The following is a 72,089-nucleotide window of genomic DNA, read 5'->3' on the forward strand; positions in this document are numbered from 1 at the left end:
TTTGAAATAATGAAAATCATTGCATTTACTTAACATGCACAATAAACAGACCAGGATCCTTCCAAGAGCTCCTTTATTATGCAGTGCAAGGCCATAGAGGAAATTTTGTAAGAAGCACAAAGAACTGTGGGGGCTGTGTTGGAAATGATTTTGGTGTATACAAGCAAATCTGCTCTAATTGTCTAAAGCCAAGGACAGAAATGCTGGCTCCATTTGCAGCTGGCACAATTTCTGGCTCAAGCAAGTAGAGTTGCAAATAAATACACACATCTTGATCTTGCTTATACCTGATTCACTACCAGCTGTGCCCATAACCCCTCTAGGCTGTTTCTATGTACTATGGCATTTTTGAGACCCCTTCCTCTAAATATCCAAACCCAGTCTGGTTTTTTAAAGCAACCTACAGCAGGTCTTACACATTCATCTCCATAGTATAAAGATTGAAGCTTGAGGACAAGAGTCTGCCTTTGTCCTCCAATGCCAGCCCTAGTGACAGTAGCATAATATGTATCCACATGGTTACCCAGCCCTAGAGACAAGAGACATATTGCATAGGATCATTGTGAAATCACCTTCTGAATGGAGTATTTATAGCTGGCACTGGCCGGGCAGTTATCTTGTCTAGAATTATATCCAAATTTTGCTCAATCATTCTGGGAATAGCCTTGGTTAGCAATTGCTCATAATGTCAATGCTTTTGGAAACTTTTTACGTCATTTTATTGTTTTTATTTCAAAAATAAAACTTAAAGGAGCTTGAAAAGTAGATTTTTAGATGATCACACAAAGGCTTGATTTCAGTAGTTTCAGTTCTGTGCATTTTACTTTATGTGCACCCACAGAAATTAGCCAAAATTAATCCATATTTGAACAAAGACTATGGATACAAATGAGCCCTAACTTCCGAGACTACTCAGTGAAGTGCACTAGCTGAAGCGTTTGGAATGCATTGGCCCTGGGAGGCAAGGAAGTTATAGCAAACAACATATGGGCTCTAAAATCTGGAACTATCCAAGACAGACAGAACAAGAGAGCTATTTTCACTTTCCTTGTTCCATTTTTTTCCTCCAGAAGATGAATGATTTCTAATCACATTTTACTCTCATCTTTAGAGCTGGATCCTGAAAGAGCGAGGTTGGTTTAAAACGGCTAGTGAGTTTGCAGCCTTGTCTTATGATTACCTCATGCATTTGTGTCATCTGCTTTCCTTGTGTGAAAACACACTGAGGAAATGTGTAAGTCCACTGAATTGTTCCAACTCTTTTATTCACCTTTCAGCATGCTAGTTCCTTCCCTTGGCATTGATATCATGCATTTGTCAAAGATAGACTGTCACTTTAGGGCCTCTATTATGTGCAAGAATTGGCAGCAAATTTTACCACTGGGATTTGCTTATATCCTCTGTATGTTATTGTACTTCTTTGGCATTCAGTAAATTCCGTGCACCCACTTCTTTGATGTTCATTCCAGCCCCTAAATGTGGAAACAATGACTAAAATTTTGGATCAAAGCATCCCATAGATGGCAAGCAACACAGCTCTCTGATAATTCACTAGAACAGAGAGCATCTCCCCTCCCCCACTAAATCTAGGCCAGTAGTCCTTCAAGAACAGCTCTGGCTTCCCCAGAGCTGCAAGGGCACGCGAGGAAGTTGAAGAAAACGACTCCAGAGTTTTAGTAAAAGGAAAGAAACTAAACTGGATGGCTCTTTGGAAGCTCCTGGCCATTTCTAACTATAGGGAAAGAAAACCATGGTTCAAATTCCTTCACCACGTTCTTTTTCCTGGTCCTGCTCTAACTAGCACTTGAACTGGGCCAGCCTATTTTCAGCTTGGAAAAAGACCTATTTTCTCTATCATGCCAGCCTCACAAAATGGCCCAGATTTTTTTAAAAATGAATCTTTAAAAGGAGAGTTAAAAGGTCCATGAATTGAGGAATTTTTTTTTAGTAATTGAAAAATCACAGAACTACCAAAATCTGAACTAGTAACTTTTGCAAACTGGAATTAGCTGTCTGGAACACACTTTCAATGTTTGCTTTTGCTTTACTCCTGGAATGCCTGTGCAAATAATTACTTGATTCAATTTACTTCACAGGTCAACTTTGACTCATAAAAGTAGTAAAGCAGGTAACCTCCCAGGGATGCTGGGAAGACAGATGAGCAAATAGATATAAAACTGTTGTAAGCAATTAGCAGGGGTTGGGGGGTATTTTATAAATCGAGCTTATTTTATGGTTATGTTTTCACTTCACACCATTTAGTATCTAAAATGTGCTCATTATAATTAATATGCAATGTTGAGAACTATTATAGAAGTACCATATTCCTTTTAAATATAGTGAAGAAAATAATTGTGTTTGGGGAATCTCATACTGTGTAAATTAGAATTCCCAGTAAAGTGGCATAATTGAAAATTGGGCTGACTGCATGGAATGGGGAAGTCATCTTAGCACGATAGTGCATGTTCCATCAAAAGGTCGCACCAAGGTGGCAACTGACAGCTCTTAAAAAATGATGAGTTCATGTCCTTTGTAGGGACATGGATGAAATTGGAAATCATCATTCTCAGTAAACTATTGCAAGAACAAAAATCCAAACACCGCATATTCTCACTCATAGGTGGGAATTGAACAATGAGAACACATGGACACAGGAAGGGGATCATCACACTCTGGGGACTGTTGTGGGGTGGGGGGAGGGGGGAGGGATAGCATTGGGAGATATACCTAATGCTAGATGACGAGTTAGTGGGTGCAGTGCACCAGCATGGCACATGTATACATATGTAACTAACCTGCACATTGCGCACATGTACCCTAAAACCTAAAGTATAATAATAATAAAAATAAAAATAACATGCTAAAATTAAAAAAAAAAGTTTTAGATTCTCTCTCTAGATAGGAAGTTTTTACTGCCTGATATATGCAATAGTGACATCCAGTGGTTGTAGAGATAATTACAAGTGTATCTCATTTTAAAATATTAAATGTTTTATATTATAATCAAATATTCTGTGTTGTCCAATATTGTCTATATTTTTTATTTGGCAATATGGAAGTCAATAATTCAAACTAGATACCAAGTAAAGCAAAATGCACTCTGTTTATCTACTAAGCAAATTCCTAAGTCCTGTTATTATCTTCTTGTCTTTTAATTTTACTAAAATTACAGTAAGTCTACTCTCCAAGGGTCTCTCTGGCCCTCCTAAGCACACCTGGATGTTTTTACAGGCATAAATGGGGTGGTGTGCATACTACACATGCAGCAAAAATGGGAACTGCATTTTACCAGTAAATACTGGAGAAAAGGCATCTGTGATCCTGAACATGTTCATTGCTGCAGAATTGCTCTAAGGAGTTCATTAAGATGTTTTCTAAGTCATTGAAGAGAAATAAGGATTCAGAAAGGAGAAAGGAAAATAAAATGAAAGAAAGGGAAAAGGAGGGAAAAAGGAAGGAAAGGAGGAAGAAAGGGAGGGAAGGAAAGAAGGAAGGGAGGAAGAAAGGAAGGGAGGAAGAAAAAAGGAAGGAGGGAAGAAAAAAGGAAGGAGGGAAGAAAAAAGGAAGGAGGAAAGAAAAAAGGAAGGAGGGAAGAAAAAAGGGAGGGAAAGGAAGGAAGGAGAGAAGAAAGATGACTACACATTGATCTTTATTAAGGTTTGACAATGGAGATATTAGCCTCCAAAACAAATTTTTGTTTGTTGTTTGTTTTTTTAGATGGAGTCTTGCTATGTCACCAGGCTGGAGTGAGTGGAGTGCAGTGGCATGATCTCAGCTCATTGCAACCTCTGCCTTGTGGGTTCAAGGGATTCTTCTGCCTCAGCCTTCCAAGTAGCTGGGACTACACACCCAGCTAATTTTTTTGTATTTTTAGTAGAGACGGGTTTCACCATGTTGGCCAGGATGGTATCGATCTCTTGACCTCATGATCTGCCCGCTATGGCCTCCCAAAGTGCTGGGATTACAGGCATGAGCCACCGCGCCTGGCCAAGAAATTATTGTTTTAAAATGCACTTCAACTGCCAGGAAATTAACTAAGGCAAAAATAAAATTTTTTCACTAAAAAAAAATTCCTCCTGGAACACCTGTAGTCCCAGCTACTCAGGAAGCTGAGGCAGGAGGATCAACCACTTGAGCCCAGAACTTCAAGGGTGCAGTGAGATGTGATCACTCCACTGCACTCCAGCATGGACAACAGAGTGAAACCCTTTCTCAAAAAATAAAAATAAAAAATTGAAAACAACTGCTATGGCCACAAAGTACCTAGAACAGAGCCACTTATAGGAATATGCTTCAAAAGCATCTCTCTCCTCCATGATGAGGAGGAAATTTAACAGAAGCCTTTGATGTCATATTGGCTTGTATGTCAATGTTGAGCACTCCAGGTGACAGCACACCAACTTCCCAGAAGCCACACTAGATAGACTGTCATCTGTGTCAGGCTGTTCCTCAACCTTAGAATCCCTGACTGTTGGAGGTTTTCTTCCCTCAATCACCTGCCTTTTTGAAGCTGGAAACCATCATTCTCATGAAACTAACACAGGATCAGAAAACCAAGAACCACGGGTTCTCTCTCATAAGTGGGAGTTGAACAATGAGAACACATGGACACAGGGAGGGGAACATCGCACACCGGGGCCTGTTGCAGGGGTGGGGGGCTAGGGGAGGGATAGCATTAGGAGAAATACCTAATGTAGGTGATAGGTTGATGGGTACAGCAAACCACCATGGCACATGTATACATGTGTAACAAAACTACACGTTCTGCACATGTACCCCAGAACTTAAATAAATAATAAATATTCTCAGAATGGGAAGAACTTAGAGGCGCCCTCTTCCATTTCTTCCTTGCTGGAGGAGAAGAAAAAATCAAACAAAACAAATAAACAAAACAGTTAAAACATCAACTCCAGTAGAAGGTACTAAAATCGATATGTAACTCCATAAACACACAACACACAGAAAATGTGTTGGATTGGTAGCGCATGTGTGCATGAGGCCTGTTATTTGCATTAAGCAAAGAGCCCTAGGACAAAGAGAAAGGAATAGCCTCCTTTCACTCTGAGAAATGATTCCCATTTGTGTCAGTGAGAGTTAAGGGGAGAGGTGCATCGAGACAGAGCAGGTGAGTCGGCAGCCTTTAACCAGGTTGGTTTGCTTTTACAAGGGCTTTGAACTGCAAGCTGGCTTATGCAGATACTGAAGTCAAAGAATGCCGCCCTCCTACACACTGCTCTCAGAGTACCTTCCCTCAGAGATTGCTCTGGCTTCTTGCTTCTCTTAGTCATTTTCACAGCAGGACTTTATTGGGATATATGGAAGATTAGCATGCCCAGGTCTCACCTCTCCCTTTAATTCTGCAGGAGTCTGGCTGGGCTAGCTTTTATCTTGTGCTCCCTGGAACCCTGACTGGATGATTTCTGAAGTCGAGCTGGAGCCCATCTAGAGAGAAGGTGAGACTTCTCCTCGGCATGCAGGGCCTCCTGCACCCACACTGCCACAGTCACCGCATTACCAGCTCCTGCCAGTCTGAGGAGCAAGAGGCTGGCATGAAGAATCAGTTCCATTCTTTCCTCCCTAAATTTAGAAAAAGCCTGTTTTGCAAAGCTTTCTTCAGTGTTTCAAGACAAAAAAAAAAAAAAAATTAAGCAGTTGCACAACATGCATATCTTCTCCTGGCCTGCAGCTCCAGGTATAGTGTAACTATGGTATATAATCTAATAATCCATTTAATTTCTTTAGAGAGATGTTATATATACAGGTGGCATTTGGACGGAATCACACGCCGTAAACCTGTCTGCTTCTATCCAGGTTCAGAATACAGAAGAAGAATCTGTTTTACAGGCCTTCTGGAATTTTTACATGGTCAATTGGCTGGTTTTTGTATTCTGGAACATATGAGAGCATCTGCAGGGAAAAATATATATAAATCCTATAAAATGGTGGCAGGATTTCTGATTTACTGATAGTGCTGGTTTGAATTTTCACAAAAATATTTAGCTATAGGACAATGTATTAGGCGTATTCTTAAGGGTAAATAACTGCAGCCAATAAAAGTTCGGCCTATAAAGGGTCCCATCTTCTACTAGTTTTCTGCACCGAGAATTACTGCCAGGATAATCATGGCTCCCTGCACACTAAGGTTTCCTCTGATACAGGATGATCAATGTTGTGGAAAAACATTTATTATATTTCTTCTAGCTACTTAAAGGCATTACTGAATTATGGGCATCACAAAACGAATCCACTGTGCATTTTTTCTTTATGTGACGTTTTTACAATCTTCATTTTCTGCTTTGCAGCCACTGAGCTATAGAGATCCACACTTCGTCCCTCTTACAGCTGCCACTGGGGCTACCCTCTCCTTTCTGCTTTATTACGTCTGAAGTGCACTTCATATGATAACATTCCTTTTCATTCTGTACTGGACTCTCATTTGAAAGGAAGAAGTTATGAAAGAAATTAAACAATCAGTGTTGTTAATAACAGTTCTTAATCTCCTTACTTAACAAAGGTTATGAAGTTTAGACTGAGAAAAGGACAAGGGGAGGAGATGGTATTTTACAGATCATTCCAGAAGAGCTGATGAACTCTGAATGGGTGTGGGTTTTGCAGTTTTGACATTTAACGATTTTATTAACATCTTTGCTTCTTATGCACCTTAAATCCACAGGATATGCAGCTGGGAGTGAGTGTCCAGCCAACAGCCTGTGTCTCAGGCTCTGCCAGGGGATGAATCAATTAGCAAGAGAAGCAATGATGCAAATGCTCCGGGGTCACTTGGGATGCTGTTTGCCTTTTTGATAGAGAAAGCACGCCATAAATAACATCACACCTCAGGAAATCATTCCAGGAGGCCCCGATGCCGGCAGGGCTGCTGCCGGGGATGGAAGGAATCATTTGCTCATTGTGTGTATTTCCCCCAGCTCAGTCAATGGGAGATTTGTAGTAAAATCAAAGTATTTAAAAGGAGGACAGTATGTGGTAACAGAGGCATGTTTAGTAATTTTTTTAGTACCAGAACCTGTAATTTATGACCCAGAGTTACAGCCAACTTTATTACAAAAATGACTTCACCCATAATAACCTTATTCAGGGCCCCCTGGAGAATGATGTAGTATCCAACAGCATTATAATCTAGCAAATATTCAAACACAATTCCCACCTCCGCCTCATTTCCAACCAACCCCTCAGAAGCAGGCTTCCCCCTTTACCTGCTGGGAGAAGTGGGGTCCTGGGCAAGGCTTTGTGCTCTGTCTGTGGGAGTTTGCTTGGATCAGGCATTTATACTAAGCCAGGACAGAAGGCCACCTCCTGGGGTCTCAGTCATATCTTGTCCAACCTTGTCCCCTGAGGAGTAATGAGCAGAAGACACCCACTCACCCTTCATTTCCTCTCTGTGCTGAAACTTCTTTCCTCCCTGCGTCCCCCCACCTGGAGGCAGAGCTCAGATCCCCACCACCTGAAAGGAGCTCCAGTAAGCTCCCTGACATTTTTAATTGCCATGGTAACTGAGAGCTGCACTAAAACCGCCAGGGCTGGGTGTCCAAGCAGGGTCCCCTGGGCGTACCGGAATCTAGAAACTAGCCCTCCATCTTATTAAACTCCGGTGTCAGTTCCCAGCAATTGTTTTAAATTTACACCCTCAGAGTGGCTTAGTGGGATTACATGTCCATTTGCATTAAAACAGGTTTCTGTCATTAAACTGCCATACAATAAGCTTCCGTGGGACAAATTAATGAGCTCTAAATATCATCAAGTAGAAGTTCACCTCAAGACAGGCAACAAGGAGGGGGGGGCGGAAGGAAGTGGCTGCTCAGAATCTCATGGCCCAGGAGAACGATAAGTGCCAACTAAAGAAGGGTCTTGTCCTGTTTCTTCACTGCACGATAAGTGGTCCTGATTTAGAGCCGACTGGGGAGATTTGGCAATATTCTCCCTGTTCGCCAAAATCCTATAGCTCATCTTCTCCTATGCCCTCTTCCAAATATGACTTTACCCTTGACTTTGCTGAAATTTGCTGATGAAACACTGGCCTCTTGTCTCAGTGACAATGTCTCAGCCTCATTTTCTTTGTCCTGTTGTTTCTCTGTCCTTGAGGAACTTGAGTGCATCCGTGTGGCCTGGGAACAACACGCACACAACGCAGCACCATGTGTAGCTTGAACAAGTGCTCCCTAACTTTGTTAGTTCCCACACACTTTGCTAAAATGCATGTATGGTTGCTACTGAACTGTCTGGTCCTCAGACCTTATCAGGACCCTGGAAAACACGAGTCCTGATCAGGAGCACCTTTCATGGTCATCAGGAGCAGAATAGGAACAGGGAACAGTTGAGCTTTTAAGACTGAATTTGTCCTGCTCACAAGAATCACCAGAGCTTGTCCTCACAAACACGTATGTGTGTCTAAGTAGAAATTTTTCATTAACACCAAATAAACCCCCAAACCTTCCCTTATGTAAAGGAGATAAGACTGGCTGCTAGACAGACTTCTTGATCCACAGAGGCTGTGATCTCATTTCTGTGTAGCCTTAACAGGGGACAGTAATGTATGATTGAGACACTGCTATATTTAGGAATGACAAGATGAGCATTATTAATAGCTTAATTGACATTAAGGCAATTACCCCTACCCTTATTACAGTTTGTAGAATTACACAGAAAATATTGGCTGGGGCCTTTTTTTCCCTAGAGCTACCCAAGGATACAGCATTTTATTTCATGCCAGATCCCGGCTTTGACATTAGATACTTAGCCATAGAATGATTCCAGTAAATCATTATAAATGCATTATAATAAAGATGTTATGAGCTATCAGATATTAACCCCCAACCCCTAAAGAGAGATAAATAGTCCAGTTGCATGATTCCCACTTTTGTTTCATAAGAAATAAGCTTTTGCAAAGAGCAACTGACTAATGAATTATAAAATGGTGTGTTGAGCTCAGATAATTAAACAATGCATTTTAGTGTCTAGTGCAGGATGAACACTAAATCATACACAAATAAAAAAGGTAAAAATCTGAGCCCCAAGCCTAACTCCTATTTTTGAATAACATTAATGTTGATCTACAGTCCAAAAATGCTTCAACTATTTTCTTATCTGATTAGAGGGGCATATCAAGTATAAGATCAAGGCACAGTAGGTAAACTAAACCAACAGTCAGAACAAAAACAGTGAAGGTGCTAATTTCAGATAAGCCCACAAGGTTATTTTAATGGAGATTTTACATGGAGATTGCTTTTTTCCCCCAAAGTGTTAATGGGACAAAAGTCTAGAAGGACCTGGAAGTTTTCAAGTTTCCTTATACTTTATATTTTCTCTGAACTCATAATAAAGCATATTAGTGGGAACGGGATCTATGGTATTGGTGGTGGTCTTAGCCTTATAGTGTTGGAAAGACAAATGCACATCCTAAAATCTTCTCTAGGTTGCGAAGGTGCAGGGATGAGGAGGGGTTGGTATGGGTTTCAACCATTATCCTCCCCAGGTGGTGGTATCCCGCCCAGCAGGGCTTCATCTAGTGGTCAACCATGGATCACCATGACATTTTCACCAGTGGCCCCCAGACAGGGCTGGTTTGCCATTAGCTGCCATTTCCTGGCATGTCGTAGATTTGCTGCGTGATTTGAAGCTGTGCTTCAGCACATCCTGAATGTGTTTTTTAGTCTTTCAGTATCTCGAAGACGTGGTGTCCGCCTCAAGGTAGTCTCCTATTTCTTTGTCAAAAAGCACATCATTAAGGACTGTGTGGCCAAAATTACAGATGGTCTTGGACTCTGTATGGGCAATGACCACCTGTGCTGGTATCAAGGTGTCCCTGGAACACCTGGGAACATACCACGCAGCCAGTCTTCTCCTGTGCTCCAGTCAAGCTGAACCACACAGCCCGATACTCCCTCCACTTCCCTAGCTCCATGTGTTAGCCACTGCAGGTTAATTGATCTAAGGCTTATTTTCTTCAAATATAAAATGAAGATAATAATGCCTACCCAGAGGGTTGTGTGAACATTAAATGAGATCAGTTATGTAAAGATCTATCTATGCAGTGCCTTTTACAGAGTATGCCCACAAATAAATGTTACCTGTTTCGTTTTAGTTATCTATGTTTAGCTATCTTTATGTTTTTTCTATCCTGCTTCTTCACGCTCCACTATACTCTTACATCCTAATTCTCTCTCTCTCATACACACATACTTTGCTGTGTCTAGCACAGTGCTTTGCTTGTGGTGCACACTCTACATGCTTGTTACCCTGAACAATATTAACAAAAGCAGCTCCTAGTAACAGTTAATGTTTTCTGACCACCTACATGAGCCAGGCACTATGCTAAGTATCATTGCTTCCTTTAATTCTCACAAGCATATGAGACAAATACTATTTTAATTCTCATCTATGGGAAATTAAAGATTAAAGATGTTCTATAACTTGCCCAAGGTCACACAAGCTCTTAAGTGGATAGTCAAGATCCAAACTCAGAACCGGCCTGGATTTGAAATCTCAGTTCTTAACTATCACTGTGTCAGACTGATTTTGTTAGCTTTTTCCTCTTTTAGACTGGGCCCTATCAAGAGGTGTCATAAGCATGGACCCACTCTTAGATGAATGATCCTACGACCTTGAGTTTTGAAGTTCCAGGAAGTCCAGAAGTGTATGCTAACTCTAGTTTATAGCTGTGCAAAAGTCACTTGTCTAAAAACTTAAGGGACATTATGTAAAACCATCCAAAAAAAACCTTATTGCACACCCCATAAAGTTAATTTCAGTTTGAAAAAATGTGTTTGAGGGAGGTGACGCACTTGGCTATGTATTCAGGTTGGTGGCCACAATATATGGAGCTGTGCTGTCATCCTTGACACTCTGGCTTACTGGCAGCCTCGCTCCAACACACTGTCACAGGCGAGGGATGGCCTCCCGGTCTTGACTCAGAACATTTAAGCTTCCTAATGGTCCAAGTCTTGCAAACCACACACCTCCCTTAATTAAAAAAGTAAATTAAAAGGAGTATTTCAACTTAGGGATGAACTATCTTAGTAATTTAAGATTGACATTTTATTGGATAAAAGGACATGCATGAGTTTATTTTAAAATACTGCCTTCATGAACAAGAAACCACAGAAAAGATTATCCTGAGGTTGCAAGGGGTTTGTAGAGCCAGAAACACCCTTGCAAAACAGCCACTGTGAGAGGCCAGTTGCTGCAAATCACAGGTCAGCCACTTCTACACTTGTCCTTCAAGCACATCAGCCGGACATTTGGAGTTTTCTATAGTCTTCATTTCAAACTTGATCATCCTGAGTGTTGTGGTGGACACTACTATTGTCACAAAGAATCCAGCACCCTCTCCTTCCAGGTATATAAATGCTGCATTGCTGGGCTCCTTTGCAGTTGGATAGGCCATGTAATTTGTCTGTTGTGAAGAGTTGTGTTTCACTTCTAAGCCAAAGCATTTGATTGTCAGTGGAATACCCTCCAGCTCTCTCCTTCCCTGCAGAAGTGATCTTGGAAGCATGTGTTGAGATGACAGAGTTCCCAATAGCCTAGATTCCTGAATGACTTAGTGGAGCTGAGTCCTCCACAGGTCCATGTTGGACATGCAGAATCAGTGAGAATAAACTTTTGTTGGATTAAGTCACTGATGTTTGGAGACTGTTCATTACCACAATAAAATGCAGCCAAATCCCAACTAATCCAGGAACTAACCTTTTGTTCAGAAAATACAGCCCTTCTAAGTCATAAATCCATATTCTCTTTCCACTAGCTTATTAAATGATTTATGTATTTTCCATCCTTTTGGTATACTCTCAGATGCCTAAAATTACCACAGTGACCTTGGATTGGACAAGGTAGTTGTCTTTTAGCCATTAATAAATATTGCTACTGTGGAATGAGTGAGGGAAACAGAAGAAGACAAGGTTGGCCTTTTGAAAATAATATGGTATCAGGTAACGATGTAAAAGAGAAAAAAATACAGAAAAAAGAGAAAAAGAACAAGAGAAAAATGAAAAGTCTATAAGAGAGAAAAGTAGAGAAAAACAAAATAGAAATGCTGGGCAATTTGTTTCAGGTTCACCGTAACCAACTGCTTGTTGTTGGGTTCCACTCTAGAAGGCATCTCTCAGGATGTCTTTGACCCTCAGCACCTTTTTGTGTATGTTCCTAGCATACTGAGGTGCTCAATAAATGTTGATTGAAAGGGTAAATAAAGGAATAAATTTCCATTTTATAATCCTGGAAGCATATATTACTTTAAACAGCTTATGACTATGAATGGACATTCCATTGCACATTGAAAGGCAGTACAACAAGTGAGAAGGGAACTAGAAATAAATGAGTTTGAATAGCTCTTCATAACCTTTAAACCTGAGTCCTTGCAAAGAGCAACTATGAGGTCAGAGCAATAATTCTTTGTCCTAAAAACAGGACACCACTGATAACTCAGAGCCGTCTGTTGAAGAAAGTGTTTCAAATAAACTGGTTAGCAATGCCCTTGTTTTGTTTGCCTCTGGATGGGAAGAACTTGGTGCAATCAGCACCAAGGTGTCTATAGCCTTGATGTGGTGGGAGATGAAAGTAGGGGAACTGAATAATTTATTTTTTCAAAACCTTGAATGAAGCGAGAAATACTGATAAAAAGGAAGAGTTGTGAGTCATTCTTCTGCTGATGCCAACTGGGAAGCTCCAGTAGTATATTCCCCTGGTGATGAAGTAATTCACTTTTTCTGAGATTAACATTCTGTAGTAAGGCTGTTCCTCATTCAAGGTTGCTCACAGGTAAAGTTAATAAGAGGCAGAGTCTAAGAATTCAGAAGGAAGTTTGCCTTTCCATGGGGAGAAAGCATGCATGCAATCAGGGTCTCTAGTCTGCACGCACGTGCGTGTGTGTGTGTGTGTGTGTGTGTGTGTGCGTGCGCACTCATATGCACAGCTCAGATGTCCAGGACTTGAGATGAGAATGGAAAGCTCTGAATAAGAAAGCTGCCACACAGTAGGCTGAAGGAGGATGACTACAACCTTTAGGCTGAAAAAAAACACACTACATGCTGGCATGTATCCTTGTGGATATGTGGAAACACAACAAAAGTATTGGTCCATCCTGGCTGCAGTTTTAAAGGAAAGGAAGATCTCCTGGCATGAACATCTCTTGGAGATGAACGCACTATACATGCAAATTCAAATCTATCATCTTCCACCAGTTAACCCAAGCTACAGTCCCCTTCCATTTATTATCAAAGGAATAAGCATTTTTGTTTCCCAAGCTTAACTCCTCAAAATCATGAGCTTTTCTTCCCTACCTTTCCCTTCATTCGAACTCTTTCCTTTCAAAATGTTTATTGAATTCATTATTATCCTCTCCCTGCCTGGGGGTTTATCTAGCTAGTCTAAATTCTAGATCATTGCCTTTCTATAGGAAATATAAAACACACAAATAATGAAATACCCATAATCCAAGGCAGAAATCATGAGTGTTATAGTAACAATGGCCTCAAGAGCTAGACTGCCCAGGCAGCTCATATTTCATACAATTTTACTATTTTAAATAAAATCAATTTGAAAAAATCATTATGTTGAAGAATAAAAATGTTTAAATATTACCTGATTTTTTTTCTCATTTCTTTTTTCCCTTTTGACCTTCCTCCTTCCCCATTCAAGAAGCTGGACATGTCTCTGCTGTTTAACTCAAGGAAGGAATAAGACAATATTAAAGAGAAGAATTCTTTCCCTGACTTGCATATTTCCAAAGCTGAGCCCCTCAGGGATGTAAAGACTTAAGGTAGAGGCAAAAGATTTGGGAAAAAATAATGTGAATTTAAGGTAGGCTTTACCCTTATACCTCTTACCAAAGAAAAGATTCCCAGGATTGATTAATGGAAGGGGATATTTGGAAGGAAGCAATGGGAACAGAGATGTTGGTGGGCTTAGGTCCCCAAAAATAAGGACCTGGGTCCTGTCCACCAGTTTTAGATATGGGAAGGTGACAAACCCCCCATAATGGTTTATGGGACTAGAGATAAAGGAAGTAAAGCTTAGTAAATTGGTTCTGGAGGTTGATTCGGCATCATTTGGTAAAATTGAAACATTGGAAAAATTTTTACACATATACATAAAAAGCTTTGTACAAAAATGTTTATTGCAGCATTACTTCTAGTGGAAGAAAGCTTCCCAACAACCTAAATATCCATTAATAGAAGAGGGAATAAATAAAATGTGAAATATGTTGACTGCAGAATATTGTATAGCAAAAAAAAAATGGTTAAAACAATAGAAGACAGTACAGAGGAATTTAGATCTTAGAATCCAACTGTCTTGAGAGTTAAAGCCTTAAGAGTTAAACTCTAAGTGCCTCATTTTACAGATGAGAAAGAATGGGGGACCTGAAGGCCAAGTGATTTCTTGAAAGCAGGCTGTTGTTTAGACTTCCAACCTGGCCTGTCATCCATGATGTCATTAGATGCCCCAAGCTACCTGGTATAGTTCAGTCTATTCCGGGAAGCAGAACATCATCCCCTCTGATCTATTAGTCTAGCACAGAAGAACAAAAAGAGGAGGGGAAAGGGGGAAGAAAAAAAAAAAGGTTGCCCTTGTTCTTGAGGTCACAGTTCAGATGAAGAACAGAATCATAATATGAAACCATAAAAGCCACTTAAGTGGCACAGTTCTCTTATTTCCCACATTCACAGCTTAAGGAGTCTTTTGATCATCTCCGGATCTCCATTTTCTTACTAGCGAAACAAGGGGTTCAGCTAGAAAGAATTATCATCGACTCCTTAAGTTCAAACTAGTCTCCTTGTAATGAATCTAACTTTTAGCTATGGAATCTAAGCTGTCTTGATTTCATGGTTGAAATCTACACTCACAAAATATTTCATACACTTTCCCCAAATCTCTTGTCTATGCCCTAACAGTTTCTTCTGATTGGTGAAACCTAGAGACCGTATCTGATGCTTCTTTTCCAATATTTAATTCTCAGCACTCTGATAAACTTCTGGGAAGAATTTTCTGCCTTTGTTTTAAAGATAGGCACTGCATTAAAATCTCGATACTAAATGGCAATCCAGGCACTTATTTTTTCAAGACTGAGATCCCAGTGAAACGGCTTTGGCTTCATCACTTTGCAAGCCTGAGATGGGAATGGACCCCTCCACCTGCCAGCGCTTACCTCTCGGCATGGTCTGATGGGCCGAATGGGAGTGGGAGTCAGGAACTCCACGGTAAGTACTAATTGTGTGACTGACTTGGGGCTGTGACATCAGAGAAAACTGTTCTACTTCAGGCTTCTTGTGCAAAGGAGGAGAAAGTTGTAAAGAGAAAATTTCTCTGAAAAGTACATCATGCTCCAGAGGCCAAATGTGACAGTCATTAAGGAAGCAAGAGGAGATGGCTTCTTCCCCAGCCATGACGGGATCACTCATGGTATCCCCACCCACGCTGCCAGTGTGTCACAGCTCAGCCACAGAAACACAGCAACTTTCATGCAAATGGCTCAAATTCACTTTTCGCATTTAAAGTAACACATTTTGCAATTAATGGTTAATTCATGTGACCACCCATGAGTGAAGGGCATTTCCGTCTCCCACATCTTTAATGGCAAATAATTAATGATGTGTTAGAAATTAACAACAATTAACAGTGCATAAGAACAATGGCAGAAGGTCAGAGACTCTGAAGAAATGCGACGTTTAGCTTCTCGGGCAGAATCTGGCAGTTTCAAGGAGGGAGACTCCAGGCAGAAATGTTTCCCTCAGGTACAAATATACCTCAACTCTTGCTCCAGAACATGGGCCCAAATACAATCACTTTTTAAGATTAAGTATATTGAAGGAAATAAACAACTACCCAGCACTTCTATTAAGCTTATTAGTTTTGCTAAACAAGCAAAATGGTACAACATATTAAATTTTTAGCTTAGTATTAATGAGCATTGCCTGAAATATAGAACAAATTTCTGATTTAGCAATTACATGATCATTTTAGAATGTAGTAGGGTCTAGTGAATTTCTCGAAAGAACTCTGAGTAACATGTAGATATAAATCACTTATAGAAACTGTATGTGTATATCATATTTTTGTGTTTATAGGATCTCTGCAAGTATTACTGCTGTATATAGGCAAGTTAAATAAATTGCCTTAACTTTATCTACATGATAGATAAGTGGCAGATAATATTACTATTGGAGTGTTGAATTTCCCAGCCTTGCTCTGTGCACTTTTATCCTATTTTCCAAAACAAAACAAAAACAAAAAAACAAAACAGAAGTCCTTGGGCCAAAGTCTTATATGTCTCAATGTTGAAAATAAAGTCAGAGAAAGTGAGTCAAGCTCAAATATACAAATTGATGATCTAACCAAGGATATCCACCAAGGGTATCCTACTATAGAACAGGCATGAGATATATATATTCTGCTTCCACCCACAAAGTAATTATAATTACATTACCTGTAATTATAAACATAATTAATTATATTCCTGCGGCGCTTTAGAGCTTACAAAGTGCATTCACATACATTAATTATTTAACCTCATCTGCACCTGGGAGGCAGGCATAGCCGAAAACCCACAGAATAAAACCACCGGCTTCATATTGAACCCAGATCTATTGCTTCCAGGTGGCCACTTCCTTCTTTCCATCTTGTGATTATCCCCTTAAACCAAGCTTGTTCTGAAAATGGGGGGAGAATCCATTTTCTGGAAGCAATGATATTTCTAGCTTCTTGGTCAAGCAACTTCCAAACCAGGAAAAGTGATTTTCAGGGAAGGAAGAGCCCAAAATTTGTGGGGAGGAGGCACCAATGACAACTACCTCAAGGCTCTGGTTTGGCTCAGGCACACAGGAGCAGTTGGTGGGACCTGAGCCTCACCTCTGTCCATGTTTTCATAGGCAACAGTAATTCAAAGAATGACAGACTTTTAGAGGTAGAATAGAAACATGTCCTGCACGTCTAGAAAGTGTGCCTTGCTGAAAATGCAAAGAGAGCCAAACTCCACAGCAGCTTATGGAAGGAACCACCACGATGAGACCTTGCAGTTCAGCCCTTGTGCTTTGCAGGTTAGGGGATCAAATGTGCACTCCTCTGCCCGCTTTTCAAGGTTCCACACCCCCCTTCTCAAAACCCCCATATCATATTGGATATGCGGCACACAGCTTTCTAGCCCCATTTCCCATTGCACCTTAATATCCTAACCAGTCACCCTCCCACAACCGTGCAGCTCTCTGTTCCTGTTCCCATTCCTGGGCTCCTCATGTGCAGGCTCTTGCCTGCTGTTAGTGGATTCAAATCCCACCCAGCCTTCAAGGCCCAGACCAAGGCCCACCTCCTTTCACCAGATATAAGGGAAGGTAGATTGTAGCCCTTCTAGGGAAGAACTTACAGTCTTCTCAGAGAAGAGATTTGTATTCGAGTAGCCATAGAAGTTGGAAGATGTTCAGTGAGTGGGCATAAAATGGAGCTACTTAAGTATGGACCAGCAGATCAGTATCACCTGGGAACACATTAGTAATGCAAATTTTGGGGTCCTACCCTGGACTTACTGAATTAGGATCTCCAGGATCAGCTACGGAGTCATTGGTTTAACAAGCCCTCCAGGTGAATCTGATGAATGCTAAAGTTGGAGAGCCCCTGCCTTAAAATAAGTGAATTTATGGGAAGTCAAAGGAGTAATTGACTTCCAGGGAAGTCTTCTAGAAGAAATTGGCATTTGAGGGTTGGCCCTTTAAGACTGTTAAGATTCAGACACCTGGAGAGGAGTGGCAGGCATCCCAAAAGTAAAGACGATGTGAGCAGAGACCCAAATCCAGAAAGGCACAGGGGGTCTGGAAACAGCAAGGACTTCCATGTGGCCAGTGCTCAGGATGGCTGGAGAGGAGTTGCTGGCAGTCAAGTTTCAAATAATAACAACAACAACTTGTATTGATCCCCTATGGTGTGCCATGAAGATTTCTAGATGCCGTATTTACAAGAATTCCCTTATTCTATTCCCATAACCCTATTGAGGAGAAAGTGTTATTAGATGATCCCCATTTAAAGATCAAGAAGCTGGCAGGGTGCTGTGGCTCATGCCTGTAATCCCAGCACTTTGGGAGGCTGAGGCAGGCAGATCATTTGAGGCTAGGAGTTCGGAACCAGCCTGGCCAACATGGAGAAACCCTGTCTCTACTAAAAATACACAAATTAGCTGGGCATGTTTGTGTGCACCTGTGATCCCAGCTACTCAGGAGACTGAGGCAGGAGAATCACTTGAACCTGGGAGGTGGAGGTTGCAGTGAGCCGAGATAGTGCCACTGCACTCCAGCCTGGGTGTCAGAGTGAGACTCCGTCTCAAAAAAGGAAACAAAAAAAGAAGATGAAGAAACAGAGGCTTAGAGAAAGTAACTAAACTATCCAAATCACACAATTTGGGTTTGAATTTTCACAGCAATAAGGATATAAGTTGAGCTTTGAGCTTGGCAGCTCCAAGCTTAGAGCTTGACTTTAGGGCAATTTGGGAGCCATCTAGGGGTGGTTGACAGGCAAAACAGACGGTTGGCAAGGAGACCAGTGCGGCAGCCATAACCCAGGAGAGAGATAATGAGAGTGAGGATTAAAATTAGGGCCAGGGGCATGAAAAGGAAGGGGCAGATTCCAGATAGTGCAGGGTCAGAGGAGCAAGACTTGACCAGGGATAAAATGGAAGGGACAAAGGAGAGGCTGGGGTCAAAAGTCTCCTGGGAGCTTACTCTGGGGGGAAGCTAGAGTCATTAACTGAAGCAGAGAACAACAATAATGACAACAAATAGATCATCCTCTTCTTCATATTGGATTTTATTTATCACACACTTATATACCAGGTACTGTTCTAAGAGCTTTACATAGATCAGATCATTTAACTTTTACAACAGCCTCCAGAGGTAGTTACTATTATTCTTCCCATCTTACGGTTGAGAAAACTGAGGCACAGAGAATTTAAATAACTTGCCCAGGACCACATAGTATAGCCTTCCTCGTCTACTCTTGCTGTAAAATAGCACTGGCATCTTGTCAGGGATTGGAATTCCTCAAAATGATTCAATTATGTTTCTTTCAAACTTGGAAACAAACAGAACTGTAGCCAAGTAAAGCAACAGGTTAATGAATCCAGTAGTTCTCAATCTTCCCCATGCACTAGTATCACCTGTGGTGCTTTACAAACTTACCAGTGTGGGGATCCCACATCCAGAGATCAGGATTGTGTTGGTCTAGGCTGATGCAGCATTTGTTGGTTTGCTCGTTTCTTATTTAAAGCTCCCCAGGTGTTTAATGTGCACACAGCACTGAGTCTACTGAATAAATCAATTGACAAGCAAGCATTTATTGCTTACCTACTATGTGGTAAGTGCTGTGCTCCATGCAGTGGTAGATTCCAAAGGTGATCAAGATACACCCCAGCCCTCAGAATTGATATCTTCCAGGATTTGCATAAGGCTAAGGAAAAAGATAGAAGAAATTTGGTAGCAGAGCAGAGGTGGTGAACTTAGCTAGTGACCCAGAATTAATCCTTGGAGCTTGCTGGGAGAAATAGGGAGTACTGGAGAAAAACAGTGTTTACACTAAATAAAACAGATAAAGAAACCTCCAGAGATTGCTGGGTAAAGTTATCCCTTCACTTTGGAGGTCAACTGGTATAGACCAATTCGTCATCCTCTATCTCCTTTCTATGCAATAGGAACTCTGAATGGCTTGTGTATCCAGGCGCAGATCAGGCCCTGGCGCCAAACCACCAATGGCAAGGCATATCTTTTTTTGGGCCAATGGGAAAAAAAGGAAAACATTTCAGCTGCTGCTAAGTCCCAGTGTCTTTATTTGAACTTCCCTGGAACAGGCAAGTTAGTGGTATTTATGGCTTACAAGAATTTCCATCTTTAAGTTTATTTTCTTGTTAAAGATCAGCCATCCCTCTACCCAAAACAACCAAAGACAATAAATCAAAGCTTAAATAAGAATCAAAGACTTATCTCTCCAAGTAGGAATCCCTATAGTTGCTAACATACTACATTTTACTATCAGGCATCATAAGAGGTTAAGTGATTGGGAGGCAGGGACGAGCTTCCCTTCAACTGGGTATGCAGAAGCCATGGAAATGAGACCAAATGTTGTCCAAACTAAGGGAGGAAGAGCTGGGCTAGCATTTTCCAATGAATTCCAGCACCTCATGCCACACTTACCTCTCCCAAATGACGCACACTGTGCTGTTGTTATTCTTAACTGATTCTGCCAATTGATGACTACACTCTCCAATCTGGTTCCTTTCCCTTTTGCAGAAACAGTGGTGTCAAAACAAGCCTGTCTCATTTCTGAATACTGAACAGATGTACCATTCTATCACTGTCAGTGAGGGAATGACAGTGGAGTTTGGCAGCAGCCTTAAGCCAGTGCCATAAGCTGCTGATATTGTAGCAAAATGTAAAAGAGGTACTATTTGGTGCCCACTGGCCTGCTCTGTGCTCTTGTTGTCCACACCTGCGTTCAAGTGCGGTGTTAGTGACAGGCCCAGACAGTGGCCATTCTACCCTAACACCCAAGTTGTTCCCATGGCCCACCTACCACGCATTGCACATTTTGGGGGGGACATTTACTTACTGCTCAAAAGCAGCCTTTTTCACAGATACAGTAGAAGGGGCCCATGGAAGTAGGCCTTTTACTACCAAATATGTTTACTGATGAAGTTACCACATTGTCCAAAAATTTTTGTTTCTGAAGAATTTCTGAACATGTTTTTTCTGAAAAATCTTGATCAGTGTTTTCTTTTGGAAAAACTTGGGAGGACTGCTCACTCCCTCAGAACTTCTCTTTTAAAATGCAGTTAATCTTTGGAATTTAAGTTCCACATCTTAATGCACTTTTATTATTTATTCACCATCACACAGAAGGTTTTCCAGGAGTAATAACATATATACAGAGACTACAGAATTTAAAACCTACAAATCATGGTCATGGAAATGCTTTGTTCTCAAATGCAATCCCATATGGGCAGATAGGGTCCTAATCTCCCTAGTATTGAAAATGGCTACCTGGCAAAGACAAGGAATCAACCTAAATGCCCATAAATGACAGATTGGATTAAGGAAATGTGGTACGTACATACCATGGAATACTGTGCAGCCATAGAAAAGAACAAGATCATGTCTTTTGTGGGAACATGGATGGAGCTAGAGGCTATCATCCTTAGCAAACTAATGCAGGAACAGAAAACCAAATACTACATCTTCTCACTTATAAGTGAGAGCTAAATGATGAGAACTTATGAACACAAGAAGGAAACAACAGACACTGGGGTCTACTTGAGGGTGGAGAGTGGGAGGAGGGAGAGGAGCAGAAAAAATAACTATTGGGTACTGGGCTTAGTATCTGGGTGATGAAATAATCTGTACAACCAACCCCTATGACACGAGTTTCCCTATAAAACAAACCTGCACATGTACCCCCAAACCTAAAATAAAAGTTAAAAATTAAAAATTAAAAAAATAAAGTTGTAAAATCCAGAAAAGAAAAAAAGAAAATGCTGCCTTCCTAAGAGTGCTTTTGCTTTCTATGGGGAAGGCCAGGGAAAGGAGACAAGAGGGAAACAGGCTGTCATCAGCAAAAGTTTCCTCCAGAGGAAGCAAAGCCTGACCTCAGGATTTCTTCCTGTCATAAGGGGGCTGCATATTGCTTTTGTCCTCCAGGGTTCAAAGAGAAACCTATCTTATTCTTTTCCTCTGAAAAAAATTTTCTCCCATTCCCTCCTCCTTTTCTTGAAAAATTTAAAAGATACAGAAAAGTTAAACTCTCACATTCATACTTCCTGGAGTTAACAACTGTTAACATCTGGTCATATTTTCCTCCAGTTTTTTTTTTTTTAAGAAATAATATGTTTCAGATTCCAAACCTAATCCCCTCTAACCAGCCTACTCTCCTATATCCAAGAGAAGCCACTTTCATGAGCAGATGTGGGTCCTTCCAATCCATTAAAATATAGACATTGTATACAATCAGGTATGCCACAATAAATAGCATTGCTTTCTGTATGTGCAGTGTTTCATTATTTACATAAGTGGCATCATTCTTGATAGTTACTGCAACTTGCTTTTTGTTTCTCCTTAACATTGGGTTTTTGGTGATCTATCCATATTGAGCTATGTAGATCTAGTTCTTCCCCTTCCTTGTGTATATATCACATTTCCAATCCACTATTGATGAATGTTTAGTTTCTTTCCAGTTTCTTAATATTTTCTACAATGGTGCAATAAACATTGTTATACTTGTCTGTTTGTATAAACATCTAAGTATTTATGTAGAAAATATACACAGTAGTGGAATCCATGGGGCTAGGATATATTTCTAGTTTGCTTAAGTGCTGCCAAAAGACTCCCTAGTGACTGTTATGTGCCAACATAAGATGATGGAACCATTTCCCCCACATGCTGGCCAAAGCTTGATGTTCTTGGACACTAAATTCATTTCCAATTTGATGGTTAAACAATAATGCCTAAGTATTGGTTTTATTTCTCATTTCCATGCCTATTAATAAGTGTAACTACCTTTTGCAGGTTTATTGGCATAACAATTTTCTTTCATCATATCCTTTGTGTATTTTTCTGTTAGATTATTTGTATTTTTATTACCAGTTTATAAAGGTTCTACCTGTATCCTGGGTAGTAACCTTTTGCATATTATATACACTGAAAATGTCTTCTTTTCTTTTTTTTGAATTGGTAATATATGCATATGATACGAACTTAAAGAGTTACAAAAGTGCACAGTGAAAAGTTCCCCTTTCACATCTACTCCTCTTCCCCCATTCGGTTTCCCTTCTTAGACAAAAACCAGTGCTGTGGTACACCCTTCCAAAGAGTTCTATACATATACAAAAAATAGTCTACATGTTCCTCTATAGTTTTTTAAATAAATTTAAAAGATTCAGTCTGCATATTGCTTTTTTCACTTAAAAATATTTTAGACATCATTCTGTAAGCTCCATTCAGCTTATATGGAGCTATTTCTTTTTCTTTCTTTTTATTTTAACGGCTACAAAGTCTTCTTTTTCTATTTATGGACCAGAATTTATTCAACTAGATTCCTACTGATTGACACTTCCAATTTTGTGTTATTAAAAATTTGCTTCTTACCAGAGGCTGGGAAGGGTAGTGGGGGGGATGGGAGGGGAGGTAGGGACAGTTAGTGGGTACAAAAAAAATAGGAAGCATGAAAAAGTTCTACTATTTGATAGCACAACAGGGTGATGATAGTCAATAACAATTTAATTGTGCATTTAAAAATAACTTAAACAGTATAATTGGATTGTTTGTAACACAAAGGACGAATGCTTGAGGGGACAGACACCCCATTCTCCATGATGTGATTATAATGCATTGTATGCATGTATTAAAACATCTCATCTACCCTATAAATATATAAACCTACCATGTACCCCAAAAATTAAAAATAAAAATTTTTAAATAAAAACAATTGTGATTCAGTGACAATTCATATTATTTCATACATGTACAAATATCTGAAGGATAAATTCATAAAGAGAACTAAAGACTAAGTGCCTTTTTAAAAAAATAGATTTTGCCACATTGTCCTCTGTAGAGTCTGTACCAATTTATACTCCCATCAGCAATGTATGTGTCACTTGTCTTTTAAAAAGATTAATATAATAATAACAGATAACATTTATTTTGTGTTTATAATAGGTCAGGCATATTTCTAAATCCACGACTTGTATTTTACAGAAATCATTATGGAAAATGTCAAACATGAGTAAAATAAACTAAAATAATATAGTGAACTCACTTATACCCTCCCTCAGCTTTAGTAATTAATAATATATGGCAAATCTCCTTTCATCTGTACACCCACTCTCATTCCTTTCCCCACAAACCTGCTGGATTAAAGCAAATGCCAGGCACTGTAAAATTGTAATCACAAATACTTCAGTAGTTCCTCTAAAAAACACAAATCTTTAAAAATTACCACAATATCATTATTATGCCTTAAACGTTAACTATTTCTTACAATTTCTTAATAACCAGTCAGTATTCAAATTTTCCCAGCTGACCCACAAACATTCTTTCACATTGGGTTTCTCTGAATTAGAATCCAATGGATGTCCCTCTGTTTTATTTGGTCACTGTGCCTCTTAAGTCTCTTTTTGTCCCTAACAACACTCATCCCTTTTGTTTTCTCACCATTTATTTATTAAAGCAAAAAAGCATCATATGTCTTACTCAGTTGTCTTAACCTTGTTTGTAATGGGGTCGAGGATTTGTTTGGTTTCGTTTGCCATAAAAGGGGTGAAATTTTGCTATTGTCAGATTTCGGTACCTTTTCCTCCACGGTATGTGTATTTTGTATCTTGTTAAAGAAAGCTTTCCCTACCCCAAGGATACTTATGTATTTTTTTCTCACAGGTATAGAATTATATTATTTACATTTTGGACTTTTAATCTATCTGGAGTCTATGTTTGTATATAATATAAGATAGAAATCTCATTTTATTTTTTCTCTGGTATACAGCCATTCTCTACCCTTTCTTCATTGGTTTGCAATGTTGTCTCTGACACGAGCTAAATTTTTCATATATACCTGGCTCTGTTTACAAGCTCTCTCTGCTGTTTGATTAATCTACATATCTGATCCTACTCCAATACCACACTGTTTTAATAACTATAGCTTTTTAATATGTCAACACGTTGTTGGCACAGATTTGCTTAAAAATTTTTAAGTACAATAAAATCAAGCCCTTTAGAGCCCTCCAATGTTCAAGCAATGATGAACTTTGATCTTAGGGAAAAAAATGACATTTGGCAGACTGTTGAAACTGAGATGGGAATCTGTGTTGTGCTAATAAATAAAATGTAAAAGCTAGATTTACTTTATTTGGAAAAGTTGTATGCAGTTCTTCTACAAGTACAGGACTTTGACGATGACTTCTCAGATCAACAAAGGATTTGCTCTTTTCCTTCCCTTCTTCTTTCTTCAGCCTTCTCCATATCAGCGTGGACAGGGAGAAGTGGAGGCTGAAAACTCATGAATCCAGGAGTTAGGTGAGGGTGAATATTCAAATCCTTGCTTTACAGATTAAGAATAAGAAGCCCCAGAAGTGGGAGATGGACAAACCACAAATCTCAGGACTCTTGTTATTTGTGTCCTGCTAACTACTAAATTTTGTAGATTTAAATGCCCCAAAGAGCAAATAGCTGACTGGTCATGGTTAATTCATCAGACATGTACTGCTTGATCAATCTTGAAAACCTGGGAGGAATGGCTGCAGTGAATGTACTGATCAGCTCTCAAATGAGAGACGAGTATTTTTGCTGCAAAGGAAAAAAACACACAGAGCTCTAGAAACAGACCTGTCCCATTTCCCCGAGGCTGATCAAGGAAACTACTTCTACCCTATCTCAGTATGAGGACCACTCCATGAAAGCAAACACTACGTTCTTTACTCCAAGGCTTCAAAGATCTTTGCCCATCTTCATAAGGCTGACTAAATACATTTTGATGGTAAAGTATGAAGAGGTCTAGACCCAAAGAAAATACACTTGGTGAAAATTAATTAGGAGTGCTGCATAGCATATGAAATGTGGTTTGATACATTGTGCAGAGAAAAAGACCTGCTCGAGTTTTTCAGTCTCCAATTTGACAAAGTCCAAAAGATAGTAGATTTCATAGCCAAGATGGGTAAAGGAGATGCTGTCTCTTTGGAGACATAAAAGGAGGGGTAAAAGTAGAAAATCAACTAATGTTATATTTTCTAAATGGTATACAGCAAAGAGTGATGCTGCCAACAATTCACTACAGTGGGGAAATGTAACTTTTGTTGGACACAATAAGGTCAATTAATAGGACTCTTATTTATTCATTCAACAAATATTTACTGATCCCTATTAATGCTGAGGAATCCATACTGAACAAGACATTCATGGTGCCATCGTTCATGGAGTTTCCCTTCTAGAGCTGAAAAGAAAACAAGTAAAAAAAAAAATGACAAGTTGCAATAATTTGTATGAAGGAAGCAGGCAAAGCACTGAGACAGAAGCCAAATACGGAGAACCTATGTTATGGGTGGTCAGGGAAGGCTCATCTGAGGACCAACGCTTCTATTAAGACATATGGGAGGCCAGGCACGGTGCCTCATGCGTATAATCCCAGCACTTTGGGAGGCCAAGGCGGGTGGATCACCTGAGGTCAGGGGTTTGAGGCCAGCCTGGCCAACTGATGAAACCCCGTCTCTACTAAAAATAAAAAAGCCGGGCATGGTGGCATGTGCCTGTAGTCCCAGCTACCTGGGAGGCTGAAACGGGAGAATCACTTGAACCCCAGGAGGTAGAGGTTGCAGTGAGCCAAGATCGCACCACTGCACTCCAGCCTGGGTGACAGAGTGAGACTCCATCTCAAAAACTAAAAACTAAAAACTAAAAATAAATAAATAAGACATGAGGGAGGCAAAGATCAAGGAGAAGAAAGTTCCTGGCAAAGCAAATGGTAAGTGAGAAGGCCCTGAATGGCAGAAGCTCAACATATTCAGGAAGCTGAAAGCGAAGCAGCAAGCCAGGGCCCTGGTAAGCTGACTGGGGGTGCAGGAAGTCAGGGATAGTGCTGGAGATGGGCCCTAGATGGGTCATGCGGGGCCTTATAAGCCAAGGTAATTCATTTGCATTTTTATCCTGAAAGCAACAGAAAGCTTTGGACAGTTTTAAGCAAGAGAGTAACATGATCCTATATGCATTTTATAAAAATCTATCTGCTGTGTGCAGAATGGATGGAAAGGTAGATATTTAAATAAGAAGAGATGGTGGCTTGGACTGGGGTGGAGAAGTGAAGAGGGAGAAAAATGGATGGATTCAAATATATTTTGAAATTGGGTTTGACTGGGCTTGTTGGCAGACTGTATTGAGAGGATGAGGAAAGGGGTGAAATAAGATAACTCCTAGTTTCTTCGTGTGAATAACTGAATGGATGGAATTGGCTTTTACCAATACAGGAGATATTGGGAGAGAAAGGGCACAAATGGGAAGTGAAAATGAAGTGTGGTATTTAGACAAGTTCAATTTTCAGGAATATAATTATAAAATTCAGAAGTTTGGGCTGGAGATAAAAATGTGGGACTTGTTAGCATGTAAAAGACACTGAACATGGGAAGGAATGTGATCGCCAAAGGAGAGAGTTTGGAGATGGCCAAGAAGGACCAGAACCAAAAGCCTGAGGAGTATTGACGTTTGAGGTAACAAGGTGACAAGGGATAAGAAGCTCACACAATTGCCTGGGGAGAAAAAAAGAAAAGAGTAGAGCACATTATGGTGATCAGACAAGGAGAATATCTCAGGAAGGAAGGAGGGGTTGGCTTTACCAAATCCTGCTAGGATTCTTGAGGAGCAGGACTAAGACAATTAAATAAGAAGAACACACCTGGGATTCTGGCTTCTAACAACAACTTTCTCAGAAGACTTCTACTCTTCTCCTTATGGCCTCTGCAGCAGAAGTTCAGGAATTTACTGTCCAGGAGGATTTGTTGGCCGAAGAACTATCACTGCCCATCTGAGGATTTCCCACTTGGAGGCAAACTCCAAAAGAGTCCATTATGGGAGGTCAGGAATTCAACACCTCTCCCCTGGATCACTGTACTGGATCCTTCCTCGCTGCCGTGATTCTGGACTTACCAGATCTGACACATTAGCTCAGCATTATTTCTTTTATTTTTTATTTATTTTTTTTTCTTTTATTATTAATATTATTATTATTATTATTATACTTTAGGTTTTATGGTACAATACTGCTCAAAATTGGCATCACGTTTTTCAGGGCAATTTGTCATCATCTATTAAAACTTAAAATGCTCATGCACTCTGACCTGGCATTTTTACCTCTATGTGTCTCTCAAGAGCTAAGATAAATGTTAAGGAATGTTCCAAAAAAAGTTTTGTTTGCCATAGTAAAAAAATTGGAACAATTTAAATGCCCACCCATAGAGAGATGGTAAATATTAAAGTATAACCTGTCAATACAGTTGAATGTTATGTAGCTACAGAAAAAACATGTAGTCTTTCTAGATGTGTTGACATGGAAAAGCAACCATGACATCTGTGTTGGTGCATGTTGAGCATGAAATTCCCTCTCCTTGCCTTCTAACAGATCTCCAGTTTTCCTTTGGTCTTCACTTCCTCCCCTTGGCAGCCCATGTGACTCAGACTTTACCCAATCTATTTGTTCCCCTAGAGACCCTAAATGTGAAGACCAAATCTCTCCTTAACTCTGTAGCCAGAGAAAATTTTAAACACCTAATCACATCACCTTCTTCTCCTTGACCTTAAAATAAAAACCAAAATCCCATAGAAAGGTTGGCATGGCCCTGTGTGATCTGAGCACTGACTGCCCACTCCGTCACATCATCCCTCTCTTGCTTGTTCTCTAGGCTTCTGGCACACTGGCCTTCTTTCTGTTCCTTGAATGACAATGTTTCTTCCTACCACAGCACTTTTAAACATGATGTTCTCACTGCCATCATCCTTCAGACAGCCCAAATGTCACCTTCTCAGGGGAGCCTTCCAGCCAACACAAGCTAGGTGAGATCTGTCTGTTTTTATTCTAAAAGCCATTTTGTCTTTTTCCCTCTTGGCCCTTCTCATGATGTGCATGCAGGCACTCACTGTTTGATGATTTCTCTGTCTCACTCAACCTCAAGACCTCTGAGGGAAGGACTGTGTCCATCTTGCTCAAGATTTTAGTACCCAGCACAGTACCTGGGGCATAGTCAGTGTTCCATAAATGTTTATCAAATGAATGAATCTGAAATTATGTCTTACACATAGTAGGAGTTCCACTGATAATGATTAAATGAAACTGAATTGAAAATGATGATCTCTCTTTGTCCTGTTAATTTTGATCAAATCAATGTATGTGGCTTAAAGTTTAAATATAATATATTCCTCCTTCCTCCATCCAAGCCATCAGCAAATCCTATCAATTCTACTTCTTCCGAAACACATTTCCAGTCTTTCCTCTCCCCTTCATTTCCACCACAACCACCCTAGTGCAGACCACTACCAGCTCCTATCTGGACTATTGAAATGCTTTCCAATGGGCCCCTGCCTCCACCTACATTTCTCTGTAGTCATTTTCAAGGAAACAGACAAGATACCCTTTCGAGTAAATCAGATCATGTCACACCCTTGCTTAAAACTATCAATCACTTCCCAACATAACTACAAACACACTTGAGATGCAGTTCAAATTCTTTACCCTGAAATCTTTTTGACATAATCTCATAATGTTCTCAGGAACTACCTGTACACTCTAATATACTGCCCTTCCTTCTATTCTTTGTATATTATCAACCTATTGCCATCTTAGGGCCTGCACTGGCTAGTACCTTTGCTGACAGTGCCCACCAGTCTGTCATGTCCCTCTACTGTAAATCTCTACCTGGCATTTTTCTTGTTTATCCTTTCAAGTGTCCTCTTTACTGCTATATTCTCTGTACCTAGAGCAGTACCAGGCCCCTAAGAGGCTAATGAATTTCTGTTGGATGAATGAATGCCTTTAAAAATTCTTTACTAATTGATTTCCAGCCTGATATAGTTTAGATATTTGTTCCCTCCAAATCTCATGTTGAAATTCGATCCCCAGTTGTGGAGGTGGGACCTAATGGGAGATGTTTAGGTCATGAGTTCTCAAGATAACGAGTTCTTGTTGTATTAGTTCCCATGAGAAGTGATTGTTAAAAAGAGCCTGAGGCACCTCCCTTCCTTCTCTTTCTCCCTCCTCCTCCTCCTCCTCCCTCCTTCTCCACCTCCCTCCTCCCTCCTTCTCCACCTCCCTTCTCCCTCCTTCCTCCTCCTCCTCTTTTGCAGTGTGATCTACGTACGGCTCCCCTTTGGCTCCACTTTGCCTTTTGCCATGAGTGAAAGCAGCCTGAGGCCCTTATCAGAAGAATAGGCTGGTACCATGCTTCTTGTACAGCCTGCAGAACTATGAGCCGAATAAACCTCTTCTCTTTGTAAATTGCCCAGTCTCAGGTATTCCTTTACAGCAGCACAAAACAGACTAACTCACAGTCCTATTACTTCACTGAAAGTACTCTCTTTTAGCCACTTCCAGAAATGGCTTTTTTGTTCTCATCCTCTTGAACCTCCCGCCTCCTCCCCTGCTGCAAATTGGATACCTCCTTTCTTTTCTTGTTTGCTTCCTTTCCTTTTGTGAAGCCTCTCTCTCACCACCCAGCTGACTGCTCCTTCTCTCTCCCTTCTAATAGCATCTCCCATTCTCACACTTTGAAAATCCTCCATGGTTTTTATTCCTCTCCATCTCTTAGAAACACCATCTGTCCCAAGACTTCCAACAAAATCTCTGCAGCCATGACTCAACCACCTACACCTCTTACCCCAGCCTTTCATTCACATTTCCGTCTTCTTTATTGCCCTACAATGTTTTCAAATTCCATGTGTTAAATCTTCCTCTTTCCCAGCTAGTTTTGCTTTAAAAAGTCCTCTTTAAGGTCAAAAGCACCAAGACTCATCCTTGCCCCGTAACCCAGGAATTGAGTTATGATTAATTCTTGCTTCCCTTTCGGCCTAAACAGCCAAGCTGTCATCTTGGCCTTCTGAGTCTTCTCTATATTTTTTGGATTCAACACCTTTTCCATTCCCATTTCAGGCCCACTCTACTTTTACCTACAATAATGCAAACTCTTCAATCTTTGAAAATGCCCCTTTTAGCTCTGAAAACTCAGAACCACAGGATAGTAGAATTGGAAAGATTATTTGAGGGAACCTGTCTCATTTTTTGAAATGGGAAAACTGAGTTCCAAAAAATAACTAGGATTTGCTTAATAGTGCAGCTAAGCATTCACGTTAGAGATTTTTCCACCTATCCCTCCACACTGTCTTGTCTCCAAAATATTCTTTCTAACTTGGCTTTCTTTTCTACACAGCTGCCATGTTGGTCTTCCTTAAGATGTAAATAATCCTGTTGTTCTCCTACACACAAAAAAAAACTTCAGGGACTTCTAATGCCTCAGTTAAGCTGAGAAGTTTACTCAGAATTCCTAGATCTACTGCTCTCAGATTTAAGCTCAAACTCCTCCACCCGGTATCTGGCATTCAGATTTTTATAAGCTGATACCTCTCCTGCTTATAAATGGAATGGAAAGGGAATGAATGAGTAGAGTATTGGCAGACAAATTTCAGAGGAGTATGAAGAGTTTTCTAAGAATTAAAATTCTTCTTCAATGGCATGGATTTTCTTGGGAGCTAGTGAGCTTCCTATGAACCTCAGTGTTCAAGAACAGGCTAGACAATACTTAACAATAAATATTAGAAAGAGAGCCTCCATTATGGTGGTGGAAGCTGGTTGAGATGAGTTCAGACTCCTTACACCTCTGAGTGCTAACACCCAGTATCCTTCCTGTCTTAATTGGCTTGGGCTGCTATAACAACTAGGTGGCTTGAACAACAGAAATTTATTTCTCACCATTCTAGAGGCTGGAAAATCTAAGTTCAGAGTGGCAACATTCCTGGGTTCTGGTGAGGGTCCTCTTCTGGGTTGCAGACTGCTGACTTCTTATTGTATCCTGACATGATAGAAAGAGAGCAAGCTATCTCTGTGGCCTCTTCTTATAAGGGCTAATCCCATCATGAGGGTCCTACCCTCCAAATACTATCACACTGGGAAATAGATTTCAGCACGTGAATTTGGAGGGGACACGAATATTTAATCCATTGCACTCCCCATTCTAGCCTACTTCTGGATTCCTTTCACATGCCACTCCAAAAACACCTGAACTTCCAGTTTGCCCCATATGGCCCTCCACTTTCCTATCCTTCTATTCCTTTGTTTATGCTATTCTTGCTGCCTACAATGTCTCTTTTAACCATCTCCATGAAACACATTTAAATGTCATTTCTTCTATGACATCTTTACAGATTCCTCCAATTGAGTGTCTCTGTGTCACTATCTCTACCTCTACCTCTGTCTTATCTCGCTCAACCTCCCTTAGCATAAAATCATGTAATTATGTTGCTCAGGATAGATTGGAAGGAACATTAATGGGCATCTGGTCCAAATACCTATGATTTTATTCTCTTGCCGTCTCCTCTCCCAGGGAGTCCTGTACATCATTGCTGGGTAAATCCACATACCCTTCCTTTCATTGCAATTTTTTCTGTTAGAAAACCTCCAGAAATCCCTGCGTCAAATCTGTGCCTCTTCATCCTGCAGTCAAAGTCACCATCAGTAGCTCCTGCTCCTGACTCTCTCACCAGAAGGGTCCCTCTCCTTTGATCCGACGAGCTCCATCTACTCCTTTACTCACATCCCTGTTCCTTCTTCCCTATATGTTCAGGCCATTCTCTCCGCCTGAAATGCTTTACCCTTTCTTCACTTATAAGAAATGTGTTACACTCCTCTCCAGGAAGACTTTCTTAATTATGAGGGCTACTGTTTTCATTTTAAATTTCTTAATTATTACCCATACAGTAATGAAATGCCTGTCTCAATACTGATGATGAATTGTTTTCTAGCTATTTTGAGTATTGACATTCTCTCTTCCTACTGGGAACATGAACCACCTCATCTTTCTCTTGCCCACTTCCACCCACTCAATGAATCAAGTACACAGGAAACCATAAACACTTGTTGATATTTGTTAAGCAAGTTACATCATTATAGTGGCCATTTTATCAAACAATAGCCAAAACTGTATATTGTGGTGAGAAGCAAAACCGGATAGAAAGAAAAAAATATGTATTTGGAAGGGGAGACCACAAGGAGAAACTGAATATTAGCAGTGAAACAAAGAGGTAATAAACCTTAATAGTTTCCTAAAAGAGCAGACATGATTGCTTTAATTGAAACAGAAGACATGAACACCGGAGATGTGCTCCTTTAACACCAGGAAGATGAATTAGAAAAGCTGCCCCAAATATTTTTTCTTGAGTGATGTATTATGTGATGAGAAGCTTGTAATACGTTATGGTTGCACCTTTGACATATGATTTAACCCGTTGATGCAAAGTCTGGATTTCTTGGTTTGCCTCTGTCTGCCTTTAGCTATTAGAAAAGATATTCTAAAATGAGAGCAGAAATGGATCCTTATAAGGGTTTGATGTGGCGGGTGAAGTCTTTCTGCAGATTTATGCCGAGAAATTAGAGTAGCTTAGGAAGAATTGCAAAACCGAACGCTGCAATATGAAAGTTATTCCTTAGAGACAGATCACTCTGAAGTCTGGCTCCAAGTGGTCTTCCTGCTTAAGCTTCCAGGCCAAATGATGGCAGACAAATATATTGCTGGAAATTGGAGATGTGGCATTTTCACTCTTCCTAATGTTTCAGACAGGTAACTTTTACTGCAGGAAAGTCTTTCATAGCAGAACTGAGCCAAGGTGTAGACCCTCATCTTGGCCCAGGTTCAGGGAGGTGGCCGGTGTCTAACAAGGCCATCAGAGGAATTTGTAAAGGGGCTTCTGAACATTCTGACATAAACTCAGTGAATTTGGGTTGGGGTGAAGAAACGGGGTCGTCTCTCCATGGAACCCCCAAGCATGCACTTCAAAGGCAATTAGCATTGCTGATCAAGCAAACAACTTGTACCTTACTATCTTTTATAGAAGTATTTAAAACTTTTTAACAAAACACATGCCTTCTTCATGTCACCACTATGCTGGTAGCTCTTATTTTAAATGTATTATGACTTCTAAATGCTTTTCTGCCATGCTTGCATAGAGCCAACCCAGCTACATCTCATATTTGGCAAGTTTAATGAGTTTCCTCTCCTATCTCTCTCTTCCATCATTAACATTGTTCTTGAAATGTGCAAGCAGGAGTGAGCTCAGCCCAACACTCATAAACCTTGTCCTCTTCTGCCTTTTGGGTCATGCTGACCTGGTCTTGGGGTAACTACTCTGTGGTCACATCCTGTTTGCTAGTTGAGCACCCATCTAATGGTGTCTTTGCCTCTATAGCATTTCCTCCAGATTACTGATGACTGCAGCACATGGGAGAGCATCAAAAGCCAGGGTACAATGCAACCAGAGTGTATCAGCTGCTTCCCTTCAATTCACCAGGCCGACCGTAAAGTCCTAAGTCCAGACTAGCCATGAACTGTTTTCTCACTCTTACCCTAGTCTCCTTAAAACTGTTCTCAAAACTATTTTTCTACTACTTTGCTGAGTTTAGAATAAATACCACCTTGCATTTGCTACGTCTTTGAGTTTTGATTGTGGCAATTAGCTTTAGCATCCTCTTTTATGTCCTCTTATAAAAACGATCCACCACCTAGTCCATATCTCAATTTCATCTTTAATATGGCTCCAGACTCCTCCTTCCCTTTGTCTCTCTTTGTTCCAGGTTACAGTCCTAGAATGAATACAGAGCAAAATTCAGACACTAGGCTATTTCTTTCCTGCAATATCTTTTCCCAGCATCTGACAAGTTCATAGCCTGTCTTTCTCTCTGGGATTGTTCCTTTACAGAAATGTACATGGATTAAATAACAACAATACTCACCATCAGGTTTGAAAGGCATGGGGGATGCAAAGTGCCTGACTCAGGCTTTCCCAAAAATCTGAGAAATGAATCTAGAGAATTCTGTTACTCTTCAACAGCTGTCTTTGAAAGGGAGAAGACATAGAGCAGATGTTATGGGCCCACCCAACAAAGCTGACCTCCTTGAGTCAGGTGCAAGGCCAGAGAGACACATAGGAGAACAGGTTGATGTGACCTAAAAACGTCATCTAAAACTTTCACCCCAGAATTTACAAACTGGGCATTTCCTTTGTTTAAAAAACTTTTGCTTTGAAGTGGGTGTTCCGATAACATGTGGGACTCTATAGCTCAGACAGAGGGTCTAACTTTTGGCTAAAACCAGGAGTTTCATTGAGGAAAACAACAGAATAACTGATTACAGGTTATGATATTCAATGAAACCTCAAGAACACTGTAGCTTCTCAATCCACTTAGGACTGTAATGATAAGCCCCACACTCTAAAAGATTTAACTGAGAGAAAAGGAAGTTAGCATATTTAAACCCCTTTCTTATTAACACTAATAACAATTAATTACAAACATTTTTTCTGATTTATGGACACCTGCTTAGCATCAGCAACACAGACCCACCCCTCCAATTATTTAGTGATACAATGGCACATTCATTTTGCTCTGTGGAGTCAAGCCTTTTCTAATTTCCTGTGTAGCCACCTTCAGCTCTGTGTATATCTTCCTATTTTAAATTACCAACAGGCCTCAAACATATTTGCCTGGTTTTGAAAGCAGCAGGAGGTGCTTTTTGAAGTTTCTGAAATACACACACATGCATACATGCATATGCATGCATGCACTCACATGGGGCACTCAATCCAAGTACAAGGTGATAAGATCCTTTCCGTGCAAAAGTTTTCCAAGTACTTACTCACACTCAGACATACAAAATTTCTATTTTTTCTCCCTTATTTTAATGATCTATCACAATTAGATAACTTCTTATTTATAACACTATTTTTGCAGTCACGAAGAAATACAAGATAAGTGATGACCAAAATGACTTTAGAAGTCAGCCTAGGACATTATTTTCTGCTATTAGTCCTTACCAATGTCAAGTGCAAAATTTAAATTAACAAGCGCTTCCCTTATTGGAATGACTTCAGCACTTTTGCTGCCTTCCATTGATTTCTATTTACTTTGGCAGCCACAGGCAAGAACATAATTCTGTGCCTGAAGAAGCACCCTAAGGCTTCACTAGGGTGTATAGATGCGAATGCCATGATGAAATGTTGCTGCGAGGTTATTCTAAAATTTAACATAACACAAGAGGAGCACTATTTATGTAGTGTTTCTACAGGCCTTACCTTCCTGTTAGCGTTGTGTTAGAGTCATCTCCTGGCTATATTTCTCATATTAACAACTGGTCTATAGTCCTTTAACCTAACAGTAAATATGCTGTCAAAGCCATTTTAATACTAAACAGCTTACCTGCAAATATGTCATATGCCAGATATTCTGGACCAGAGGTAACCTTGACCCCACACTAAGCTTGTAGGAAAAGCAGCTAATGCCTCTAAATCATGAGGTTACTGTTGGTGACAGGTGTGTATAAAGAACATTCTTCATTAGAAATACCAATAATAAATATTTCTAAGCTCCAAGTTGGCTTCAAGAAGGTATGAAAATCTATAGAAGGGTTAAAATAAGCTTTGGACTCATTGTACGGTTTTTTTCAATTCTTTATAAACTATTAGCCTCCGGTTTCTTAGAGTTGAAAAACCCATGGAATAAAAACAATCAGAAGATACTCACTTTCCTTTTTTCTCTTCTCCATTTTATCACCTGCAATAAATATCCAATCATATTATGACATATTCATCTACCAAAGATAGCTAGACAGAAATATGAGCTACCACATTTTTCTTGAACCCATTTCCCATATTCCGACATTTCAAACATTTGCCAACACCCAGTGGCTCCACCAGTTTTATCAATAATATAAAAATGAAGAAAGTTAAACTAAATTAAAAAAAATAAACTCAACTCTAGAGGACTACAGACAATATTTCTCATCCTGCTTTTAAATTAAGAATTTGTTGGTCCAATGTCAGCCTCAACTCCTCCTTCTGGGACTGGAGGAGATGCCGATAAGTGACCTTGATATGGAGGAAGAGAACCCAGCCTTCTATCACCGTAGCCAGACAGATTATCGTGCCTCAGTTTTCTTATAAAGACAAATGTTCCTAATAAAATCCTAAAGGGTACTATGAGAGGATGGGTACAAACCCACTTTGGGGACCAGAGCTTCCCAGCCCTACCATGGTGACTCTGGCCTTTCCTGACTCCCTGCCTAGCCTTCCACAGGTCGTGTCCACAGGATAGGATGCCCCAGAAGCCTGTTTGGTTGAAAGTTGGGTGGGAGGAGGGGCATGTTGACAGGCAGGAGGCAGTTAATTCAGCTGCAACTCAACCAGAGCACCCGAAGTATCCCTCTGGGGTAGGAAGAGGGGGGCATGGGCTCCTTTAATGACCCCAGATAGTCAGGACCTGTGTTTTATGTCTCATCGCAATTACAGAGAGACCAGGCCCGGTAAGTCGAAGCAGCTGCAGGGCCACATGCACATTAACTACGGATGTGCTGCCCCTTCAGATCTCGCCTGCACAGGCACTCCCCCTATCCCCCACTGGGCCAAATCCATTTCTTTGAAGCATTATATACAAAAGTCACTTCTCGGAAATTCTGAGTTACTTTTGAAAGATGCTATATACTTACTCTTCACCACTTTGAGACACTGGCTAATGATTCTCATAGAAAAACATTAGCCAGTCCCCCATATAAATGGGCTATTTCTAATGAGAAATTTTCTACAGCAGAAAACATCTCATGGTGTCTCCTGCCATTGCGGTGGGTGATTTCCTAAGCAACCTCACTAGCGCCTATCAGCAGGCATTATTCCATCAGGTCGTTGCCCTGCCTCACCTCCACACTCCCTTAGCTATTCAACAAACCTGTCCTGACTCCAACATGGAGATGCTGGGAACACGGCCATGAGAGATTCTGACAAGTCTTGACTTCATTCAGCTTCCCAGTCAAGGGACAATTAATTACTGTGATGTGGAGTGAGTGTGCAGGAAATTAGAACCTTATTAACAGTGACAATATGGTTCTCAGGACAAACACATAGAGCCCATCTTCACTTCATAAGGGAAGTTTTAGAAGGGTAAAGATGACTTTTGAACCACTTTGGCTAAAAAGGAATGTGTAGTTTTCTAAACCCAGATATGATTCCTACCTATAACCTTGGAAATTTACCAGGTTAAAGAATGAATCTAAATGTGAAATTCTGCCACCTTAGAATATAGCAAGGACTGGATTTTGTTAGGCCCTGCATCCAGTTAACAATTTCTTTATAAGTTGCATTCCTGAAATTCATTAGGAAGTAGTATTTGGAGTTTTAGAATGTGTGTTTCCATTAAACAGGTGTCATGGTAGCATTTCATTTTATTTTTTCAGCAATTATTTGCATAGGCTTCCCTAAATAAATAATAGGTCTTAACCCATTAAAGCCTCATTGGCACCCTGTGAAGCAGATGCCTTTCTTATCCCCATTTGCAGATGAGGAAGCTGAACACTGAGAGGTTAAGTAACTTCCACAGGGTCACACAGCAGATGAAAGTAGCAATTTCCACAGGATCCTTGCTAAGCTGTCTAGGCATCAGCTTGCCAGGGAAGCTCTCTGAGAACAACACTCTGAACAGCCCATTCCTATCCTCAAGGCTCCTCCAACTCTGCTACCTGCTGGGAATATTCTGATCTGGACCCTATGTCCAGGACAAACACTGCTCCATGCCAGGAGGAGCAGCAGATCTTGAATGCTGACACTTGCAGATTCCCTGAAGCCAGGGAAGGAAGATACAAAGCAGAGTCCATCCCCTGTGGCTCCTTGACCCTAGGCTTTTGGGAAGAGACTCTTATGCCAAAAGAGATCTCAGGGAAGACAAAATCTCATAATTAGAGGATGCCTAATCCCTTTCCCCAGCCAATCTGCAAGAGCCATTGCTCCAGAGTTGGGCAACTGAACAGCCAGAGCCGGCTGGTGGTGGAAGGGTGCAGCTGGGCTCACACCCATATTGGCTGTCAAATGCCAGGGTCCTCTGGACCACAGCACCCCATCTGCATCAGGAGGTACACAGCAGTGGGGTTTTGACTAGGAAAGGAAAAGCACCAGTTTCTTTCCCAGGAGTCTAGATACGTGTAACTCTGACCCTAGTGTGGTAGACACCATTAGTCTAATTCCCATGCATTTGATGGAGAGCTGCCCTTAAAACACAGGCAGTAGGCATTTACAGTTTTGCACCACTAAATTAACCACCTGCCGTTGTCATAACAGAAGGAATAAACATTCAAGACAAAATGCAGGTGAAAGCTATTTTCAAGGGTAACAAAGTAAGCTCTCCAAGACTGGAAGTGTTCAGCATCACTTGGCCCAGATGTGATAGAGGGAATTCAGATATCTAGGTGGTTCAACTAGATCAATGCTTTCCAAACATAGACATTCACCACGATCTCCTGGGGAACTTTGAAAAGAAAATACATTTTGTCAGGTCCAATGCCGTATGGTAAGATTCATTAGGTCTGGAGTGAGACTTAAGGAATCTGTAAGTTTCTCAAAACTCACAGTGATTCTAGAGCTCACCAGGACAAGGAATATTTGGACAGGATGACCTCTGTGATTCCGTTAGAGAGTCTATGATTTCTTACCAAAGCTCTGGGCCTCACCTACCACAAATTTACAGGTTAAAAAATGCCTGTGTAGATTGCTTATCATTGGGGAATAGTTTTTACCCCCCACACAATGCAGTGGTGTGCATATTTGCTGATGTTTCCCCCCCCAAAGCATGTGGGAATGAATCATTATTGAAACAATTTACTTTCAGTTAGGGCATGAATGCCTTCCCATGATGCTCTGATGCTTTGTTTGTCCTCCTATAAAAATTATTTATGACCCAAGTGTGATCTTTTAAATCAGAATACTTATTTCTGAAATCAAAGCTCTAGCATGCTAATGCAAGTAGAAACCTTGATAATTTTTCAAAGCCATATTGAATATTCAAAAGCTGGAACTGAAGGAAAGGAGTTAACATTAATTAATATTTGAAGCAGTAAAATAAAAGCAACAGTGAAGCTAATTTTGCAGGACAATTAATCATGAGTTTTGCTAATTACACATGGGATTTTGCAAATGATTTTTTTCTCAGGTAGCAAAGTAAAAATGATAATCCACTACCCATCAAAATCATTGGCTTCTCACCAATGTCCCCAGCAAGAGCAATTAGTGGAAACAGCAGAGCCCTAGTAATTGCATGTCAAGAGAGGAGAATGTTAGAATTTTAATTGCTCTAAATAAAGACCACTTGCTCATATATACACCTGATTGTCCAAAACAGCTCTGCAAGCCAGAGCAAGTATGCCACCACTTCCAGGTGCCCGCATAAAAATAACTCTTTGGGAACAGTATTCTCCCAGCAACTCATGCAGTTTCCGGAAGAAAATATCAATATGCATTCACATTCTGAATTGCAGTGTCATCACTTGAATATAAGAAGTGCAAAAAAAAAAATCACCCACTTGGGAAAATGTGCATATTTTTTATATTTGCCAAATATTTATTGCTGACATTTTTTTGAAGAACTTTAACTATCAACAAGGCGCCAAGGGCTTCAAATTTACTGAATTTTAGGATCCCCAATAAAATGTTTTTAACAAGACATCTCAAGAGGGCATAAAATAAAAAATTACCATATTCATGAGTGTAAGCCTCTGAGATTGCAATGCTATAAACTGGATGTTTATAATTTGCTTGTGGCTTTCTTAATTAAAAACTGGTAATTAGAAACTCAAGTACTATTTTTACACTTCATCTTCTACACTTTACATGCTACTGTTACTTTTCAGTTTAATATATGTACACATGGATGCACACAATTGCAAATGATCAATAATATTTAACTGTGTGTCTAAAACCTAAATGATGATGGATACATTTAAATATTGCTTTCCAGGAGATTATTATTCCAATGGCCATGTCGTGGCTTAAACACTTAGTTTAAACAAGACAGCTACCATTTTTTGCTCTTCCCAACATGCATCATTTACTCTCATTTTTAAGCTGAATTGCTGAATTGCCTTCCAAGCGCTTCCAGTATCTATTGTCTCCCAGACTAGCCTTGCATCTTTTAAGTGCACCATATTGAGGTGCTAAAGCACCAAGCACTTCCTGCTATTAGCTTTGCGGGCTGAGTGTTAGGTGCAGAGCAGTAACCTTAACTTACCACCATATCGTCTTTGCACATTCAAAGTTTTGTGCATGTTTTACTATACCAGAACCACCTAAAATCAACAAGCAGGACGTGAGGAGTGCTGCTTCCTTTGCTGAATTACCAGCAGATCACAGGTGTGTACCTGACTCCCGGAGGTGATTCAGGTAATAACACTAGGATGGTGATTTAAAGGGTTAGAAGCTTTTCCACGGAAGGTAGTCCTTGAATTCTATCATTTTGCAAATATTGCTCACGAATGGCAGCTTACTTACCTGGCCTCCTTAAGTGGTTGCTTTTTATTTGTATTATGTTTTAAAGTAGAAAACTTTGAAGATGGTTGTTTTTCTGTCAAGGCACAGCCATTATGCCATCCTCAAGTTAGAATTTCTTCATCAGGTTATTATATATGCATATATCATGAGACTTTAACCCTCTCCCTGCTCTTTTTTCAAATATCAATTTAGGGCCAAAAAAAGGTGAGTCAGAACAATCATTATTTATTTAGAAGCATTTTACCAAGACACAAAGAACATGCTACCCACTTTTGTAGCAAGATTTTTTAAGAGGACGTAGTATAAAATGACAAAAAAAAAAAAAAAAAAAGAAAACCAAATAAAGCCATAAGCAGAGCAAAGCCTGTTGGGTAGGATAGCATCTACGTCTCAAGTGACATGAGAGAATCTGATGTGAATTATATGAATTATAAGATGATTGATTAAAAAAAATATATTTGGCCAGGTGCTGTGGCTCATGCCTGTAATCCCAGCACTTTGGGAGGCCAAGGCAGGTGGATCATGAGGTCAGGAGTTCGAGACCATCCTGGCCAACATGGTGAAACCCTGTCTCTACAAAATTAGCCAGGTGTGGTGGTGGCCGCCTGTAATCCCAACTACTCAGGAGGCTGAGGCAGGAGAATCACTTGAACCTGGGAGGCAGAGATTGCAGTGATCCGAGATCGCACCACTGCCCTCCAACCTGGGCAACAGAGCAACACTCCATCAAAAAAAAAAAAAAAAAAAGAAAGAAAGAAGGAAGGAAGGAAGAGAAAGAAAGATTTTTTACAGATCAAGATTGCAAGGACACACTATTATTCTAAAGGGCAAAAGGAGTAAAGCACAGGATTCTGAAAGCTTCTTCTTTGCAGCATCTAAAATGCTTGTGTAGACATTGTTTCCCATGTTGTCTGGCATTAACATCAGGAGACTGCCAAAGTGCTATTTATATTGCTGCTCATGGCTGGGTGGGAGAAGGACAAAGAAGCTTTTTGATCAAAATGTATAATTTCCCAACATTAAGTGTTTATAAAAGGGTGTTGTAGTAATAAGGGGTTAGGTGTGCCAATAGTTTCTAAATCAAGGGCCACACTAATCAGAGTGAACTTGGCATAAGTACTAATAGATTATAGCTACCCATTAAGGGAACAGAGTAGATCTTGGCTTAACCTTTGCCCCACAAAGCTCCCAGGACCTTTTGTGGTTTTTCCTGACTATAGTATCTGCAGACATCTTGGTAATTTTTAACACGGTGGCAGACTTCCATTGTAATAAAGCTCAATTATATTGGCCCTTTGATGGAGTTTATGGTGCCACATCAATTAAATGAGGCAGAGAGAGACAGTGAGCAGACTTTCCATCACCCATCATTTGGGAAGAGATTTGCAGTAAAAGAATAAATTTTGTGCACACATATCAATTTAACATTAAAGAAAAAATGATAAGTATAAGTAACAAAGAAAGAAAGGGGAGAACAGAAAGAAAATGATGAAGCTGAATGACTCACTTACACTTTTGAGTTTCAGTTGCCACCTCTGCTGTTGGACCAAACTAGGGGCTCTTAAGTCTGGGTTTTCTCAATCCCCTGTAGGATCCGCTAATGGGCTTGATGATACCCATGAGTTCCCTGAAATTATGGGCCAAATATTGTGTCTGCACATATGCATATTTTTCTGGGTTCAGCTTTATAGCTTTTATGAGATTCTCAAAGAAGATCATAATCCAAATAACGATAAAAACTACTAGAAAAAATAGTCGCGTAGGCCTTTGCTACTTCTAATCTTATAAGGAACAATTTGGTAATCATATTTCTAAATAAAGTCTGCTCCAAATGACTCTGTTATGTCCAAAGAATCCCAAGGTTCAAAATTTGTTTTCATTGTATCATTTAATATAATTGCCTTCTGTGGTTGGCATGCATCTAGAAATTCAAGATCCCTCAGCAAACACTTCACAAGGTTTCACTTTAGTCTTTGCTGTTCAACCTTCCTTCAGTGCAGTATTTAACTGAGCTATATCAACAACCACAAAAAGGAAGAAAATGGAGCTGAACCTTTTCCTCCATAGCCAGCTGAGCCACTTGAAGGTCTCTATGGACTGAACAGCAATAGCTCTTTTATGAACTGGTTACATCTTTGGAGTTAGTGAGTTTGGCTGAAGTTAGCTGTTACTGTTATTATACCAACATTGCAAATTTTGTCTAGTTCCCTGTTGAAAATGAGCTATTACTCTGGGCTTCACACTGGACAGTCTTTCTGGGCTCTATGTTCTCAAGGTTTCTTCAGCTTACAAGTTATAGACTTTTAAAGGAATTCTGAAATCAAAGATGACCCATATCTATTAAAAAATAAGAGGAAAGGGAATTTGGGAAGCTGAAAAGAACTGACCAAATATATGAATGGACAGGCAGCCTGGAATTCGCCAGAAATGACCCTCCAAGCATATCTGACAGAATGATGTGAAAGCATACAACATGAATTATTCAAAATAATTAGAGACAGAACTAAGGGTGTTTTGCTCTGATAGGGCCATAGTGGAATTTGAAGGGGAAATCAAGGCAGCCAGAGAGAAGCAGGTAATAAACCACTGGGATTCTTAAATGGCAGGCCCTAATTTTTTCAATGTAAACATGGAGGTGTCTGTTTCCTGAATTGTAAATTGAAGGGGTTATCTAAACAGCTCTCTTTAGCATTACCACCCTGGGAGTAAGTCACTAAAGATGCTAAAAAATATACTGCTCCTGGAAAGATATGACAACAGTTTTTCGTGAAGTTTGTACAATGACATGTTATATAAGGAGGAAAGAAATGTAAGCAGGATACAATAAGATGTTCGAGCAGAGTGGTCTTCTCTCACTCTGGACCCTCACAATTCCCAGCTAGGCAGGACTGGGCATGTTCAGTATTTGGTTTGCTATTGAACAAGAACACTTAGGTATTGCAGGGAAGAATTGCCATTTAGTATAGGTTTAGTGATCTCGAATTCCTATGATCTAGTACACCCACATGAAAGTACATACACGAAAATGTGGCATTTTCCCCTGCAAAACTTTGTATGCTGACCCAAATAAAATAAAGCTATTAGGCTATTAGTAGTTGACCTTGGGGGGAGTCAAAAGTTATATATGGATTTTTGACTATACCAGGGGTCAGCACCCCAATTCCCACATTATTCGAGGGTCAACTGTACACTGTGTCTGTTAAGGCAAAAGCAGCCTCTCTATAATTATGTCTGAGACTTGGGGTGGGATATTGGTGAGCTTCTCTAGGGTGCAGGGTTAGGCCCTTCACAGCGGGGATGGAGGATGCCTTGGGCCACTCACAGGGGCCAGGCCTGTGCTGCCATCACTCCCTTTCCTCCCTAGCTACATGATTGTCCAAGGGCCATGAATAAAGGCCCAGGTGCCTTTAAAGCAGCCAGGCCCTGCCTTTCAATGAAAACAGACTTTGTTAACAGTGCCAAAGAGCAATAAAGAAAGAGAGAAGAGAGAAACATGGACCTAAGAGCTGTTTGGACACAGAAGGAAGAACCCTGATGATCCAGCATTCTTTGTCTTTTCATTTCCAAAAGGTATCATCTTCAGAAATTAAAAAATCCCTTTCTTTCTTTCTTCATTTATGCAGTAAAGGAGGTCAACCTGAGCCACATCATCATCTTTCCAACCATTATTCACTCCCCCTTCCTTCTGTCCCCTGAACAAAACATACACATCTTCTCTTGTCCAATGTCAACTCGTCCTTCTTGGGAGCTCTCATCTTAGAAACAGCTGTTTCCTGTCTCCACCCATACTTCTGTTTCTCTTCTCTCTGGCTTTTTAAACAAGTTGTTGACCTATTTTCAAATGGAGGGCACTTAGAAGACATAGAGGAAGAAAGAGGAGCAAAAGAGTTCAGGTCACCAAGAAGAAATGACCAAATAACGGTGTGCACAGAGACCTCCTCCAACATCTATAAAGGCCCCATTCCCAAAAGAGCTTAAGCACCATCACAGTGCAGATTTGAGGCTTGTATCTAATAGTCTCTTTTCCCCTCACAAACTGTAAAACTAGTTGAGATGCCTCAACATGCTATGTGCAATTCTTCACTAGGAGCTACGCTCTGATTTAAAAGATATAGTTTTTCTCTTTCTGGTTTTCCAGATAATGGATTAAATTTTCATATTTTCCACTTCACTCTTCCAGGGATTATCTGGTCAGTGAAGTCTTTATAAAGCATTTACAATAGTGCAGAATTTTGTGTGGCAGTTTAAGTAAGTGTGCATCCTATGAGGTATGTATGCAATCAGTCAAAATGAATTTTTTTATCAGAGATGTATAAAGATCTCAAAGCATTTTATAATTATATCATGTTTTGAGATGGAGAGTAAAAATGTGTCTTAACAGCTAGCACCAAAATGCCTCTCAGAGAGTAAATTATTTTTGTTAGGAAAAGACCTTGATAAACTTTGAGGGGAGATAGTGAAACACAAGGACCCAGGGTTAGCAGGAGCTAAGGTGGCTAAAGAGAGTGAAATTGCTCTTCCCAGGGAGGGAGAGAGAACAGAGGACAGGGAAACAAAAGGACAAAGAGGACACAAACATGGCATGAGAGGACACTCGGTGAAAGTAACTGGTGAAAAAAATCGCTTGTAGTGATATGATGTTGGGGGGGATAGAGTAACTCTTAAGGAGATGAATAAATTCTACTTAACGTTATTCACTTTGCTGTGATGTAAACCCCTCCTGTGTCCCCAAAAGTCTCAAGTAATGTGTACTGAACATTTGTCTTGGATTTCTTTTCTTTTGGTAGAAGTCAAGGAAAGTCTTGATGTGACGCAGGCAGAAGCTCCCTAAAAGATTCAGCGCATGGACTCAGGAGAGGGCAGCCAGAGATGGCCGTGACAATGTAAATCCTCTCCCCTGCCTTCATTTCCCCCTCAGGGATTCACAGAACTTGGGAAATGCTTTGGAATTAGGGGTTCGAGTCAATCCTGAGGAATAGGAAGACTCCAGCTAACTTCTGAGATAGGCTTTCCTAAATTACTGTCCTTTATGTATAAGACTGATAGGAGACCTTCAAGAGAGTATGCTGTCACTTATTTTTCAAATTATCCTTGACTATTCTCTCTTGCCTACCTGCTGCATCCATTTGTGAGGTATCATTATAAGGGTTTGAAATGCAATGACTAGAATACACAAAGTTAACTATCCAGGCTTGGGTTCAGTACATAGCCATAGAGTCAATTAGTAAACAAAGATGTATTTATGATGAATGTATCCCATTAAATTAAGTATCATCAAGCTCTTGCAACATGTATTAATCAGTATCACAATCATAACTAGATATCTTAACTCAACCCTTACAACAATCAAATTATGCATTAGGTTGGTGCAAAAGTAATTGAGGTTTTTGCCATTACTTTCAATGGCAAAATGCAATTACTTTTGCACCAACCTATTATTATTATTATTTCTATTTTGTAAAAGGGGACCCTAAAGCACTTAAAGGTTTCCCAAGCTCATTTAACTAGTAAGTAGCAGATCTGAGATTTGAACCCAGGTATTTTGATACAGATCCCATGCTCTATAATCCAACAATACCTTCCTTTTGTGCTAATCTATCATTGTTATTACTGCTTCTGAGGAATTCACCATTGGACATCAGTACCACCTTGAGTCTTCCAGAGAAAGTAGGTTTTAGTGGTTAAGGGCACAGGCTTGTGTCTGATTACCTAGGTTCAAGTCCCGGCTCTACCACTTACCAGCTCTGGTGAAATTATTTAACTTCTTTAACCTCAATTTGTCATCCATAAAATGGGCATGATGAAAATAACCTTAAAGAACATATTTTAGAACACTATTTTTAAACAAATGGTCTGTCCAATAACCTTCATGATCATGGACACAAAAACCCTCAACAAAACATTAGAAAATCTAATCCAGCATTACATAAAAAGAATACATCACAACAAAACATGGCTTATCTTGGAAATGCTACACTGGTTCAACATTCACAAATCAATTAATGTAATTCATTGCATTAACAGACAAAAGAAGAAAAATTACATGATTGTGAAGAAAACTACATATATCTAGAATATATAAAGAACTCTCAGAACTCAACAATAAGAAAACCAGTAATTCAGCTTAAATCTGGTCAAAAGATTTAAATGGATGCTTTATTAAAGAAGATATTTGGATGGTAAATAAGCATATGAAAAGAGGCTGAACATAGTCATTGGGAAAATGCAAATTAAAACCACAATGAGTACCAACATATACCTATTAGAATGGCTAAAATTTTTAAAAATCTGAAAACACAGAGTGCTAAACAGGATATGGAACAAGTAGACCCTCATATATTACTGTGGAAATGCAAAATGATAGTTACTTTGAAAACAGTTTTTGGCAGTTTCTTACAACCTAACAATCCTACTCCTTTGTATTTACCCACATGAAATGGAAACCTATGTTCACACAAAAACTTATGACTGCTTATAGCAACTTTATTCATAATTGCTAAAAACTGGAAATAACCAAATATCCCTCAACTGGGAAAGAGATTAAACAAACGGGTAAGTCTGTAAAATGGATCCATAAAACTACTCAGCAATAAAAGCCTCAAACTATTTGTAGTTTGTTAAGGCTGCCATAACAAAGTACCACAGTCTGGATGACTTAAGCAACAGAAATTTATCACCTCACCACTGTGGAGGCTGGGTGTCTGAGATCAAGGTGACGGCAGGGTTGACTTCTTCTGACCCCTGTCTCTTTGGTTTGTAGATGTATGCCTTCTCCGTGTTTTCATGTGGTCTTTACACCATGCTTGTCTGAATCCAGGTTTTCTCTCCTTGTAAAGACACCAGTCACATTGGCTTAGGGTCCCCTAATTACCTGATTTTAGCTCAATTACTTCTTTAAAGACTGTATCTCCAAATACAGTCACGTTCTGAGGTACTAGGGGTTAGGACTTCAAAAGGAATTTTGTGGGGAGGGCACAATTCACCCCATAACAGTATTATTACAGGCATCAACATAGATGAATCTCAAATGCTTTAGGCAGGATGGAAGAAGCCAGTTTCAAAGGCTACATATATAATATTCTAGAAGGGCAAAACTACTTGGACAGAGATCAGATCAAGGCCACAAGAGGTTGAGAGTGGGGAAGGGATTGATGACAAAGGGTTAGCACAAGGTAATTTTGGGGCAGTAATGGAATCTTCTGGCCATTTGATTTGGGTGGTACTTACATGACTCTATGCATTTGTCAAAACTTAAAGAACAGTAGACCAAATAATGAATATTCCTGCATGTAAATACAAAATTAAATGTATAAGCATGGGCTCAGAATCAGAATAAAAAATGTTTTAAACAAAGCAGTCTGTCCACTTAAAGAAAGGCACACTCATAGAGCAAATGGCTGAAGAATGTATGTACATTGCCCCTCATCACACATGAACCCAACACTCTTTATGCTTCCAAACTGGCACCAGCATTATCATGTAAAGAAATCATGATTAAAGAAAGATGGTTCACTTTTAAACTTCCTCTTAGCATGAATTCCTTTGAGGAAGTCACAGGTTATCCATTTCCATAGGTATGGGGTTTCTACAGTGGGCTGACAACACCCAAGCTGACTGCAGCACTCAGCAAAGGGAGAGACCCGTTTGAAATCCCAATGGGCAGGTGCACAATCCTTCTCTTCCCCTCCGCTTCTGCTCTTCATTGAGGAAGGAGACTCCAAATTCCAGCTGCTGCCATCTCCTCAATTCCTCATTTTCCCTCAGTTTATCATGATTCAAGCAGCTTTTTCCTACTCTTCTACACAAAAGGAAACAGCTATTTTCATCATACTGTATTTATGGCTATTCCCCCCAAATCATTATCAGTCCATATGAAGCATCAATGTGTAGCTTGTATTTGTTTGTTTATACTTTGTCTCCTTCCAAAAAGGATTTCAGATGGTTTTAGTTTAATTTTATTAAATAAATGTGTATTGAGTTCCTACCATATGCTGGGAGTAGGGATATGGGATTAAACTGCAGCCCCTGCTCTAGAGGCCCCACAGTCTAATGAGGATGGATGGGAGAATAGACAGTCCCAAAACACTGCAGCAAGGGTCAGGGAAGAAGCAAACATGGGCTGTTCTGCAACTTTGGGGATGGCGCATATAATCCAGCCTGGAATCACCGAAGGTGTCAGAGATAAACCTTACCTTTTTTTTTTTTTTTTTCACACAATCAACACAACACAAAACACTTCCCCTCTGATCACTAAAATGTATGTTTTTTTTCTCCCCCACTGACCAAGCACTTCTCCAGGGAACATTAACTAGGTGTTCTATAACTCAATTCAATTCTGCCATGACTTACCTAGAGGTAGCATCATATCACACAGTTAGGGGCTCAGTCTCACAAGACTGCCCCCACTTCAGATGATAGTCACAAGTAGTAGGTTGTCACCTAGACTTCTGACTCATCCACTTACATATCAGAGTTCCCATGACCCCCTCCTTGGGTTCAATTAATTTTCTAGGATGGCTCAGAGTACTCGGGGACACACCTATGTTTACTGGTTTATTATAAAGAATATTGCAAAGAATACAGAAGAACAGCCACATAGAAGATATGCAAAGGGCAAGGTATGTGGGAAGAGACGTGGAGCTTTCATGCCCTCTCCAGGTGCACCACCCTCCAGGGACCACAGTTGATTGCATCATTGGTCATTAGTGATCAGCTCAACCTTCAGACCCTCTCTGCTTCCTGGAGGCCAGGGGATGGGGCTGAAAGTTTCAGCCCTCGAATCACATGGTTTGTCCCCCCGGAAGCTAATCCTTCCCTTGCCCGTCCTAAGGCTATTCAGGAACAAAAGATTCTCCTGGTACCCCTACCTACAAGGGTTTTAGGATTTCCATGTCAGGATCTGGGGGCAGAGACCAATATACATTTCTTCTTATTTCACAGAAGACTTCAGAAAGTTGGATCTTGAAAGATGAGCTGAAGTAAGCAAAGAAGAATAAAAAGGGGTGCAGAGGGTGGAAGTTGCTCAAATGGCTGGGATACATGTGCTATGAATGGGGAGATGTTGCCAGAGACAGGGTGAAACCAGATAATAAAACACTGTATGCCCCCATGACGGAGCTTATTTAACAAGCAAGAACATGGCAAGGTCAGGTTTATAAGGATCTCCCTGGCAGCTCTGTGGAGGATGGGTTTGAACAAGATGGACCTGGAAGACTGGAGACTGGTTGGGAGAATTTCTGAAACATTTCAGGTAAGAGGAAGAAAGTGGCGTGACCTGGACAGAAGTTAGGGAAAAGACAGATTGAAGATACATCTGAAATCAATTGGACACTAAGTGCTGAACAAAGCCCAGATGAAGTACAGCTCCATTTACCCAGACTTCTGATCTAAATACGATAATTAGTTATTATATAAATATATAAATATTCCCATTTTCAATGGCTCACATTTTATTGTCTCATTTATTCGATCTTTATAATAAACACATGTATTCATGAATGTCTATCCACTCATTTGAAGATTTGTAAGGCAGCATCAAGTATTTTGTAAAGAATGTGAACTCTAGCATCAGACAAACCTCGCTCTGGATACTTCTTTTAAATGTTTATTTCTTAAATAATCATGCAGTAAAATTGACCTGTTTGGTGTACAGTTATAAATTTTAATAAATGTAAATATTTGTGTTGCCACCACCGCAATCAGAATAGAGAATAGTTCTGTTATCGCAAAAACTTCCTCTTGCTATTTTACCCTCACCCTTAACTCTTGGCAACCTTTGGATTTGTTTTGCTTTTTCTCTCCATCACCATATTTTTTATTTTTTTTGAGACTGTTGTATAAATGGAATTATACAACACATAGTTTTTGAGACTGACTTCTTTCATTCAGCATACTGCCTTTGAGATTCACCTTATTGCATGTATTGATAATTCATTCATTTATAGTGCTGGGTATTGTTACATTATGTGATTGTGCCACCGTTTACCCATATCCCATTTGAGGGCTATTTGGGTTGATTCCAGTGTGGGGAATTATAAAACGGAGTTGGTTTTTATGTAAACTTAAGTTTCCATTTATCTAGAGTAAATACCCAGGAGTGAGATTGCTGGGTTACATGGTAAACGCATAAACTTTGTAAGAAACTGCTAAACTCTTCTCCAGAGTACATTTTGAATTCCCACCAGCAGTGTATGAGAGTTACAGTTACTCTATGTCTTTGCCCATACTTGTTACTGTCAAAATTTTTTTTTAATTTTAGCTATTCTACTGGGTGTATTTACTCAACACCAGGTAACAAATGTTTTCTCCTCTGTTTTTTCCTGAAAGCTTTATAACTTTATGTTTTATATTTAGATCTATAACTCATTTGTGTTAATTTTTTGGAGAATGTGTAGGGTTAAACTTAGGTTCTTTTCTGGGCTTTTGGATGTCCAATTGTTTCATCATCATTTGTTGAAAAGACTATCCTTTTCCCGTTGAATTGCCTTTCAATTTGTCAAAAATCAGTTGTTCATGTTTGAATGGCTCTATTTCCGCCCTAGCTATTCCGTTCCACTGATCTAGGTGTCTATCCTGTCATCAATCCCACACTGTCTTAGTTACTGTAGCTTTATAGTAATTCTTAAAATTGAATTGTGGAATTCCTCGAATAGCATTATTTTCTTTTTTCCACCTATCAAGCTGATTACCCTACCCATCACCTCACATATTTCCTTTTTTTTTTTTTTGGCAAGAACACTTAATATCTGTTCTCTTAACAAACTTCAAGTACTGTAGACAATACATTATTATTGACTGGAGTTACCACATGTTGTACATTAGATTCCCAGAACTTATTTATCTAATACATTTTATTTTTGATCCACATCCACCTCCAACCCCTGCCAACCACCATTCTACTATTTCTTTGAGTTTGAATTTTTTTAGTTCCACATACCAGTAAGATCATGTAGTATTTGTTCTTCTGTGTCTGGCTTATTTCACGTAATAAGTGAATGTCCAACAGGTTCACACACGTTGCCGCAAATGGTAGGATTTCCTTCTATTCAAGGCTGAAAAGTACTTCATTGTATATATTATATGTACATTACATTTTCTTTATCCATTCATCCATCAATGGACATTCGCATTGATTCCATATCTCAGCTATTGTAAATAATGCTACAATGAACACAGGAATGTCTCCTTGTCACACTGATTTCTTTTCCTTGGGATATATACCCAGAAGTGAGATTGCTGGATCATATGGTAGCTCTATTTTTAGTTTTTTGAGGAGCCTCCACACTGTTTTCCTTAAAAGCAGTACTAATTTATATTCCCACCAACAGTGTATAAGGTCTCCCTTTCCTCCACAACCTTGCTGATACTTGTTATTTTTCTACTTTTCAGTAATAGCCATTCTAACAAGTGTGAGGTGATAGCCATTAGGTTTTGATTTCCATGATGATTAGTGATGTTGAGCAACTTTTCATATACCTGTTTGGCATTCGTATGTCTTCTTCGGAAAAATGTCTATTTTTGCTCATTTTTACTCAGATTGTTTGCCATTGAATTGTATTGAGTCCCTTATATGTTTTGGATGTTAGCCCTCATCAGACGTATGGTTTGCAAATATTTTCTCCCATTCTGTAGGTTGTCTCTTGACTCTGTTGTTTCTTTTGCTCTGCAGAAACTTTCTAGTTTGACGTAGTTTCATGTTATTTTTGCTTTTGTTGCTTGTGCTTTGGGTATCACATTCAAAAGATCATTGTCAAGACCCATGTCAAGGAGCTTTTTCCCTATGTTTTCTTCCAGAATTTTAATGGTCTTACACTTAAGTAGGGTCTTGTGTTTAATGTCTCTAATCCTTTTTGAGTGGATTATTGTGTGTGATGTAAGATAACCATGCAATTTCATTCATTTGTCTGTGGATATCCAATTCTCCCAGTACCATTTACTAAAGAGCAATTGCATATGTTCTAAATCATTTTTGCTTTCTTAGTTCCTTTGCCTTTCCATATAAACTTTTAAATTACGTATTGATAAATATAAAATTTCTTGATAAAATGTTTATTAGAATTGCATTAAATCTCTAGATCAACTTGAGGAGAATCATCATGTTTACTGTGTTGATTCTTCTAATCCCTGAGCATATGTTTCTCCATTTATTTAGGTCTCCTTTTACTTTTGTCATCAGCATTTTTAAGTTTTCAACATACAGATATTATACATATTTTGCTATATTTAAGGCATTTTGTACTGTTATAAATGGCATTTTTAAACTTTTATTTCTAATTGCTCATTGCTAATATATAAAAATACAATTGGTTTTTATATATTGGCCTTGTATCTTAAACTCACTTTGCATGCTAAACTTACCTAGTTCTAGACCTTTGTAGGTTTCTTGGGATTTTCTGTATAAACAATTATGTTGACCTCGAATAGGAACAGTTTTATTTCTTCCTTTCCAGTCCACATGCCTTCTTATTTTCTTGCTTTATCTCACTAGTTGGGACTTCCGGTTTAGTGTTTAATAGGAGTGGTTGAGTAAACATCCTTGCCTTTTTTCCAGTCTTAGTGAGGAAGCCTTCATTTTTCATAATTAAATATGTTAGATGTAGGGTTTTTGTAGATGCCCTTTATCAGTTTCAGGAAGTTTCTATGTCTAGTTTGCTGAGAGTTTTCATCATGAATGCATATTGAATTTTGTCACATACTTTTTCTACATCAATTTATATGAATATATGGTGCTTCTTATTTCGACTCTTCGTATGGTAGATTATATTGATTGATTCCTGAATATTCAACTGCTTTATATCTCTAGATGGCTTACTATCCTTTTTACATATTGTTGGATTTGTTTTAATATTTGAGTGTTTTGTGTCTATGTTCATGAAGAATAATAATGTGTAGTGGGGGTTTCTTGGACTGTATTTGCTGGATTTTGGCATCATGGTAGTGCTGATCCAGTAAAATAAGCTGGAAAGGGCTTCCCTCTTTTCTATTTTCTGGAATTCATTGTATAGAATTTGTTTTATCTGTTTTTTAAATATTTGGTAGAATTAACCTGTGAAACCATCTGAGCCTGGATATTCCTTTTTTTGGAAAGTTGTTTGTGTTTTACTATAAATTCTATTGTTTTCATAGTTATAGGACTACTCAGAATGTCTATTTTATCTTGGATGAGCTATACTAGTCTGTGGTTTTTAAGAATTGATCCATTTCATATAAGTTGATGATTCCATGCATGTAGAGTTATTTGTAGCCTCCTTATCATCCTTTTAAGGTCTACGGGGTCTGTAGTTATATTCCATCTTTCATTCCGGCTACTGGTAATTCTGTGTGTTCTCTCTTTTTTCTTTGGTAGTCTTTCTAAAGGTGTAGTAATTTACTGACCTTTCTAAAGAACCTAATTTCTTTTTATTGGTATTTGCATGATATATCTTTTTCCGTCCTTTTACTTGTTGTCTACTAATATCACTACACATGAAAAGAGTTTCTTATAAATAGCTTATAGTTAGGTCATGTCTTTTTATGCATTCTGATCATTTGTCTTTGTATTAATGTGTTTTGGCCATTTTCATTTATTGATATCATTGGCATGCTTGGATTTAAGTCTACCAATTTTTATTTGTTTTCTGTTTGTTTTTTGTTCCTCTGTTTTTCATTTCCTGTCTTGGATTATGTGAACAGTTTTCAGTATTCCATTTTATTTGTTGGATTTTTTTAAACCATGTTTCTTTTTATAATTTTTTAGCACTGTCTCTAGGGAATACAATATACATACCTAACTTTTCACAGTTTACTTAGAATTAGTATTTTACCACTTCTTGAGTGCAGAAATTTACCACTACCTAGGACTTTTCATCCTGTTTTCTTTATGTCACTCTTGTCTTACATATTACATGTATATACTTGATAGATGTCAGATAAAGCCATAATTTTTGCTTTCAATGATTAAAAACATTTTAAACAACTTACAGGAAAAGAATGAATGGGCTTTTATATTTACCCAGATATTTATCGTTTCTACTGCTCTTTCTTCATTCCTAACATTCTATGTGTTCTTCAGTATCGTATCCCTTCTGTCTTTTGGCAATTTTTTTAGAGTAGATCTCCCAGCAATGAATTCCTTAGTTTTTCTTTATCTGACAAAGAAATCTGGGGGACATTTTCAAACCATAGCATCTATGAAATCTAAAAAAGTTTAATTTATAGAAACAGAGTAGGATGTTGGTTACCAGGGGCTAGTGAGTGGGGTGGGAGGAATATCTTTATTTCACCTTCATTCATAAAAGATATTTTCACTTGATCTATAATTCTGGGTTGACTTTCCCTACTTTCAGCACTTTAAAAATGTGTCACTTCCTTCTAGCCTTCATGGTTTCTTTTTTTCTTTTGTGTTTGTGGCCAGGGGTCAGGGGGAAGAGGTAAGATTATTTAATATCTAACCTGTTTGCAGTTTTCAAGCATACAACATGTTATTATTAACTATAGTCACATGCTGTATAATAAATCTCTGGAAATTATTTATCCTGTTTAACTGAAATTTTGTACCCTTTGACCAAAATGTCCCTATTCCCCTTTCCCCACTCCCTAGAACCTGGTAAACAACATTCTACTCTGTTTCTATGAATTCAACTTTTTTAGATTTCATCGACGCTATGGTTTGAACATGTCCCCCAAATTTCGTATGTTGGAAATTTAATCCCCAATGCACAGTGTTGGAAGATGGGTCCTAATAAAAGGCGATTAGGTTATGAGGGCTCTGCCCTCATGAATGGATTGTCATTATCATGGGAAGGGGTTCATTATCTCAAAAGTAAGCTTGTAAAAGCAAGTTCAGCCACTTCTTGCTTTTGCTCTCCCTATCTCTTGCATTTCTGCCTTTCACCACAGGATGATGCAGCATGAAGGCCCTCGCAAGATGCTGGTGACATGCTCTTGGAATTCCCAGCCTCCAGGACTTTGAGCCAAATAAATTGCTGTTCATTATAAATTGCCCAGCCTCAGGTATTCTGTTATAGCAGCACACAATGGACTAAGGCAACATTTAAGTGAGATCATGTAAGTCTGTCTTCCTTTGTCTGGCTTATTTAAGTTAGCATAATGTCCTCCAGGTTCATCCATGTTGTCACAAATGACAGGATTTCCTTCTTAAGGCTGAAAAATATTCCATTGTGTATTTTACCACATGTTCTTTATCCATTCATCTGTTGATGAACATTTAGATTGACTCTGTATCTTGGCTGTTGTGAATAATGCTGGAGTGAACATAGGAGTATAGATATCTCTTTGACATACTGATTTCATTTCCTTTAGATATATTCCCAGAAGTAAGATTGCTGGATCATATGGTTGTTCTGTTTTTAATTTTTTCAGAAAATTTCATACTGTTTTCCATATTGGCTGTACTAATTTGCATTCCCATTAACAACATAAAAGGATTCTCTTTTCTCCATATCCTTACCAACACTTGCTATCTTTTGTTTTTTTGATAATATACATTTTAACAGGTAGAGATGATAGTTCATGGTGGGTTTTTTTGATTGCTTTGTTTTTGTTTTTTGTTTGTTTGTTTTGAGACAGGGTTTCTCTCTCTCACCCAGGCTGCAGTGCAGTGGCATAATCTGGGACTACAGGCACGCACCATCATGCCCAGCTAATATTTTTATTTTTTGTAGAAATGAAGTTTTACCATGCTGCCCAGGCTGGTCTTGAACTCCTGGGCTCAAGCAATCTGCCCACATCAGCCTACCAAAGTGCTGGGGTTAGAAGCATGAACCACCATGCCTGGCTTCATTGTGGTTTTAACTTGTGTTTCCCTGATAATTAATGATGTTGAGCATTTCTCACATACCTATTGGCCATCTGTATGTCTTCTTTAAAAGAAATGTCTATTCAGGCCCTTTGCCCAGTTTTTTAAAGTTTTATTTTGTTTTAATCGACACATAATAACTATGCATATTTATGGGGTACAGTGTGATGTTCTGATACATGTATACATTGTATAATGACCAATCAGGGTAATAAGCATATCCATCACCTCAAGCACTTGTCATTTCTTTATGGTGAGAACATTCAAAATCCTCTATTTTATAGTTACCCTACCATACTTTGCCCATTTTTGAATTGAGTTATTTGTTTTCTTGGTATTGAGTTGCTTGAGTTCCTTATCTATTTTGGATATTTACCCCCTATCAGATGCATGGTTTACAAATATTTTCTCTCATTCTGTAGGTTGTCTCTTCACTCTGTTGTTTCCTTTGCTGTGCAGAAGCTTTTTTGGTTGATGCAATCACATTTGTCCAGTTTTGCTTCTGTTGCCGGTGTTTTAGGGTCCATAGCCAAAAAATCATTGTCCAGACCAATGTCAGGAAGCTTTTTTTCTCTGTTTTCTTTTAAGTAGTTTTACAGTTTCAAGTCTTATGCTTAAGTCTTTAATCTATGTTGAGTTTATTTTTATACACTAATATAGTTTGGATATTTGTTTCCTCAAATCTCATGTTGAAATGTAATCCCCATTGTTGGAGGTGGGGCCTAGTAGTAAGTGTTTGCATCCTGGTGGCATAGCTCTCATGAATGGTATAGTGCTGTCGCCTTGGTAGTGATTTCTCATGAGATCTGGTTGTTTAAAAATGGGTGGCACATTTTCCTTCCCCCTCTCTCTTGCTCCTGCTCTTACCATGTGAGATGCCTGTTCCCCTTTTGCAATCCACCATGATTGTAAGCTTCCTGGGGCCTTCACCAGAAGTCTATGCCAGCACTATGCCTCCTCTACAGTCTGCAGAACAATGAGCCAATTAAACTTCTTCTTTATAAATTACCCTGCCTCAGGTATTTCTTTATTGTAACACAAGAATGGCTTAATACATACACAATGCAAGAAAAGGATCTAACTTTATTCTTCTGCATGTAGAGATCCAGATTTTTCCAACATCAGTTATTGACAAGACTATTCTTTCCCTATTGTATGTTCTTGGCGACTGGCCTTCATGATTTCTAATGACAAAGGCACAGTCATTCTAATTGTTGTTCTCCATAAACAATGCATTATTTTTCTTTGGCTGCTTTGAAATATTTTTTCCTTGTCTTTAGTTTTCAGTAGTTTATGATGTATCTAGACATTGATTTCTTTGGATTTGTCTTGTTTGGGATTTGCTTAGCTTACTGAACCTGTACATTCTTGTTTTTTTGTCAGATATGGAAAGTTATCAGCCACCATTTCTTTAAATTTTTTTTTGACTGGGTCTTGCTCTGTTGCTCATGCTAGAGTGTGGTGACACAATCATAGCTCACTGCAGCCTTGAACTCCTGGGCCCAAGCCATCCTCCAACCTCAGCCTCCTGAGAAGTGGGGACTACTGGTGCAAGCCACCATGCCCAACTAATTTTTGGAAAAATAATGTTTTAAGAGACAGGTCTCACTATGTTGCCTAGGCTGGGCTCAAACTCCTGGGCTCAAGTAATCCTTCCACCTGGGCCTCCTCAATCCCTGGAATTACAGGCATGAGCCACTACACCTGGACTTCTTCAAATAATTTTTTTAGCAATATGCCTTTTCTACTCTCCATGAGACTATGACAAACCAAATGTTAACCCTTTTGTTATTACCCCACAGGTCCCTGACTTTAATTTTTAAAGTTCTAATTGATATAGTTATATTAATATCTGCATATTTGTAACTTTCCTATCCATTGCTTATAGTCTTTGTTTTTCCATCTTTCTACCTTCTCTGATTTTAATAGGTCATGTTATGATTTCATTTTCTCTCCTCTCAGCATATAAATTGTACTTTTTAGAAGGCTAGTTGTTTACCTAGAGTTTACAATATATATCTTTAACTAATGTAAGACTACCTTCAAATAACCCTATAGCACTTCATGTGTAGTGTAGGTACCTTATAATTCTCAATTCCTCCCTCCCATCCTTTGTGACATTGCTGTTATTCATTTCATTCATTTGTGCTGTAATCACTCAATACATTGTTATTACCATTTATTTAAACACTTATCTTTTAGCTCAATTAACAACAAAAATGATTTACCTTCATTTATTGCTTCTCTAATTCTCTTTCTTTTTTTCTGTAGATATGAGCTTCTGACATATATTATCTGCTGAGGAACATCTCACAACATTTTTGCAGGTCAAGTCTGCTAGTGATGAATTCTCTCAGTTATTTGTCCAAGAAAGGCTTTGAAGCATAGTTTTGTTGGGTATAGAATTCTACGTTGGTGGTATTTTTCTTTCAACCCTTTAAATATTTTACTTCACTCTCTTCTTGCTTGTGTAATTTCTGATAAAAAGTTCACTGTCATTCTTACCCCTGTTGCTCCTTAGGTGAGGTGTTTTTTCCCCCTCTGGCTTCTTTCAATATTTTATCTTTGTCTTTGATTTTCTGCAGTGTGAGTATAAGCCTTGATGTGGGTTCGTTGGTATTTATCTTGCTCAATGTTCTTTAAGCTTCCTAGATATGTGTTTTGATGTCTCTCATTAGTATTGGAAAGTTTGGGGGCATTATTACTTCAAATATTTCTTCTGCTCTGTTCTCTGTTTCTTCTCATTCTGGCATACTATATTGTCCCACAGTTCTTGGATGTTCTTTCATGTTCTGTTCTGATTTGTTATCACCTTTTTCTCCTTGTATTTTATTTTGGAAAGTTTATATTGCTCTAACTATTGGAAGTTTACTGACTCTTCCCTCAGCTTTGTAAAGCCTATTGATGAGCCTCCTAAGACTTCCTCATTTCTGTTGCAATGTTTTTCATTTATATAGAGCATTTTCTTTTAATTATTTCTTAGAGTTTCTATTTCTCTGCTACATTACCCATTTGTTCTTGCATATTGTCTGCCTTTTTCATTACAGCCCTTAACATCTTAATTATAGTTACTTTGAATTCCCTGTCTGATAATTCCAATATCTACGTTATATTTGAGTCTTATTCTGATGATTGCTTTATCTCTTCAGACTATTTTTTGTTGCCTTTTGTCATGGCTTGTAATTTGTTCTTGAAAGCAGACACATTGTGTAGAATAATAGGAACTAAGATAAATAGAATTTAGTGCAAGGATTTATATTAATCTGTATGGAATTGAGCTGTGTTTAGTGTTTTCTCTAGCTATACCTTCATAGTGTCATTGTTTTGTTACCTCTTGACTTTAGACTCCCCTAAGTACTCCTGCTAAGAAGAACCTGTGTCTAGCAATCCTTTCAGTTGTAATCTACTGTTATTATACTGGTACCCTGTTGGTGTGATAGTAAACTATGGGAAGGGAAGGACATTCTGTAATCCTCTGATTAACTCTCCATCATTTATGGATCTATGTCTCATGATTGTGATCTTTAAAGTTTTTCTCTTTGTGAAGTATTCTTCCCTAGATGCAGTATTCCTGCTTTGTTTCCTTGAAGACCTGACCCCTGGTAACTATGATATTTCTCCTTTAGTTGAGACAGGATGACTGGAGGGCGCTGGAAAAAGAGGAATTTCTTTTCCCTAGCTGGAATAAGGCTCTGGAAAAGTCCTTTCCCCTGGAGTGTAGCCCTTTGTTATGGAGAAGGCTCTGAATGTATTTCACAATGATTATTCTTCTTCTCTCCTGCCAAAGCCGTAAGGGGATCTTTTTCAGATCTTTGCTGTGAGTACCTGGTGAGGTTCCTAGAGATAAGGCCCAGGAAAGACTGCAGCCATTAGGAATTTCTCATTCTCTTAGTTATCCACAATCTCAGTCTCCTGCAATTTGTAAAATTTACCATTTAAATGGTCCCACTAGTCTATGACTCCACTGGCTTCTGCTCCAGGCAAGAGATCTCAGCTGTGTCTCTCTGAATGTACTTGTCTCTCTGACTTAAGCGTTGTTTTTACCCCCTGTAAACTCAGTTATCTGATGGGTCCAAGAAAAGTCATTAATTTTTAGTTTATCTAGCTTTTCTTGTTGTAAGATCAGGAGTGGCAACTTCCAAGCTCTTTACATGTTGGAGCTGAAATTGGAAGACTCTTTGCTAATTTATTTTTTATTCCTTTTTTCCTGTTTAGCTCAGATAATTTCTATTGATCTATCATTAAGCTCACTGACTTCTTACTCTGTCATCTCCATTCTGCTATTCAGTCCATCCAGTGAGTTTATTTCAGTTATTGTATTTCTCAATTCTAAAATGTCCCCTTGATGTGTCTTTATACCTTCTGTTTCTTTGCTATGACTTTCTACTTTCCCATTCATTTCAAGAGTGTTTGGAGTTACTTGTTGGAGAATTTTTATAATAGATGCTTTGAAGTCTTTGTCAATTATTAGAGCATCAACATCATCTTTGAATTGGCTTTCATTGATTGTTTTTTCCTCAGGTGAAAAAAGTCTCCATTTTTCACTCAAAATGTCAAGTAATTTTGAATTGCATCTGGACATTTTTAATATTGTCTTATAAAAATCTGGGACTGGTTTAAATCCTATGGAGAATGTTGATGTTTTTGTTTTACCTGGCAATCAGCCTTGTTGAGTTCAGGCTGCAAGTTCTAACTCATTTCCTGTGGGCTGTAGTTTTGAGTTTCTTCAGTTTTTTTGTTTGTTTGTTTTTTTAATTTATTTATTTATTGTTATTATACTTTAGGTTTTAGGGTACATGTGCACAATATGCAGGTTAGTTACATATGTATACATGTGCCATGCTGGTGCGCTGCACCCACTAACTCGTCATCTAGCATTAGGTATATCTCCCAATGCTATCCCTCCCCCTCCCCCCACCCCACAACAGTCCCCAGAGTGTAATGTTCCCCTTCCTGTGTCCATGTGTTCTCATTGTTCAATTCCCACCTATGAGTGAGAATATGCGGTGTTTGGTTTTTTGTTCTTGCGATAGTTTACTGAGAATGATGATTTCCAATTTCATCCATGTCCCTAAAAAGGACATGAACTCATCATTTTTTATGGCTGCATAGTATTCCATGGTGTATATGTGCCACATTTTCTTAATCCAGTCTATCACTGTTGGACATTTGGGTTGGTTCCAAGTCTTTGCTATTGTGAATAGTGCCACAATAAACATACGTGTGCATGTGTCTTTATAGCAGCATGATTTATAGTCCTTTGGGTATATACCCAGTAATGGGATGGCTGGGTCAAATGGTATTTCTAGTTCTAGATCCCTGAGGAATCGCCACACTGGAGAAAATTTTCACAACCTACTCATCTGACAAAGGGCTAATATCCAGAATCTACAATGAACTCAAACAAATTTACAAGAAAAAAACAAACAACCCCATCAAAAAGTGGGCGAAGGACATGAACAGACACTTCTCAAAAGAAGACATTTATGCAGCCAAAAAACACATGAAAAAATGCTCACCATCACTGGCCATCAGAGAAATGCAAATCAAAACCACAATGAGATACCATCTCACACCAGTTAGAATGGCAATCATTAAAAAGTCAGGAAACAACAGGTGCTGGAGAGGATGTGGAGAAATAGGAACACTTTTACACTGTTGGTGGGACTGTACACTAGTTCAGCCATTGTGGAGTTTCTTCAGTTTTTTAAGCCTTTTTCAATGATATTCAGATCCATCCTGCATATGCACCACCCAGTGGTCAGTCTGGGACCTGGGCAGCAGTCTAGCTATTACTTCATTTCCCAGAGAATTCTATATGCTGATTGGGACCGGATCCATGCATGCACAGTTCAGGGGTAAGCCCTGGAGTTCATAAATAATTTTATAGGGGTCACTTCCAAAGCTCCTTCCTCTTCATAATCTTTTAAGTAGTTTCTGGTACTGGGAACTCCTGGGAAAATAATTCCCAGTACCTTCAGTCCTCTGGCCAAAAAGCTAAGGCTTCAGTTACTTCAGTCTAGCACAGCAACAGGAGTTTGCCCTGTCAGGCAAATTCTCTTAGGACCACAGTTCTATAGATCAAAGGAAAGCTCACCTCTCTGAAAATTTTGGCTTCCATACCCATGCCATTACCACAGAATTGCTTAAGATAAGACTGCAAGAGAAAGGAGAAAATATTTTAAAAAGAAAAGAAAAAGAAAAATGAGCGATCTTCCTCACCCTCTCTGTTAGGAGTTCCCTCTGCTGCTTCTCAGTCCAGAAGTAGAAGGTTTCTCCTGAAGCTCTCTCTGCACCATGGCACCCACTTCTGGGTTTTGGGCTGCATTGAGTTTAAGCCAGAGAGAAAAAAAATCAATGGCCTGATTAGAGACACTTCAAATTCTGGTTTTCTTTCCCGATTCACCAACCACTATCCACTTTGCAGGGTCTTCAAATAACTGCTCCATGCATTCTATTCAGGTTTTATAACACACTCACTGGGAGAGACAAGGTGGTTCATGCTTAATTCATCCTAGTAAGAACCAGAATTTGCTACACACTTAATAATCAGATAATTTCCAAGCCTCAATCTCTTCATCTGTAAATTGGTAATGACAATAATTTTTATGACTAGAGTTTGTGGAGAGCAAAGGAACCAATAAACATTACAGTGTGTTTAACAAATGTTAGCTGTTGTTATTATTTTTATTAGATGCTGTTGCTGTTGCTGCTGCTGCTGCTACAGAGCTGAAAAGGCACATAGGAAAGCAGTAGAAAGAGGCAAAGGAGAAGTAGTACCATCAGCAAATGTTAAAACAAACAAGGAGAGTGTGTTTTCTATTTCACACTTAAATAGATCATTTATACAGGATACATTTTGCTTTGTCATGAAATGTTACATCTATATGAACAGTGTGTCATGCAGCAAATGCTTGTAGGCAGCACCAATGTGTTATTGTGTGACTTCTTATACCAAAGTATGTACAATGATTTCAGTGGACGTTTTATTCCTTCTGTATTGTCTGGAAGAAAGATAGAGAGGAGAAAGTCTCCCCTGTGTGTGATGGCCTGGATGCAGATATGGAGTTCACAGACATAGATGTAGAGGTGGAAAAGTCTTTATACCCTTCTTTCTGCCTAATCCATTCCATCTACAAGATAGGTTTATATAGTCATTCTCTTTGGTACAAAATTCATCCATTTGTCCCAGAATTGACATTCTTAAAGTAAGAATAATTTTATTCTTTTTTTATTATTCGTGTAATACTTTTTAAGTGTTATTTAAAATGTTACAGGGGCAGTGCTAATAGATTATAAGTGGTGGGTGGTGGTGTTGTGGGAATGAATCTAGGCCTTCCATTTCTTTCATCCTAAGGAAAGAATTGCCTTTTATATGTCTTTTGGCTGTAAGTTGGACTTTTCCTGGAATGTAACTTTGATATACAATGTGCTTCTCTGTACTGAGGCTCATTGCCATATCGACAGCCTATATATTCCCCCCAGGGATACCAAAGCAAGGGAGGGTGGCATCCTTTCCACATCAGCTGAGATTGGGTGAATTGTTTAGCTGTGGGGAGTATATGGTAGGATGAATAGGAATTTTTTATTCAGACACAGTTGGGTCAAATTCTGGCTCCTCTACTTTTTGTTTTTGAAGTTAGGTAAGTTATTTAAACTCTCTGAAACTCAGTTTCCTCATCTGTAAAAGGAGGTTAATAATACTTAGCACAAAGAGCTTCTTTGGTGACTAAAAAGAACATATGTATTGTGTGTATCCTGTGTGCATAAGTACATTTATGGAATATGAAGTTACCTTGGGTAAAATGCAGATGCCCCATGCATGCCCATTTATTAGGGTTTAGAACTCAAAGATTATTTCAATGAATATTTATAATTGTTTAATCTTTGTGTTTATGACAATCCAACCTAAAATCCAATTTCTAATAGAACATCTCAGTGAAAAGTAGGGACTTCTATACTGTTAAAAATATTTTTAATGCTTCAGTAACAAGGCCGGCTTATTGTTCAGAAAATAATTGCTATAAGTGGAATTCACTATAAACAAGGCACCTTGTTCCAGCCATAAACATGTCATTTGGCCTTGACTTAACCAACACTAGTCTCTGTTCCATGGGACTATCCCCAAAGACAACTACAGGGTCAGTGACTATTCCTTGCTGGTGGGAGCTTCCTTGTGCTGTATCTTGACCTCTGTAAAATGCTAATGTAAAAGAGGCTATATGTATAGCTCTTTACGCCCGTGGACCCTTAAGAGTAAAGACTATTAAAATAGCTACTCTATATAGGGTGACTACTTCCATCTGCCAGGGTTTTGCTCAGCACTGAGCTAACATTTTCTCAAATAATCCTTCTGACACCTCTAAATGCTGAGCCACTTTACAAATAAGGAACCTGAGGCTTAGAGCCTTTAAATAAGTTATCCAAGGACGTACAGTTTACACACTGCAAAGCGGGGATTCAAGCCAGCTCTAGCTGATTCTAAAACCCATACTCTTAACCACCATCCTACCTACAAATTCTTCAGTTTATTACCTCTTGCTGATTGAGTCTCACTAATCAAAACTGAATATTCTGTACCTGTGAGGCACTGGTTATACAAGGTTCTCCTGTTTTTATCAATAATAAGAACCAAAGTTAGTCATTTTAGGCACAATAAGGTCAAAATCCATTTCAATTCCAAGCGTCTTTCCAAATTCTTTTGTTGCATTTACATTTTGTTGAGTTAAACAAAGACGCATTCACCCGAAACCTGGCTTTTCTTTTCCTAAAGTGTTTCTAATAGGATTTATCTCAATACAATCTTCATGACACACAGAAATAAAAGGCAAAGAATCTAGCCACTGCTATCTAAGGAAGTGAAAACAGTTCATCCAAAGTATTCCTAAAGGATGATATATTTAGATAAATTAGGTTAAAACCTTCCATTTAAAAATCTTTTACAACATATAAAATGCTTTTGCAGCTGGTGGGGAGTAGGGTTTGGGCCCATATATAAGCTCTTCTAGAAAAAGAAACTCAACCTTAAACAATTAAGTAACTTGCCAAGCTCATATAACTACAAGGTGGAACTGGAAAATGAATCTTCCAAATATAGATCCAGTTTCCTATAAGTAGAACGAGAAGACGTTATATTTCCCAGAAGTTAATTTAAGTAGAAAACACTATTGGAGACGCTTTGTGCTAAAAAACAGTTGCGTTTGAATTTGTTGTTACCCATTTAATGGATAAGATACTAAATACTATCTCTGTTATCGTTATACAATTACAGTATTGTGGTACTATTATTATTTTATAAGTCAAGACATAAGATTAAAAAGGTAACTTGTCCAGAGAATGATGAAAATAAGTGATAGGTTACAGATGAGGACACAGATACAGATCTTGTTATTGAGAAATTGACATTTTAAGGAATTTTCTTAGCTGAATATATTGGTATGATTCTAGGTGACTATTTCTCTTTTATAATATAAGCTACATGTCATTGTTTAAAAGCTTTGGCTTCAGTCAGTCACAGGCCATTGTGGAGAGAAACGTATAGCACATACCATATTAGAACCTCATTTTCTATTTTGGGAAAGAAAAGAATTATTTAATATGAATGTGAGCTTTTTATGTACATAAAAAGGTTAAGAGAATTATGTTGGGTAGTGGAATATTGCACTTCAAGATTTACACACTTCAAATAGAAATGCATTAGATATGTTAATATGCCTAAATGCACAAAAGGAATTTAAATATGATGATTAATTATCACCTGTTGACAAATAACATTTTATACTTAATGTTAGAGAAGGAATATTTTTCACGAAATGGCCAGTTCCAATAAATATGCCAAACGTGCCTGTAAATAAAAGGCGATAATGTTAGTCAGCACCTTATAAACTCTCTGAATTCAATCTACTCCAAGTAATGTGAGTGCTAAAGAGAAGGGCAATAATAAGAACACAGTGACAGAAGGAAGAGCTACAGCTTTCTCCTAAACTTAAAGGGGAGATGTTCCAGGTCTGAAGAGAAAGGCACATGCATGGTTTGGCTCACCATTTTTGCTTTCTTGAAGCTGCAATTAATTTTCAAGAGGAAGTCACAAAACATATATCTGCATGTTCCTGGGTAGAGACCTAAAACTCCCACACTTTATCAGAGGCTTAAATAAAGTGTTTCTTTGGTCAGAAGCATTTTTCCTTTCGAGAGAAAGCTTATGTTTTGACTATTAGGTGTAATTTCAAAATGATCTATATATTTTATAGTATAGATTATTATTAGGTTTTAGCTGTGGGTATTTAACAAATCTAATGAATAAATAACATTTTCTGTCCCATTTTTCTATTTAAAACAAATACTAATGATTCACCCCACCACATTATGACCACTAAAGGACCAAGAATGTGAAGAACAAATATCACTGTGAAATACAGTTCCCCCAACCCCAGAAAAATAGGAAAAATGACTGATTGCTTTAAAGTGAGCAGGCTACATATTCCTCAACATTAAGTGCATTACATTTGCTTTTAAAATTATCCAACTGGAATGCAGGGAAAACCCATCCTTTCCCTCTTCAGCTTCACAGCATTGAATTAAAATGAAAACATCTATCATATATAAGATTTGCTAGGGTTTATCTAGGTTTTTTAAAACAAAAGTTTCTATTACCCAGTGACATGGTTTGACTGTGTCCCCACCCAAATCTCATCTTGAATTCCCATGTGTTGTGGGAGGGGCCCAGTGGGAGATAATTGAATCATGGGAGAAAGTCTTTCCTGTGCTGTTTTCCTGTGCTGATAGTGAATAAGTCTCAGAAGATCCAATCATTTTATAAAGAGGAGTTCCCCTGCACGAGTTCTCTCTCTTTGCCTGCTGCCATCCGTTAAATACGTGATTTGTTCATCCTTGCCTTCCGCCATGATTGTGAGGCTTCCCCAGCCACATGGAACTGTAAGTCCAATTAAGCCTTCTTCTTTTGTAAATTGCCCCATCTCTGGTATGTCTTTATCAGCAGACTAATACACCCAGCATCCTTTTATATCCACAGGACAAGGATAACTGATGTTTCATAATGATCCTAAAGAGGAATAAGATTCTGCAGAATGTTATAAAACATTAAATCAAGAATAAATTATGATAGTTATCATGTAGAGCTAAGCATATTTTATTATAATTTGAAAATTATCTGAGTACTATGTACATTTCAATATTATTTTCAGAACAATTGATGCATCAAGCATGCAAGTAACAAAGCTTGGGCAGTTCAGAAAAGTGGTCAAGTGTATACCTGCCGAGTTTGATCAATTTGCTTTGGAATCCCAGTTCTGCTTCTTACTAGTTGTGTGACTTTGACAGTAATTACCCCAGTTTTCTCATCTTAAAAATGAGGATTATATTAGTATCTACTCTACAGAGTCATCATGAGGCTATCAGATCATGGAGGCAGAACATTTAGCACAAAGACAGGCACAAGATAAACAGTCCAAGAGAATAACTAATATTATTCTCTTGGAGTTATTCTCTTGGAGAATAATAATTAATATTATTCTCTTGGAGAATAACTAATAATAACTAATATTATATTTTAGACTTACTATTGTGGGAATATGAGAAAATGTCTAATCATTTGTGTAGTTAGGGAGATACGAAACAAAAATATCCTCAAATGGAACTGACACAAAGAGGCTCAGTCTGAATTTAACACCAAGAAAGTACAAAAGAAATTAGCATTCCATATAAATAAGCTCTTTGTGATGACTTTTTTTTAAAAAAAAAAAGAAAGGGAATGTACAGCCCCAATTCACTGAGAGCTGCCAAGGTCATTGCAACATTTGAGGAGGAAAGCATGTAGGGTGAGCAGAGAGGAGCAGGTCAGGGCTATGGATTCAGGCCCAAGGCATCGTTCACAGAAGACATAACTGCAAATAGCCCTTCTCCCCTCGCTTCAGGCTGTTAAGTGAGCAGAAATGCAAGAACCACTATCCCTGTAGCTTTTCACTGGCTTGTTTATTTACCCATCAAGAACCATAAGGACCTTTACTGCATAAAATGCCAAGTGTGGTGGTAATTGACATCAAACGATCCATGTCTACCAACAAATAAAAGACTAAAGTAATAAACATAGAGAGATGAGTGTTTAATGACCTTCAACAAATTTTTATTGTAAGATCCATAACAGTTAACTATATACACTGACATCTCTGGCCTGGAGCAGTCTCTATTTTCAAAGACAGAGAAAGAGGCCCAAATCCTGCCTTGCTACAGTGGCTCTTGAAAACTGGCTTGAGTGTATCAGCCTGGCACAGCTTGCCAAAATTGCCAGGCCCCTGAAACTTCCTCCATGATCATAAAGGTGGAATTTCTCCATGTTGAGCATTTCCCAACCCCATGCCCCAACACACACACACACACACACACACACACACACACACACACACACACACACACTCCTTTAACTCTTTTCATAGCTGGATAAAATACTCAAGTCAGCAGATACTTTTAGACCATTTCTTCCCAAAATCAACACAAGCAGATGAAGCATAATAAATGCCATCATTCAAGATGCTCTTGAATCTCCATAATCCCCAATCACTGGTCATAACTTTGTCCTACAAACATCTGGCTATAATTTAAAGTGAATGGTCATTTTGTCAGTGTTAAGATAACCTTAGAATGCTTCCTTGTATAGAGATTTTCATTTGTAAACAGAACATAAAGACAGAAGAAAGCAATAATTGCTTCTCTGTTAAACATCACAGATTATAAAATCACCACAGCACAAAGCTAGAAAGATGGCACAAAGATGTTAATTTCCTTTTAGGCCCACTGCCTAGTTTTCCTTAAGCACCATAAGGCTTCATTTGGGTCCACAGTCTATGTGCCAGGCCTTAAATTCAAACCTGGATTCATGATTCTTCACCGGAAACAGGGGAGCAGTTTTGAGAACTCATGAGACTCGGATTCATGGAGATTCTCAAATAAGGAGGCTGCTTCTCTTTCTTTCTTTGGTTTGGCCAGCAGCAGATGTCAGCCCTGAAACAGACCTAATATAACACACAGCCAGTCTTCCAGTAGTGTGGGCTTTGAGGGAAGAGGTTACTTGTTATTTTGTCTGTGGGCATGGTAGGGGATATGACACTAAGGTACACAGTAAGTGCTCAATAAATGTTCACTAAATTCAAGTCTATGATACGTTTCTTTGAAGACCAAATGGAAAAATTATGATAGTTTTTTCTTCATGGTTTCTGAAATATAAGATTAATACATTAGCAAAATAATAAAAGGATTTCACATGCCTATAATCCCAGCACTTTGGGAAGCTGAGGTTGGAGGATTGCTTGAAGTCAGGAGTTCATGACCACAGCCTGGACAAAATAGTGAGATCCAGTCTCTACAAAAAAAGAAAACAAACTAATTTAAAAATTAGCCACAGGCGGTGGTGGGCACCTGTAGTCCTGGCTACTCAAGTGGCTAAAGCAGGAGCATTGCTTGGGCCCAGGAGTTCGAGGTTGCAATGAGCTATGATCACACCACTGCACTCCAACCTGGTGACAAGGCAAGACCTTGACTCAAAAAAAAAAAAAAAAAAAAGAGGGATTTCACAAGTTATGAACTCAATTGACAATGGCAGAGGAGTACCGGTTTAGAAGATAAGAATCTGTGTAATCCATGATCTCCAGAATCATTTTTAAAATAATGTAGGCTTTGGGCTTAAGCATGATCTAATTTCTTGTCATTCACAAGCTTCTGTAATTTGAAGAGGATCTTTCCAAAAGCTGGGTAAAACTTAGGACAGAAGCTCAGTGTCATGGAAATCCATTCTTTGGTCTGCCCAGAGCAAAATGCTTCTCTAGGAAATGCTCCTTCTACTGTGTGTTTCAAAAAACCAGTGGCCATATTCTGAGAGATCTTACCTTCCACTTAAAGTAGGTCTAGGGTCAGCCACTGAATCAATATTGGCCAATTGTCCAGCAAATCACTCTGGCTGTTATGACTGGTCTAGCACTTGACCCAAACAGGTCAATCAGAGTGCTTTCTGAGATATTTTTATTTTTAGACAAGAAAGCATGTCTTACATATGAAAAAATGCTCATCATCACTGGTCATCAGAGAAATGCAAATCGAAACCACAATGAGATACCATCTCACACCAGTTAGAATGGTGATCATTAAAAAGTCAGGAAACAACAGATGCTGGAGAGGATGTGGAGAAATAGGAATGGTTTTACACTGTTGGTGGGAGTGTAAATTAGTTCAAACATTGTGGAAGACAATGTGGCGATTCCTCAAGGATCTAGAACTAGAAATATGATTTGACCCAGTGATCCCATTACTGGGTATATACCCAAAGGATTATAAATCATGCTACTATAAAGACACATGCACACATATGTTTATTGTGGCACTATTCACAATAGCAAAGACTTGGAACCAACCCAAATGTCCATCAATGATAGACTGGATTAAGAAAACGTGGCACATATACACATATGGAATACTATGCAGCCATAAAAAATGATGAGTTCATGTCCTTTTTAGGGACATGGATGAAGCTGGAAACCATCATTCCAAGCAAACTATCACAAGGACAGAAAACCAAACACCGCATGTTCTTACTCACAGGTGGGAGTTGAACAATGAGAACACATGGACACAGGGTGGGGAATATTACACACCAGGGCCTGTTGGGAAGTGGGGGCCTGGGGGAGGGATGGCATTAGGAGAAATACCTAATGTAAATGACGAGTTGATGGGTACAGCAAACCAACATGGCACATGTATACCTATGTAACAAACCTGCATTTTGTGCACATGTACCCTAGAACTTCAAGTATAACAATAAAAAAAAAAATTACCTACAAAAAAAAAAAACAGGGAAAAAAAAAGAAAGCATGTCTTAGAGCTTCTGTGTCTCTCTGGCAGTGAAATCAAAGATGGGAGTATAATAGTTACTGGGTACCATGTCCCAACGCTATAAAGAAACTGGTCTGCAGTAGAAGAGGAAGATATTAACAAGTAGAAAGGGGTAGAGCATAACAAGGAATAGACATGGAAGGTGTTGGCGGCATTAGTTCCAGATTCCACTTGTCCTCCTCCCTGCAATCTGATATTTCCACCATATAGATATAATAGATATAAATAAATTCAAGAGATAGGTAACAGCAAAATATAGTAAAATACTTAGGAAGAGATAGGTTGTTTTATGTATTTATTGCCTTTGCTCTTCATGCAATTTATTT

At 39.0% G+C, this 72,089-nt stretch overlaps 2 long non-coding RNA genes across 3 annotated transcripts; one reads left to right on the top strand and one right to left on the bottom strand.

Moving 5' to 3' along the window:
• The first annotated feature begins 606 nt into the window (after positions 1–606).
• On the top strand, positions 607–11,535 carry LOC129058049 (uncharacterized). Its single transcript, XR_008522873.2, has 3 exons — positions 607–1,234; positions 5,364–5,453; positions 6,674–11,535. It is a non-coding gene; the product is annotated as an uncharacterized LOC129058049 (long non-coding RNA).
• Positions 11,536–18,783: 7,248 nt separating this feature from the next.
• LOC134759606 (uncharacterized) lies at positions 18,784–37,378 on the bottom strand. Of its 2 annotated transcripts, none has more exons than XR_010136056.1 (5): positions 37,250–37,378; positions 34,186–34,353; positions 31,471–31,570; positions 19,338–19,440; positions 18,784–19,081 (listed from the first exon to the last, which is right to left on the bottom strand). It is a non-coding gene; the product is annotated as an uncharacterized LOC134759606 (long non-coding RNA). The 2 variants fall into 2 exon arrangements; XR_010136055.1 differs by having other exon boundaries at positions 37,226–37,378.
• Positions 37,379–72,089: the final 34,711 nt, after the last annotated feature.

The sequence above is a fragment of the Pongo abelii genome, chromosome 11, assembly GCF_028885655.2.
Source record: "Pongo abelii isolate AG06213 chromosome 11, NHGRI_mPonAbe1-v2.0_pri, whole genome shotgun sequence".
Lineage (NCBI taxonomy): Eukaryota > Metazoa > Chordata > Mammalia > Primates > Hominidae > Pongo > Pongo abelii.